This window comes from Eriocheir sinensis, chromosome 66, assembly GCF_024679095.1.
Source record: "Eriocheir sinensis breed Jianghai 21 chromosome 66, ASM2467909v1, whole genome shotgun sequence".
NCBI lineage: Eukaryota > Metazoa > Arthropoda > Malacostraca > Decapoda > Varunidae > Eriocheir > Eriocheir sinensis.
In genome coordinates this window covers 4,288,011-4,354,074 of record NC_066574.1, presented here as the reverse complement: position 1 = coordinate 4,354,074, position 66,064 = coordinate 4,288,011, and the positions used below count along the sequence as shown (strand labels likewise).

General features: G+C 43.9%; 2 protein-coding genes across 4 annotated transcripts in view; both read right to left on the bottom strand.

Moving 5' to 3' along the window:
- The window catches only part of LOC126987748 (uncharacterized), a 91,817-nt gene extending 89,701 nt beyond the window's left edge, over nucleotides 1-2,116 (bottom strand). The window contains exon 1 of the mRNA XM_050845039.1: nucleotides 1,969-2,116. Within this exon, the coding sequence (XP_050700996.1) occupies nucleotides 1,969-1,976 (8 nt within the window). The 5' untranslated portion in view covers nucleotides 1,977-2,116. The remainder of the gene's footprint in view (nucleotides 1-1,968) is intronic.
- Nucleotides 2,117-5,403: 3,287 nt separating this feature from the next.
- LOC126987747 (neurotrimin-like) lies at nucleotides 5,404-57,306 on the bottom strand. Of its 3 annotated transcripts, XR_007741139.1 has the most exons (13): nucleotides 56,356-57,305; nucleotides 43,199-43,445; nucleotides 42,349-42,690; nucleotides 22,909-23,027; nucleotides 16,763-16,970; nucleotides 15,560-15,718; nucleotides 11,659-11,964; nucleotides 9,476-9,616; nucleotides 8,451-8,600; nucleotides 7,971-8,090; nucleotides 7,384-7,473; nucleotides 6,178-6,670; nucleotides 5,404-6,067 (listed from the first exon to the last, which is right to left on the bottom strand). XR_007741139.1 is itself a non-coding variant. In XM_050845037.1 (12 exons), exons 3-12 carry the CDS (start codon nucleotides 42,410-42,412, stop codon nucleotides 6,519-6,521), a joined length of 1,509 nt encoding a protein of 502 aa, XP_050700994.1. In that variant the 5' UTR covers nucleotides 42,413-42,690; nucleotides 43,199-43,445; nucleotides 56,356-57,305; the 3' UTR covers nucleotides 5,404-6,518. The 3 variants fall into 3 exon arrangements, 2 of the variants coding, with proteins under 2 accessions (XP_050700994.1, XP_050700995.1); XM_050845037.1 differs by having other exon boundaries at nucleotides 5,404-6,670; XM_050845038.1 differs by lacking the exon at nucleotides 7,384-7,473 and having other exon boundaries at nucleotides 5,404-6,670; nucleotides 56,356-57,306.
- Between the last annotated feature and the right edge of the window lie 8,758 nt (nucleotides 57,307-66,064).

Below are 66,064 nucleotides of genomic sequence, written 5' to 3'. Positions count from 1 at the left end.
AAAATATACAGTAAAACCTCATTATATCAGTACCATGGCCTTTGGGCTAATACTTCTTCAGTTGGAATTACAGATAAATGGGCATGTCAAAACTATTAATTAATCTTTTTAATGTTGGGCTGCTGATGGATAAAAAAATTGGAAAAATTTATCTGACATTCAAGAGAGTTGGAAAGTTTTGTTCAGTCGGCGCAACATCTGTGGTCATATGCCAGAGAGAGACAGAAGGGGAAGGAATCATAGGAGAAGGGAACAGATCCCAGGAGATGGGACACAACCCCCGATTAATACATGGTACCCATTCACTGCTGGGTGGACAGGGGCGTAGAGTATCAAAAAAGCCGCCCAAATTTTCCCACTCCGCCCGGGAATCTAACCAGGGCTCTCTCGGTTGTGAGCCGAGTGTGCTAACCACTGCACCATGAAGCCCCCATCTGACATTCAAACTTTGCACGGTGGCATAACATTGTGATACAAAAGAAAACGTCAGATAAAGTAGTCTTCAGTTGGCAGTGTACCGCTGATTGAAGATCCAAAGGACCCTTTCAGATGCATCGACTTTTTAGTGAATGGCAAGACACAATCTGAAGCAGCCTCCCCTCAGTCAGCTCTGGATGGTGTGCAGGAAGTGTATAAGACAGAGTCACACAGTACTTAACCCATGCAGTGTTTAGTATGTACAAGTATGCACCTCTTGGGAAGTGTTTTGTATTTATTTAATTAAAGAATGATAATTGTAAGAGCAAAATAATGCAAAACAAAACATTGTAAAACAGGGGACTTCTAGTTGTGTTCCATCTTCAGTACCTTTTCGACATTTTCTATTACCTTTAATTCCAACCTCATGCTGAGTGAGATCCTCACGAGATCCCTTACGGCTAGAAAAATAACCCTTTGGAATAGTCTACTTTCACCATCTGAGCTGCCCCTCCAGTAAAGTCAAGTTGGGAGCATACGCTATGGCTGCGCCTTGTCAGAATTTAAGGTGATTATCAGAATACCTAGGATGCTATGTGAAATTTAGCTTAACTCATTTTTATTTCATTTCTTGATGATTCATTTTCAACCCAAGATATATTCATCACCTGTGCAACAAGACATTTTCAGGCAACTGACTGAAATATTTTTACCAGTGTGCAGGCATGTTGGCAAGTTTGGGGTTTTCATGAAGTAGAACCCATCCTGGTAAGAAGGCAAAATTACCAGGACAGGGGAATCAAATAAGTACCACACACTAGCAACAGACAATTGCATCCTGTAGAAGTATGTTGATAAGCTTGTGTCACAGAATGGCCTCTGGCTCCCACAGACGAAGCCAGCTGGAACAGATCTTCCCTATATGCAAGGGACATTCCTCCTTAACTTTCCAACATTTAATAAAGTAATACTGAATACTCTAAGACATGGATCTGTAAACACAATAATACTGACGTGAACGAACTCATGACCCAGCAGGTAGGTTTACATGAGTGTTCATTGACTACGACTATAGCCAAATTTCTGATTGGTGAGCACAAGATCAGCCTACAAGGAGGAACAAGACGAGTGTCATCTTCCTTGGTGATTATTAGTTGACAAAAAATCTCGGAAAGAAGCAGAACAGCTTTTTGACGTGAATATAATTACTTTCACAATGGTGAAATGGTTAGCATGCCAAGCTATAAATACATGGGCCCTGGTTTGAATCCCAGCCTGGGCAGTCGGAGTGTAGCTCAACCTCTCTTTTGGGGTGGTCGGTAAATAAATAAAATAAATAAATAAACAAAAAGATAAAGAATACATGGAAATAAAAGATGTGGAAATATTCAGTGGTGCTACCTGGGGAAATCTGCAACACACTCCCAGCATAAATGGCGCCACCATAAAAAAAAACTGCTTGTGCCATGACGGGCTTGGGCCAACCACCAGGCCCCTGAAGAATGCCTACCGACAGGCAAAGACATAAAAAAAAACTACCCTGGCACTCACCAAAACATTCTTCCTGCTCTTCCTCCCTGGACCTCTGAGGCTTAGTACCGCTTCCTGGGGTCTGGGGTCTGTACACTTTGATCCTCGTTCCTTTGTGTCCTTATCTTCCTCTCCGTTTCCAGCCTTCAGCCAGGAGTGTCTTCATGGGGCGGGAGGAGGGGCGGCCGTCACTAGTTGCCTTGTTGCTGACCACGCCTTCAGGAGCTTCATAACCCGTCACAGCTGCCTTGTTGCTGACCACGCCTTCAGGAGCTTCACATAACCCGTCACAGCTGCTTTGTTGCTGACCACGCCTTCAGGAGCTTCACATGGCCTGTCCCTAGCTGCCTTGTTGCTGACCACGCCTTCAGGAGCTTCACATAACCCGTCACAGCTGCCTTGTTGCTGACCACGCCTTCAGGAGCTTCACATAACCCGTCACAGCTGCCTTGTTGCTGACCACGCCTTCAGGAGCTTCACATAACCCGTCACAGCTGCCTTGTTGCTGACCACGCCTTCAGGAGCTTCACATAACCCGTCACAGCTGCCTTGTTGCTGACCACGCCTTCAGGAGCTTCACATGGTGTCCTAGGAGGGATGTGTGGGGATATCCTTCGTGTCTACACCTCCCTCCTTCTTCTTCCTCTTCTTCAGTGTTTTAGGGGGCTGGTTAGGGCATGGGACGGCCTCTACAGCCCCGGCGGTGTACTTGTGGGTGTCGCTGTGTCCCTGGGGCCGGGGGTGGGTCCTGTCAAGCTGGTCAGACTCCTGCAGGATGGTCCAGGCACACTTTGCCGGCCGGGGAGGTCAGTGGTTTGTCTTCTGCAGGATTTGGCGCGCGCGGGTCTGCTGCTTGGGTGCCTGGTCTGGGCTCTGGGCTGGGTGGACTTCACTGCTGTCTACGGAGAGGTTGGGGCTGTATGGGGACAAAAAGGACGGAGAGAAGAATGGTAAAGTTGGCAAAAGTGTTCCTCGCGCAGAGCTGGGAAAAAAGGGCACAAATGTCTGAATAAGTGAATATAAGTGACATTATTTCAGGTTAGAAAATAACGTAATACTGAAAAGGAGAGACTAGGTACTATAGTCTCATTAATTGGGTGTGAACTAGACAGACAGGCAGAGATTGATTGATTGATTGTTTATTGTTGCAAGTAAATAACAAAGGAGAAGGGAGGAGCATGCCATCCCAACCCAGTACAGAGTGTGATGATACAATTAAGGATACATGTGGAAGTAGCACCAGGAAACGAACAAAAGGGCAGAAAAGGTAAATGCAAAAACAAAAGACCAAAGTAACCAAAATAACCAAAGTAAACAATTAAGGATACATGTGGAAGTAGCACCAGGAAACGAACAAAAGGTCAGAAAAGGTAAATGCAAAAACAAAAGACCAAAGTAACCAAAATAACCAAAGTAAACAATTAAGGATACATGTGGAAGTAGCACCAGGAAACGAACAAAAGGGCAGAAAAGGTAAATGCAAAAACAAAAGACCAAAGTAAGTTAAAGTGAAGAAAATAAAGGAAAAGAAAATAGAAAAGCAAAGGTCGTGGAAGGAAAGTGTACAGAAAAAAGAGCTCAGGGCAGGGTGAAGTATGTATAAGTGAAGCACGCAGTGAAGTAACTATATAGTGCATGGTGAAATATCTAAGTGTGAAAAAGAACCAAGGAACAGCTTAAAAGAAGAAGAAGAAAGGAGCTATTCCGAGTGCATGCACGAGTCAACCACCACTGTAACATACACACTCGAAGGTGGAGGACGTGTGGCTATGAGGTGTGGCTCCGATGCTGTCCTCTGTCGCTCTGTCTGGCATGGGCGGGGTGGGGGTGGGGTGGGGGGCGCCTCTAGTGACTCCCAGAACCTGCTGACCCCTGACCTGCTGACTCCACTTTCATGTCACTCATCATCGGAATCTTTACAGTCCCCCTTATCTCTCCCTACAGGCTGCGTCCACACATTTCACCACTCCACACCACCTCGCACCTCACTCTGCCTCCCTCCAACTTCACTACTGCAAGTACTGTACTACATCACACTTGCAGTACATTACATTACTACTAAGATTATACATGACATGATTCACTCAAGTACACCTCAGTACCACACAAACTGCACTACAATTACATTATAAAACATGATATTCGTCAGTGCAAAACCTAGCCACAGAGAGAGAGAGAGAGAGAGAGAGAGAGCGGCCCCCACTTCCCCCAGTGCCCTCAGCAGTGCCAACTCTGACCTGACCTCAGTAGTGCCAACGCTCACTGCCCCAGTAGGTGCTGCCCCCTGCAGAGCGCCATCGCAACTACAAGTGACTGACCGCTGCAGCCCGGCCCCTTTAAAAAGTGACCCTCTGGTAGCCTCGGGGGTATGTTACGCCACTAGACTTCTCCATTCCTATATTGGTGTTAGCCCTTTTCTCCGTGGCTTATCATCCTCAAGAAGCCAGCTTATCTATTTACTACCTCTTATATGTGTTCCATTGCCGAGCCAAGACCCAAGAAAGGAAAACAAACGAGCGAGAGGCTGAGAGTGAGGGGAGGACGCGAGGCCAAGAGGGAGAAAAAAAATTAAAGTTTTACGGCGCTGTCTAGTGTTTTCTGCTTGTCCCTATGCCTTCCACTGCTACTTTTACTGTCAATATTACTAAAACTATTACTTCACTTACTACTATTACCACAACTATAACTACCACTACTACTGCCACTACTACCACAACTGCTACATATTGCATCACCCTACTAATAAAAAAAAAAACAATAATGTGATGACAAATACTAAATCTACAACCTTGCCTGAGCCCTCATCAAACACTTCCCTTTCTGAAGCCTATATCAAGTCAACATTTAAGCCCTTACCAATATATAAACCTTTATTAAACCCTTACCAGGTCTTCAGGTATGGCAGGCTTCTTCTTCTTAATTATTCTTACCTGGACAGAGTAAAATAAGGAAAATGAAGGAAGGGAAGGAAAAATAAAAAAAATGGAAACAACAATAATAACAACAAAATATCAATAGCGTTGCGTGTCTGTTTTAAGGTGCAATTCTTCACCTTTATATCTTTTATTATCATTTTTATTACTCCTATTATTGGTTGTATTTTTGCCATTTTCTTTTTTTCCCCAACCAACACTACCATCACCATCACAACATCAACCACCACAACCACCATCACTACCATAAGTCTCTCTCTCTCTCTCTCTCTCTCTCTCTCTCTCTCTCTCTCTCTCTCTCTCTCTCTCTCTCTCTCTCTCTCACACACACACACACGATAATAAAGCAAAATTTCTCTTTTTTTTCATACAGAGCTAAATAATGTATTTCTCTGGCATTATATTTTGTTTTTTTCCTATTAATGAATTTCTCTTGCTTTATCTTATTTTTTTCCTATGCCATGTTTGTTTAAATACACAATGAATCTCTTATTGTTTCAAGCAATGCAATAATAAATTCCTCTCTTTTTTATACGTTTATTCCCGTGACTTTAGCCAGGTTAGCAAAGAGAAACAAAAGAAATAAGCCTTTCACCTTCACATGACAATCACAAGTCATACACGAATGTTCTGAGTGAGGTAATGTTAGTGAGATAATAATAAGGATTGTTAAGTTAGACAGCGGCCCACTCTTATATGTTTATGAGGGAAAGAGGACGAGGCAGCAGCAGTAACAACACAGTCCAGCCCAGCCCGACGCGAGGAACACATGCGAGTGAGTGAAGAGAATGATTATTAATACATGAAGACAGTGTGTGAATGTGTCCACTTGGGCCGAAAATCTGTTAATCTTAATACATCAGGCATTCCTCTATTATCCACTTAGTAGTTAGAGGAAATGATTATAAATGTTAATATAGTTCCACGGTCCACAGTGACCATACGAGGAGTTAAATCATTATAATATACATACGTGGTTGTGTAATCCACCACTATACACCATCACCATATGTTACACAAGACTCAAGTACAGTGTCTCATACCTTTACAGAGTTTTGTATAGTGCGCATCACCCACCACCGACCCCAACAACACCATCACTACCATCACCATGCATCCCACAAGACCGGAAGAGTTTTTCATATCTTTACATAGTGTTGTATAATGCACACCACCCCCAACAATACCTTTAAGTACCATTCCTCCACCACCACCACCACCATACACTATACAAGACAAGGAGAGTTTTTCATATCTTTACATAGTTTTGTATAATGCACATCACCCCCAACAATACCTTTAAGTCCCATTTCTCCACCCCCACTACAACCACCATACACTATACAAGACCAAAATACAGTGTCATACCCTCTAATAGTTTTTCGTACAGTGCATGCCAGCCACTACCACCACCATCACTGTCAATGAGTACTTTTCATCTACCATCACCGCCACCACACAATGTATCACCAGCAAACATTCCCCGTCCTTTCCATACAGCACCATCGTTACATGCATACCACAACCACCACACGCCTTTATACATGACCAAAATAGTATACAATGTTAATGATTTGTGTAACAGACGAGAACCACCATCACCACACACCACCACCACTAGCACTAAGCACCCTCCTTCTATAGCCTCCCGACGGCCAGCCCCAGCCCCAGCAGCACCACCACCAGGAAGGAAGGAGAGGGTTGGAAGGTCACGCCGCCGCCTGTGCCCTCGAAGTCCTGCATGCCCTCCAGCGGGTACTCGTAGATGGGTGAGTGTCCCTTCTCGTGGTCTGCAGGGCATGGAGATCCGTGAAAACATTTGTGCACGAGGAGAAAGAAGATAGGGAAATATGAGCTTGAGGGGTGGAAGGAGATGCGGGGAGACATGGGTATATGGGGAAAAGGACAAGAAGAAAATATAAGTATGTAGGGTGGATGAAAATGCGTGAAAACAGGGGTGCACGAAGAGAGGGAACAGTATGGGGTTATAACCAAAGGTAGGAAAAGTGTGTTCTAATGGAATAGACATATAAAGAAAGGAAATAAAGGTACTCGAATAACTACACAGACTAAGGGGATGTAAATATGAAATAAAATGTACAATGGAATACTGATAAACCGCGGAAAAGAAGATATGGGAGTATAACCACACCAAGGGAAAGGAAAGGAAAGGAAAGGAAGGGAAAGAAACGCGAGACTACATAAAATAAAGGAGTATAAAGATCCTTGAATGATTAAAGCAAATTAAGACGATCAAAAACTAGGATGCTTGGAAGAAAACAACAACGAAACGAATAGTAATAAGGACCAAATGAATAAGGATAATGTAGCCAACACGTATAGAAAATAAAAACAAGCTGAACTACAGATAATGCGCGTTCAAGGTTCCAGACTAGGAAAAGCGCAGCATAGACTTAAATATGAATATCTATCTATGACACATGAGGTAGGTATCTGCTTTTATCTCTATCCTGAAGGTGCAACAAGAGCCAGGAGTCCTCACCGCGCCCTCCGTACGCCTTGCTAGGGTCATACTCTCCCGACACCTCGTTCAGTCCCTTCCCTGCCTGGCCAACCTTGAACCTGCCGCCCTCTGAGGAAGAAAGGGATGTGCTGAGGAGTGTATAGATGGAGGGAGGCGGGGAAGGGGTTGGGGGTATAAACATTTTCAATACTCTACGGGTTAATACTCATATTCCTCCATATTCTTATAGTATTACGCCTGCAAATGCGTTAGGAGGGGAGAGGAGGGAGATCTGAGAGGGATGTTTTTTGTGATAATTGAGAAAGCCAACTGTACACTAAATTGGTCCAGAAACCCCTTCCCCTCCTCCCTCAACCTCCGTCTAAAAGGTAACATTGACTCCTAACTCCAACCTCCTTTCATCCAACCAATAATTTCCTGTAGCTATGGAAGAGGAGGTTGGACTAGTGGGTCTGTTAAGTGTACGGTGACTCTAGTATATGGAAGGGGCATAGGATGTGAGAAAAGGGGTGGTGGGGGTGGTGGAAGAGGAAGAGTGGAGGAGGTATGATCAGCCTGTGTAAGTGTTGTGGTGGGAGAGAGTTGGAGAGAAGCTCATCAGTCACCTTGCTTGTACGGGGGCGTCGCTGTGGAGTGGCCGACCCGCGCCCCGCCGACCTCGCCGCTGCCCTCCCCGCTAACCTCCGTCACCCCGCTGCTCAGGTCGAAGTTGGGGGGCGTGATCGCTGGCGGGGATGAAAGAATGGGGTGATGAGGGGAGGAGAGGTGGAAATGCGTCTACTACTATTACTACTACTACTACTACTACTACTACTACTACTGCCTACTGCTATTACTACTACATATGTTACCACGCCTATATTTGCTACAGATATCACTACAACTACTACTAGACACACACACACACACACACACACACACACACACACACACACACACACAAAGGTTACTCTTCCCTCCATTTCCTTTCACACATCTTCGTTTTTCTCCTCCTTTTCCTCCTCCTCCTCTAATCTCCTTTTCCTTTCTCATATCCCTTACTTGCTCCTCCTCCTCCTCCTTCTCCTCCCCCTCCCCCTCCTCACCATACACCCTGATGCTCCCGTCCGTCTCCCCCAGCGAGTTCTTGGCCACGCAGCGGTACGTCCCGAAGTCCTGGGTCTCCACGTCGCGAATCTTGAGTCTCATCTCCACCTTGTACGCCGTCTCCACCACCAGCGGTTCGAACTTGGGGCCTGGCGGAGGGACGGGAGTGGCGGTGAAGAAGGCGTGGCGGGAGGAAGCTTTAATAGGAAATAGTATGGAGGGGAGAAACACATGGATAGATAGAAGGACTGATAGCCGTAACGGACAAGGGAATGCGTTGAAGGGAAAAAGGACAGAGGAGAGGAGAGAGAAATAGATAGAGAGAGGGACAGAGAGAGAGAGAGAGAGAGAGAGAGAGAGAGAGAGAGAGAGAGAGAGAGAGAGAGAGAGAGAGAGAGAGAGAGAGAGAGAGAGAAAAATTGATAGAGGGATAAAAAGACTTGACAAGGGTAATTATAAGAGCAAAAAAGATTGAAGAGAGAGAGAGAAGGAAATATATAGACAGAAAGGGATAGAGAGACGTGACTTGGGGATGCTTCGAGTGAAAAAAGGTGTAGGGGAGAGAGAGATAAATGAAGAGCGATGTAAATAGATAAAAATAGACGAACAGGTAAATAGATACATAGAAAAAGGGAGAGAGGAGGAAGGGAACAGCATATATATAATGAGGAGACTATTGTAAAGAGAGAAACAGACACACAAAACTAATCTTCTTCCCCATCTACCTCACTTTCTCTCCCTCCCTTCATCATCAAACCTCCTCCTCCTCCTCCTCCTCCACGTCAGTCTCACCATCCCTCCCTTCCCTTCACTTTCTTTACACATTTTCACCTTCATGTCTCCCAATCTCTCGTCTCCCAAACTAACACAATCATTTCCCCACCTTCGAAACTCCTCCACTTCCCCTTCCACATCCTCATCTCCCCCTTTACTTTTCTTTTACAACTCCACATTCATATAACTCTATCTCTTCCTTTATTTTCCTTTCCCGCCTTCACGTCTCCTCAGTCTCACGTCTCCCCACCTGGCACGATCATTTCCCCGTTCGGTCCCGTCCAGTAGTTGATGCTCTTCGGGAAGGCCTCCGTCTGACACTCAATGGTCATCTCCTCTTGGCCCGGGTAGGCGCCCTCGAGCTGCTGCGGAACCCAGGTCATCGGGGGAACTGCCGGGAGGAGGAGGAGGAGGAGGAGATTGATAAAAAAGGTGAAGCTGATGAAAATGAAGCAAAGGAGGAGGTCGGCAGAAAATATGAAGAGAATGAAAATGATGCAAGAACAACGAATGAAACCAAATACAAAAAAAGAAGAAAAATAACGATTGAAAAAAAGTAAAAAAAAACAGTTTGCATGAAAAGATAAAACGGTAAAGAGAAAATATCACGATGGAAGGAAATTGAATGAAGCAAAGGAAGAGGTTGACAAAAAATAATATGAAACTGATGAAAATGAAGCAAAACAGGAGGAAAGGGCAGGTCACAGGAGGAAAGGGCAGGTCACAGGAGGAAAGGGCAGGTCAGTGGAGGAAAGGAAGGTCACAGGAGGAAAGGGCAGGTCAGTGGAGGAAAGGAAGGTCACAGGAGGAAAGGGCAGGTCAGTGGAGGAGAGGGCAGGTTATAGGTATAGGGAGGGAAGGGACGATTGTATGGGTGGTATGTGGTGATTGTATTTCTGGGGTAGTAGTAGTAGTGGTAGTAGTAGTAGTAGTAGTAGTAGTAGTAGTAGTAGTAGTAGAAGTGGATGAGAAAGGAGGAGGAAAAGTGGAAGCTGTTATTGAGGAAGGAGATGGAGAGAAAAAATAATTACTTTACCGGGAGGAGGAAAAGAGAGAGAAAGAGAGCGAGAACGAGCGAGAGAGACAGACACAGAGCGCGATAGAGACAGAAAGACAGACAGAGATAGACACAGAGAGATACACAGAAACACAGACAGAGATAAAAGCAAGGAGATTAAGATAATATTGTCTCCGAAATAACCACAACTACCACCACCACCACCACCACCGCCTTTCATCCACTATTCACAACTCAATATGACGACCAAGAATCAATAAGGGAAGGAAGAAGAACCAGAAATCGATGAAGATGACCAAGAAGATGATGAACACAAGAGCACAAGATCACCACCACCACAAGCTATCGGTCATCACTTTCTTTACTCTTTTTTTTGTAGAGTAAAGAAAGCAGCTCAGGAGAAAATATAGAGAGATAGAAGAAAAAAAAGCCAGCTAATGAAAAAGAGAGGTCAGTTTCGGGAGGAGAAAAAAAAGAAAGAAATATATGAAGGAAAAAAGGAAGAAGAGAAAGAAATACACGGAGGGAAAAAAAGAAAGAAAAGAAAGAAATACGAGGAGGAAAAAAGAAAGAAGAGAAAGAAAAACACGTAGGAAAAAAAAAGAAAAAAAGAAAGAAAAATTAAAAGAAAGAAAAATTAAAAGAAAAAGAAAGAAAAAAGTAAGAAAAAGAAAGAAAGAAAAAAGGAAGAAAAGGATGAAAGAAAAAAAAGGAAGAAAAAAAGAAAGGTTGAAATGCCCGACTAATCGTGTTGGTGTGACGCTTGACTTTTGCATCATAAAAAAATATAATTATTGTACGAAGAATCAATTACGGAAAGAGAGAGATTAGATGTGATTTCCAGGGAGTAATGGAGATGAATTGCTCTCTCTCTCTCTCTCTCTCTCTCTCTCTCTCTCTCTCTCCCTTTCTTTTTGTAGTATATCATTCCCATTATTATTATTTTGTTATTATTAATGTTATTTTCTTATTGTGATCGCTGGCAACTCACTCACCATAACGCACACACACTCTCTCTCTCTCTTTCTTTTTGTAGTATATCATTCCCATTATTATTATTTTGTTATTATTAATGTTATTTTCTTATTGTGATCGCTAGCAACTCACTCACCCTAACACACACTCTCTCTCTCTCTCTCTCTCCCCTCCTTTTATTTCTCTACTCCTATTCCCTCTGCTTAACTTTCCTACGCTCTTTTCCTTCCCTTTACTTTTCAATTCCGTTTATTTCACCCCCTCTTCCTCCTCCCTTTTATTTCTCTACACCTTTTCCTCCCTTTCCTTCCCTTTACTCTTCTACTCCTTAATTTCACTTTCCCTTCCTCTCTCTCCTCCCTTTACCTCACTCTTTCCCTCGCTCTTTCTTCCCTTTACTCTTTCACACTCTCCATCCCCTTCCCTATAGCAACACTCACACTGAACCTTCAGATGAGCACGCTTGCTGATGGAGGGCGGGACACCGTTGGAGGCAATACACAGGTAGGACCCCATCTGTAGCCGTGACACCTTCTTCAGTAGCAACGTGCCCCCCTCCACCGTCTTCGCCTTGTTCCCCAGCCCGTGCGTCCAGCCTCTGTGGTGGCCGCCTCTCGCCTCGTTCTCGTCTTCTTCGTGTCCCGGTGGAGCGTTCCTGTCCTCGCTGTGGTTGTTGTTGTTGGTGAGGCCGTAGAGGGAGGGCTGTGAGTCGGGTGTCCCTTGGTATGGTCTTCCTGTAGTACGGCCTGTTGGGTGTGAGAGGGGAAGATGGGTATTAAATGAGTGATAATGATTTTTTTTTTCTTATACGTCTACGCCTATAGCCCGGTAAACTTGCTTGAGGGGCTTGGGTGGTATTGGCTAGCCCGTATTGGCGCTGGTAGGTGTTTATAGTGGCGCCATCTTCTCTTGATGATATGATATGATATGATATGATGTAAAGGCTGACGTTGACTCCTCCCCCAACACACACACAAAAGGTGAAAATTAAAGTCCGCATTCTTAAACGTATCGGCGGCTTTGTACGCCTGTTTGAGAAGCCTCTCGTATAACTTCCCGCTGGGATTTTCGTGGACGGACAGACAGACACACAGACAGTCAGAGATACGCACTAACAGACAGACAGCACATGTACGAACAGATACACAAACAAACAGACAGATAAACAGATAGACCGCACGCATAGACAAACAGACAGACAGACCAAGTGATAGTTATACACGACTTCTGCGCCATGAACGGAAAAGTTACCCATGAAAACCTAATCAGTCTTTTCTGTGGCCTTGCGAAATTGTCTTAATGGGAGACTGATACGTTTAAGAATACGAAAATGAAAGTGAGGGAAAGAAGGACGTTGGCGAAAGTGATGAAGATGATGCTGAGGAAAATGAGGAAAGAGAGGACGCTGGAAAAAAAAGATGACGAAAGTAAAGCAAAAGAGAACATTGACAATAAATATACGAAGATGAAGCCCATGAAAATTAATTAAGCAAATGACGAGTAAATGAATGAGGATGGGATTGAAAATTGGGGGTATGTGCCTCAACTCCTCCCTCCCCCCCTACACACACACACACACACACACACATGAGACGTAAGACCTCCTGTGAGAGACGGGGTCGTGAAGGGGTAAGCAGTGACAAGGAAAAAAACAATAGAACGACATGATAAAAAAGAAGAAAAAAAGTATATATATAACAGTCACATCAGTAGCAGGGAGAGTCCATTATTATCTTTTAAAGAAGTGCTTAGCGGGTTTTTTTTTGGTTATTTCTTTTTGTTTTGTTTTTGCCTTTGAGCTCTTTCCTTTCCCGTAATGAAGGTTAAAATAAGGAACTGGCGAGGCGGGGAGGCACTGGGGAAGGAATTAACGGGGGAGGCGGGGAGGCAGTGGGGAAGGAACGGTGGGGAAGGAACGGGGGAGGCGGGGCGGGGAGGCAGTGGAGAAGGAACGGGGGAGGCGGGGAGGCAGTGGGGAAGGAACGGTGGGGAAGGAACGGGGGAGGCGGGGCGGGGAGGCAGTGGGGAAGGAACGGGGTAGGCGGGGCGGCAGCAAGGAGAGAGATGGGGGTTAGACAAGAGAAGAGAGTGGGGAGAAATAATCAAATATATAATACGGCTTCCTATCCTGTAAATAAAAAGATAATTCAATCCCGCTATTTCCTTATTATCTTTCATCCTCCCGAATATGAACACAAGATAGAAGAACACAAGAGAAGACCACAATAGAACGATAGGACAAGAGAACAAAATAGACAAGAACACAATAGAACACAGAAACACAACAGAACAATAGAACACGAGAACACAACAGACAAGAACGATAGAACATAAGAACACAAGAGAAAACCACAATAGAACGATAGAACACGAGAACAAAATAGACAAGAACACAATAGAACGATAGAACACAGGAACACAATAGAACACGAGAACACAACGAACAAGAACGATAGAACATAAGAACACAATAGAAGAACACAAGAGAAAACCACAATGGAACGATATAACACGAGAACACAATAGACAAGGACACAATAGAACAATAGAACACAAGAACACAACAGACAAGAACGATAGAACATAAGAACACAATAGAAGAACGCAAGAGAAGAGAGTGGGAGGAAGATCGAAGCAAAGAGATAAAACGGTTTTCTTTACTGTAAAAACAAAACAAAACAAAAAGCAAAACAGTCAACCCCGCTATTTCCTCATCATCCTTCCCCCCACCAATAAACTCAAGCTCAATGTATCGTTTTTTCTTTCTTTTCTCACATTTCTCTATTCCAACATTTCCCTGATTCGAGCACATTTTTTTTTCTTTCTTTCCCGCACGAACGTCAAACTCAAATACCAAAAGAAGAGAATGAAAAAAGAAAAAGAGCGAAAAAAAAGGCAATTATGATTTGTTTATTATTGGTCTGTCTGTCTGTCTGTTTGTCTCTTGGTGCTGTCTGTCTGTTTGTGTGTGTATCTGTTCGTACGTGTGCTGTCTGTCTGTCTGTTAGTGTGTACCTGTCTGTCTGTCAATATGTAAATTTGCATTGGTTCGTATGTAAGCTTTCTGTCTGTCTGTCTCTCTGGTTCTCTGTCCGTCTGTCTGTCTATCTGTAAATGTGAATCCGTTTTCATGTTACGTGTGCTGTCTGTCTCCGTCAATACACGCTGTCTGTCTATTCATTTGTCTGTTCATCTGTGTATCCTTTCGTATTTGTGCTCTCTGTCTGTGTCTGTCTGTCTGTCTGTGTGTCTGTGTCAGTAAGAGCAACGAGGGCAGCCAGCAGACCACATATTCCCGGCCACTAATCAATCAGTCAGAGGAGTGAATGATGCAGTGGAAGGGGGAGGTGGGAGGTGAGGCAGGGGAGGAGGAGGAGGAGGAGGAAGAGTGAGAGGGAAAACCAGTCTCTTTTCCACACGTCCATTTCTCTCTCTCTCTCTCTCTCTCTCTCTCTCTCTCTCTCTCTCTCTCTCTCTCTCTCTCTCTCTCTCTCTCTCTCTCTCTCTCTCTCTCTCTCTCTCTCTCTCTCTCTCTCTCTCTCTCAAATATTCTCCCTATTATCTTTTCTTCTTACATTACTTGGTCTATTATTCTTGGTTATTCTATCCCACATTCGTGTATCTTCCCTCACGTTGCTTCTCCGCTCTTTCAGTGACCCAGGAACTATTATTATTATCTTTTCTTCTTCGTGTACATCCACCTCTCCGGCTGTCTCCCTTTCTGCTTAACCGATCAACTAATGTACTCCAACTTATGTGCTCCCATATCTCCTTTCCCTTTTCTAATCCCCCGTTTATCCCATGTTGCTTCCTCGCTCTCTCCTAAGTCTATATACATCAAGTCAAGTCAAACGCAGGTTTGTGAGAGGAGACACGACCGAGGCGTGGTTTATGCATGACACTGCTTGGAGCCAAACTAGAGAATGTAGAAACAGGGATTTAGAGAAAACGAGGAAAGGTGGACTAATTTAAATCAATCACTTCAACATCCCCTCCCTCACACCCCACACCGTCGTTTGTAGGCATTGAAATTACAGTCACGCAATAGCACAATAAAAAGACATATTTTTTCGTCAGTGGCTTGCCTGAACGCGCTGTGAAAGAAGGCGAGAATGCACATCCAGAGTACACATACGGCCCCAACTTTAATCATCCCTGAACTGGCGGGTATTTATCTTTTTTGGCTCCAAGTGACGTCATCCCGCTGCTCCGCCCCAAAACCGCCTCCTGCGCGTACCGGTCGCAGTTTTGAAGCAGTGACTTGACTTGGTATATATAGACTAAGGCTCTCAATAACCCAGCAATTACACGTGTCACTGTTTCTTCTTCCCGTCCACACACCTCTCTGGTTGTTGTGGAGGATGATGTCCTTGTTGTCCTCCCGCCGCCACGTGATGTTAGGCGGGGGGTGGCCCTCGGCACGGCACGTCAGCGTCACGTCCTGGCCCTCCCTCACCGTGATGTCCCCAGAGGAGTCCTTGTCGATGATGTCCGGGGGCACTGGCGAGGCGGGGAGGCAGGGGAGAAAGGTGTGCTAGTTAGACAGGTGGGGAAAGAAGACGAGAGGAAGGAACTGGTAAGGAGGAAAACTTATCTGGAGAGAATGAGATGATATAAACACACAACACAGATAAAGAATGCATGATATAAACACACACCATCCACTTTTAGACTCTCCCAATAACAAAATCATGGACGAGTCTTATCTAGAGAGAATGAGGCGTCACATCCATACCAACACACCACCGATAAAGGAATGATTCAACACACAACACCAATAAGAAATGGTTTAACCGCTTAACTGCGGATTTCCTACAAAAAGACATCACCAAGCAACAGGAATGGAACAAAAAGTGGCTGCTACAATTCAATGAAGAAAAATGTAAAGTCATGCACCTGGAGGGGAATTCCACCATACCAATACCATATGGGAAACACTCCACTATCCACCACAGAGTTAGAGAAAGACGTGGGAGTTTATGATACCAGGCTACCAGTGAGGGACAAATCCGTGCCAATCGCAGCGGACGGATTAAACACACAGCATCCACCTTTAAATTCCCACCAACAAAATTATGGACGAGTCTCATCTGGGGAGAATGAGGCTCACCCATACCGCGCCCATACCATACCATACAAACAGACGGACACACAGACAGCACACGAAAGAATAGATACACATTTGCAGATAGACAGACAAACAGACACACAGACAAGGACAGATACACAGACAGACAGACAGCACACGAAAGAATAGATACACATTTGCAGATAGACAGACAAACAGACACACAGACACAGAGACAAGCACAAATACACAGACAGACAGACAGCACACGTACGAATCTTATGCAAGCAAGTCAGTTTATTTCTCCCTCCTTCCCTCTTTTCCTCCCTCCCTCTCTCCCTCCTTCCTTCCTTCCTTCAGATACACAGAGAAACAGACAAATGAACATAGAGACAGCACGCATTATTCAACACACAAAACCTATAAATAAGGACTCAACACAAACACACACAAACAAAGAGGTAGCCCACACTCACCCACAACGTCCACGTATCCCTGTTTGAACCTCATGGGGTCGGTATTCACTTGACACATGTACCAGCCACGGTCGGACTCCTTCACGTTCTTGAGCTCCAGGTGCCACGAGCGATGGTCGTTGTGCAGCAGCGCGATCCGCGGGTTCCTCGTGATCACCTGCTTGTGGATGGTGAGGATCGTCTGTGTGTCCACCTGCACCCACGCCACCTAGAGGGAATCAGGAAAACAAGGTGAGGGAGCGGCAGGAATAGAAAAGAAAAGGAGCGGGATAGAAACGGGAAGAAAAACAATAATGTTGGAGTATCGTGTCCACCGCGGGAGAAGCAGAGTGAGGGAGGAGCAGGAACAGAAGCTATAAAAAAAAATGTCGAGGTAGGTTTCGCGTAGGTTTCCGCGGGTCCTTTCCTCCCCTCTGCTCTGCCACAGTCCCAACACCTATCTTTTCCTCTCATATGTAAGCTATAGGTAACGTATGAGAGGAAAAAATAGGTGTTGGGACTGTGTGGCAGAGCAGAGGGGAGAAATTGACCCGCGGGAGAAACGCCACACCGGCCTCGACAATTTGGTTTCACAGATGGAAAGGGGAAGAATGAAAGTAGTGTTGGAGTCTCGAGTCATGTAAAAGGAAAACAAGGTGAGGGAGGGGCAGGAATAGAAAAGAAGGTGGATTATACCGAGAATAATAAAAGTAATGTTGGAGTCATGGAAACAAATGGAGTTGATGGTAACGAGTCTTTTTGTTCACCTTACACGAACGCCATCTACGAGGACACATGAAAACAACGTAATGGGTAAGAACGATATCTTGGGTAAGAATAGAAAAAACAACTAATTATAACGATTAGAGAAACTGCAATAACACAGTGAAAATATCCGTGGTGTTCATTACGGATAATCATAACGAGCATTACAATAGAAGTGCTTGAGTCATGTGTCCACCTTACTGCCACGCCGATATTGGTACATTGACAAATAAAGACAGAGGCAGACTAGGAGAGAGAGAGAGAGAGAGAGAGAGAGAGAGAGAGAGAGAGAGAGAGAGAGAGAGAGAGAGAGAGAGAGAAAACGCTCGCTGATATGCTATTCGTTAAGACTATAAGACTCCCTCCCCACTTAAAAAAAAGGATATTGGTAGAATTACAAATATAGACCAAAGAGACAGACAGAGTGGCAGAAAACAATCGCTCGCTCTGATCGGCTATATACGTTGGGACTAAACGTTCAGAGAAAAAAAAGGTATTGATAGAATTACTAACGCAGACAAAGAGAAAGACTGGGAGACAGAGAGAAAAAAACTCGCTGTGGTTGGCTATACGTTGATACTGCAAAATTTTCACAAAGGAACATTATTATTAAACTGTGGTTAACTATACGTTGATACTGCAAATGCTTCACGAAGGAACATTATCATTAAACTGTAGTTAGCTATACGTTGATACTGCAAAGTCTTCACAAAGGAACACTATTATCAAACTGAGCCAACGAAGACCATGATAAAAGAACAGATATATCAGTAAAAATAACAAAAATAGAACAAAAAGAACAAGTAAAACAAATAGAACAGTAAAAAAACAGAGAAAAAAAAATCCAGAGACGGAATTTTAATACAATACCTTAAAATCAGCATATCAGGCACTACATTTCCTGTCCTCGCTGTAGGGTACGCAGCGGCGAGCAGAAGAAATAAAGGGAACAAAAACACAGATAGCAGGAAACAGAGTAGCTAAATAAGGATCTCGGTGCATGGCATGGCTTTTGCTAGCTCTAGGGTACATCAGCAGGGTACATCAACAGGGTACATAAGCAGGGTATATAAGCAGGGTACATAAGCAGGGGAAAGACAACGGCAAAGACACAAAAAGACGCCGCGACGAAGCCAGAACAAAGTCGTTGAAGTGTGCGGGCTAAGTCTATATACACCAAGTCAAGTCATACGCAGGTTTGTGGGAGGAGACACGGCAGAGGCGTGGTTTATGCGTGACACTGCTTGGAGCCAAACTAGAGAATGTAGAAACAGGGATTTAGAGAAAACGAGGAAAGGCGTACTAATTTAAATCAATCACTTTAACATGCCCTCCCTCACACCCCACACCGCCTAGTGTAGTCATTGAAATTACAGTCACGCAATAGCACAAAAAAATACATATTTATTCGTCAGTGGCTTGCCTGAACGCGCTGTGAAAGAAGGCGAGAATGCACATCCAGAGTGCACATACGGCCCCAACTTTAGTCACCCCTGAACTGGCAGGTATTTTTTTTTTTGGCTCCAAGTGACGTCATCCCGCTGCTCCGCCCCAAAACCGCCTCCTGCGCGTACCGGTGGCAGTTTTGAAGCAGTGACTTGACTTGGTATATATAGACTTAGGGTGCGGGAACGTTATCAGATTACCGTTTTGGGCACATTGTATTTTCCGGTTTCTGACTCAGTTACAAAAAAAAAAAAACATCAATAATTAACAACTGGAACGCTTATTTAGAGTGGATATCGCTATTTGTGTGCGTATAACAGTTGTGGCTCTGAAACTGATAAATGCCACATTCTTAGACATTTCGGCGCCCAAGCACACACATTTCACAAGGCTTACGTAGGGGTTATGAGCCTTTCCAGGGGGTAGTTTAATGTCCCTGGTGATAGTTTGACCCTTTTTCTAAGCCCCGAACCCCAATAAACAATCTCAAGAATCCGATTGATCACGTTTTCGTCCTTTGCAAAGAGTTGATGTGGGTGTTGGTAGCGTCTAAGAATACCGCCCTGAGTCCGACGGTCTGGTAAGCTGGCTGGCGGATGGACGGGGTTTGTCTCCTTCATGGCGGGAGGAACCGGGAGACATCGCGACCAAGGAAACGACCTAATGCTGCTGCTGCTACTGCTGATGACGATGATGATGATGATGTAGGTGCTGGTGGTGGTGGTGGTGGTAGTGATGCACCTTCAGCTACTACTACTACAACAACCACTATTTTACTACTACTACTACTACCACTACCCCGAGTGGCCGAAGAGTACCCACATGCCACGGTCCAAATCTAGATCTAGACCGTGCCATATGCTGTCCCGAAGACCACCTATCAACCCGGATTCTAGATTCTCTCAAAAAGAGGTTCAACGACGAGCTCCGGGGTGGCAGCAGAAGTCAAGCAAGATGGCGTCACTATAAAACACTTGTCTGCGCCATAACGGGCTGAGGCCAACCACCAGGCCTCACTAAGCAAGTCTACCGGCACCATAGGCGAAAAAAAAACCCTACTACTATTGCAACAACTATTATTACTGTTACTTCTATACTACTAATACAACAACAACCATTCTCTGACAGACACACAAAACAAGGAACACACTAAGAAAAGCCATTACAGTAAATAACATCAGTCAGGAGGAGGAGGAGGAGGAGGAGGAGGAGGAGGAGGAGGCGTTGTCCGTAGTTAGCTTACTGACATCCCTCGTTCACTTGGGAAGACGCACCTTAAGAAAAAGCAAAAAAAAAAAAAAAGAATAAAAAACAAAATCCGAAGGGGCAGAATTATGACGCAACATCCGTCATCGAAGTAAAACCCGATTGTTTGCTTCTTCGGGCACTGAGCCAGACGATGGGGGGGAGGAGGAGGAGGAAGAGAAGGAGAAGGAGGAGGAGGAGGGGGAGTACAGGTGGAGAAGGATGGAGAGGAGGAGGAGACAAGAAGGAAGGAATCATTTGGAGTGAGCGAGAGGGGGAAAGGAGAGGAGAGGAAATATATTAAGGGTCAGACGGGGGAGAGAGAGGAAAGGGGAAGAGAAGGGAGAGGAGAGGGGAAGGAGAAGAGAAGGTGAGGAGACAGATTGGGAGGGTCAGATGGGGAGGAGAGGAGAAGAGGGGAAGGAGAGAGGAGAGAGGGGAGAGGAGACAGATCGGAAGGTAGGGGAAGAAAGGGGTGGAGAGAAGAGGGAAGGAAGGAGGGGCTAGAGGTAAGAAAGGAATGGATAAGAGGAGAGGGAGAGAGGGGGAGAAAGAGCGTAGGGAGGGGTTGAGAGAGGATGAATAGAGAGGGGAAGGAGGGGGAGGGAGACTAATGGATAGGAGGAGGAGACGAAGGAGGGGAAGGAGCAGAGTGAAAGGCCGAGTTATCGTGTATCGACTCTTCCGTGCCTGGCCGCTGAAAGGCAAAGCTCCTAATGGTGTGCCGTAACCTCTTGACTGCGGATTTCCTTCAGTAAGACCTCACCAAGCTACAAGAGTGGAACAAAAAGTGGCTGCTACAATTCAATGAAGAAAAATGTAAAGTCCTGCACCTTGGGAGGGGATATCCAGCACACCAATACCATAGAGGCAGAGAAAGACATGGGGCTGTGTTGGACTAGGCTACAACTGAATGCCTAATCCGAGCCAATCGCAGCGGACGGGTTAAGGAAAATCTCGGGTCCATGTCTCGCTTCATCTTGGTGGCTCCCGCGGAAACACATCGGCCAGGGGAACACAATCGCTGCTTTGCTCTTTGGGGGCTTGAGAGAAGCTACAGAGGGGAGTTTGTTCCATGGTCGAGTTAATGCCAGAAAGGTTATTAGCTGTTGTATCGAATGAAATGCTTGTATTGTTTGTATTGAGACGCTATAAAGGGGTTCCATGCTAAGATTTACTAAAGGTCATATTCTTAAAATACATCGGCGCCCAAACACTCACATATTTGGCAACGCTTTCGTAGGCATTGTGGGCATATCCATGAGTAGTAGTTTCATGATTCTGGTGGTAGCTTGACCCTTTTTTGTACCATGAACGTGAAAAAAGCCCTCATGAAAACCATATTACTCTCCTTTTCGGCCTTTAGAAGTAGCTGATGTGAGGGGGGAAGAATTTAGGAATACCAACCTCAACGTCATGATGAGTATTAGCTATTGTTTGTGTAATCAGATGCAATTGGTCTAAGGGCGGTTTTCTTAAAAATTTCTGCCCCCAAACTCACATATTTGGCAAGGCTTTCGGAGGAGTTGTGAGCATTTTCAGGGGTAGTTGCATGACCCTGGTGCTAGTTTAACTCTTCCTCTGTACCGTGAATCAAAGAAACCACTCCTCAGAACCCGATTGGTCCCATTTTTGGCCTTTGGAAGTAGTTGATATGAGAAGCGGGAGGATCTAAGAATACCGACTTGTAAGGGCGGTATTCTTAAACGCTACCAACACCCACATCAACTATTTGCAAAGGACGAAAACAAGATCAATCGGATTCTAGAGATTGTTTATTGGGGTTCGGGGTTTAGAAAAAGGGTCAAACTATCACCAGGGACATTAAACTACCCCCTGGAAAGGCTCATAACCCCTACGAAAGCCATGTGAAATGTGTGTGATTGGGCGCCGAAATGTTTAAAAATGTGGCCCTAAGGTTTACTGTTTGAGGGTTAGAGAGCCGTCAACTGCTCCCTTTGGCACCGCTCTTTTCACGAGATTAATATTTTCATGGCGTTGTTTTTGTCCTGCGGTTGTTAGCTTGCTTACTCGGGCTGGACGAAAACAAGCTACGTGGCATCTAATTATCGCCTTAATGACTGAGCTTGAAGGTAACTAATAAGATATAATATTGCACGGAGTATCTTGAAGCAGCACCGTCCTGACAAGAGTTCTTTGATGGATGTCTCGTACCAGTATATTGATTGTCCTTTCTTGAGACACTCACGCCCAGAAGAACCCAATTAATACTTCACAGAGATGATGCCTGACTGAGGAAGACGAGGCTATTTACGATAATATCCCAGGGTCGTATTCTTAATTATTTCTGGGCTAACACACATTTGATGAGGCTTTCGTGGAGGTTGTGGGTGTTGCTATGGGTAGGTTATGTCCGTATACTGTAAATGTTAACGTAAGATCTAGCCATAAAGCGTTTCCAAATTATGAGCCGGTTTCACAGTCCAACACAGTGTCTTCGTAACATCCCGAACCAAACTATCGAATCCCATACAATCCAAAATGGGGAGGTCTTCGATGCCACACTAAATACACAAGACTTTTCCTGTATAGTTTCATCAAATTTGTGAACTTAAATATAAACACCAGACACTATACAAGGAAATTTCGAAGGCTCTGGTATTAGTTTGGGAGCTTACTAACCCATCACGAGGAACTGTGAAACTGGCCCTATATCTCGGGCTCTGGTCCCCGCGAAGTAGGCTACCCACCTTGAAGCCCCTGAGCTGCTCCACGGTGCAGGGCAGGAGGGCATCGCGTCCCACCGTCACCGTGATGTTAGGGACGTCCTTCAGGAACCTCGGGAGCAGACCAATGTCATCGCTGCTGCCTGGAGGGGGATAAGGAACAGGTCAGACTGGGGCGCGGGTTACAGGGTTACACGGGTTACAGGATTACGTGGATTCATTCAGGGTTACGTGGGAGGACTTGGTATTCGGTTAGTATCAATGCATCGGAACACTTATTTTTATTTTGTTTTTTATTTACAGGAAAGGAGACAGCTTAACAGAGAGAAAAAAAATAATGGCCGATATTGCTGCTCCTACAAACAGTTAAATAGAAAATGGAAAAAAAGGAAAATAAGGAAGAAAAGGAAAAAAGGAAAAAAATGAGAGGAATAAAAGTAAAATAAGGAAAAGAAGAAAGAAAAAGAAAACGAAAAACAAAAAAACAAAAAAAGCGACAGAAAAAGTGACAAAAATAGAGTGACAGAAAAAAAGAGAAGATAAAAAAGAAAAAAAAGATTATTAGAGTAGCCGAAAGAGGGTAAGAATTCGCATGGGGAGGTGTCTTGTCACTCCCCTCTTGAAAGCTTCTAAGTCGTAAGAAGCAGAAAATACAGACAGAGGACGGCTGTTCCAGAGTTTACCGGGGAAAGGGAAAGAGTGAAGATGCTGATAAACTCTTGCATAAGGGATGAACACGAGTAGAAAGTCGTGTGCAGCTGTTTTATGCCGTCGTTTGCTTCAGACACACGGCGCCATACTGAGACAAGGGAGGACAAGGGTTAACAGTTGAATTTCTCGAGCTAGTTATCTGACGTGTTCCTACGACCGAAGTCTATATACACCAAGTCAAGTCATACGCAGGTTTGTGGGAGGAGACACGGCAGAGGCGTGGTTTATGCGTGACACTGCTTGGAGCCAAACTAGAGAATGTAGAAACAGGGATTTAGAGAAAACGAAGAAAGGCGGACTAATTTAAATCAATCACTTCAACATGCTCTCCCTCACACCCCACACTGCCGTTTGTAGGCATTGGAATTACAGTCACGCAATAGCACAATAAAAAGGCATATTTTTTTCATCAGTGCACACACGGCCGCAACTTTAGTCACCCCTGAACTGACGAGTATTTTCTTTTACCTTCATGTGACGTCATCCCGCTGCTCCGCCCCCAAACCGCCCCCTTTTTTGTTTTGAAGCAGAGTGACTTGACTTGGTATATATAGACTTAGCCTACGACTATAGATGGCAAAATAAATCGGTGAAAATACATTTGAATAGTTCACTCTTAACTAATAAGACAACAAAGAATCTGTGGAAATGAATTGAAGAGACAGCAGATGGAGTCATATTTTTACTTCCTTACTCGTACAGTCTCAAGCGAAGGACCAAAGGACTCGAGCTTGTTATCTGACGTGTTCCTACGACTATAGATGACAAAATAAATCGGTGAATATACATTTGAATAGTCAATAAATAAGACAACAAATAATCTGCGAAAGTGAATTGAAGAGACAGCAGATGGAGTCAGATTTTTACTTTCTCGCTCGCACTGCCTCGAGCGAAGGACCAAAGGATGCAGACTGAAGTGACAGGGAATAGCGAACGAACTGACTCCTCCATCCTAGCTGCAGGTGGTTGACGGAGAGGAGCAAAAGGATCAAAGGATGTGAGTGAAACGTGCGGTAGAACAGATGGGAAACGGTATGATCTTTGTATAAATAACTAAATGGGATAAAAACTAAGCATATTGCCCTCTTCTACGTGCATTCTTGAACACGATAAGGAGAAGACGAGCACTCGGAATGTAGAGTTAGATGAAGAAAAAATGTAAAGTTTGTTGAAATATTTATGACTGTGGAAAAGAATGATAGATAGATTGATAGAAAACGAATAGGTTGATATATAAATAGGGAGATAAATAGATGGCGAGAGAGAGAGAGAGAGAGAGAGAGAGAGAGAGAGAGAGAGAGAGAGAGAGAGAGAGAGACGAGGGGGTCGGGAGGGAGGGGAGGGGGGAATAAACCACCTGAAAATATGCCAGAAATAACGAAATCGCGTCAATATTATATCAGAGAAAACAATTTAATTTTACCTTTCAGAGCAACTTTTATGCATCAGTCGTAAATGAATTAAAAAAAACAAAAAACAAAACAAAAAAAGATTCGCGTGTGTCATTTTGTATATCGCCCAATTTTGTTTATTTATTTATTTCTTCATTGATTTTATTGGCTATCGTGTTTAGTACTGTATGTATGTATGTATATATGTATGTATGTATGAATGTATGTATGTATGTATGAAAGAAAAGAAAAGTAAGTAATTGTTTTGTTTTCGAACGTTATGTGTGTGTGTGTGTGTGTGTGTGTGTGTGTGTGTGTGTGTGTGTGTGTGTGTGTGTGTTTCACATACTTCTTAATCACAACTATCACTATTCTCATCTCTCTCTCTCTCTCTCTCTCTCTCCATAAGTCTTTTTCCTTATCCATTTCTTTTCCGTTCACGTCGAAGTTAGTTAAGTTACCCCGCGGCGTCTTGCTTTTCTCCTCCATTCCGTTTTCTGTTGGGCTCATCCATCACGTGTGTGTGTGCGCGTGTGTGTGTGTGTGTGTGTGTGTGATGGGAGAAAGGGAAACTGACAAGAAGTAGGAAGCAGTTTGGGTGCAAGAGGATGTTAAAAAAAGGAAAAAAGAAGAAGAAAAGGAAAGGAAAGTGAGTACGCGAGGAAGTGATGGCGGCGGAGGAGGAAAAAGGAATCAATCACGTTAGGAGCGAGCATGGAAACACGGAAGAACAGGCCACAGAAAGTCTATATATATGTACTGGCTGGCACGGAGGCGCCTTCATCCCTATAATCTATTCTTCAGGAACTTACGAAAATTAACTGCTGACTAGACTGAAGCGCTTGATGTACGTGAATGTATGAGATCGTAGTTATTGTTAAGAGAAGCGAAGTATCCCTGCGATTTGTAAACATGATATAATGATGATGATGATAATGATGATAAAACTGACAATGATGATGATAAGGAGAATAATAACAAAAAGTAGTAGTAAATGAAACAAAAAGATGAATTATGAGGAGGGAACCTAATAGAAAAATGAAGGAAAGAAAAAGAAGAAGAAAAAGAAGAAAAGATTAACAATAGCAACAAAATAAGGAGAAATAAGAGGCAGAAGACGAGCACGTAAACAAAGAAGAGGAGGAAGAGGAAGAGAAAGAAAGGGAAGAAGAGGAAGAAGAGGAACTGGAGGAAGGAAGAGGAAAAAGAGGTTAGCGAAGCAGAGGACGAATAAGGAAGACGCAGAAAGGGAGGAAGAGGAAGAGGAAAAAGCAGAGAAGGAGGAAGAGGAAGAAAAAAAGGAGGTTGTGGGAAGGAAGAGGAAAAAAAGGTTAGCGAAGCAGAGGACGAATAAGGAAGATGCAGAAAGGGAGGAAGAGGAAGAGGAAAAAACAGAGAAGGCGGAAGAGGAAGAAGAAGAGGAGGCTGTGGGAAGGAAAAGGAAAAAGAGGTTAGCGAAGCAGAGGACGAATAAGGAAGACGCAGAATGGGAGGAAGAGGAAGAGGAAAAAGCAGAGAAGGCGGAAGAGGAAGAAGAAGAGGAGGTTGTGGGAAGGAAGAGGAAAAAGAGGTTAGCGAAGCAGAGGACGAATAAGGAAGACGCAGAAAGGGAGGAAGAGGAAGAGGAAAAAGCAGAGAAGGCGGAAGAGGAAGAAGAAGAGGAGGTTGTTGGAAGGAAGAGGAAAAAGAGGTTAGCGAAGCAGAGGACGAATAAGGAAGATGCAGAAAGGGAGGAAGAGGAAGAGGAAAAGCAGAGAAGGAGGAAGAGGAAGAAGAAGGAGGGTTGTGGGAAGAGGAAGGAAAAAGAGGTTAGCGAAGCAGAGGACGAATAAGGAAGACGCAGAAAGGGAGAAAGAGGAAGAGGAAAAATGAGAAAAGGCGGAAGAGGAAAAAGAAGAGGAGGTTATGGGGGGTAACTTCGAACGTTGGTGAATTTGGTTTGGTCCCCCTTCGCACCCCGACGATTTGCCTAACACAATGACAAAGGAATCTGATCCATCCATAAGTTCGTGATGCGGGAAGGGAAGGACGAAGGGAAGGAGGGGGGGATTGAGGAGAGGAGGGAGGAAGGGAAAGGGAAGAGAGAGGGAGACAGAAAGGAAGTAGGGAGAAGGGAAGGACGGATGGAGAGACAGGAAAGGAGGGAAGGAGGGAGGGAGAGAGACAAGAACAGAGGAAGGGAAGAGGAAGGGAGGAATAAGAAGGATAGAGGGAGACATGAAGGGAGGAAAGGGGAAGAGGGGGACGGATGATAGAAGGGGATAAAAGGAATAAAGAATGGAGGGAGTGAAGAAAACAGAGAGAGAGAGAGAGAGAGAGAGAGAGAGAGAGAGAGAGAGAGAGAGAGAGAGAGAGAATCCTAGACATTTAGTAAGGGAAAACAGTCTAATTTATAGTGTGGAACATCTCTCTCTCTCTCTCTCTCTCTCTCTCTCTCTCTCTCTCTCTCTGTTTTATGCTTAAGCCTTACCATCTGAGAGGTGTATCCCAACACACACACACACACACACAAACACACGTGACCTCAACGGATATGAAACTCTAGTCGGTTATTCTTGGCTTGGTATGAGACTCGATTTATATATGTCTGAAAACGGCAAACTTATTTATTATTCTTTTATACAGTAACGGTAGAAGCTTCAGGGAAAACAAAACAAAAACAAAAACAAAAAAATAAGTCCTGTGCAAAGAAGGCAGTTTCACAAAGTTTCACATATTACTTTTTTGTCCCCTTCTACTTTCTCCCCTTTCTTCCCCTTCCTCTCCCTCTTTCCCTTCTCCTTCCCCTTCCTCTACTCCCCCCCCCCCCACACACAAATACAAAGAGATAAAGAGATAGCTAAGAGAGAAGGCGATCCATGCTATTCATTTTATAATATTGCGTAACAGTGGAGATCCTTCATAATCAATACAGAGGCCATGATGAATAATTACATGAATATTAATTAAACAAGCGACAACCAGGTAGGAGAATAAAATAGACTAACTGCTTTGGCTTAAAAAAAATAAAAATAAAAACATTCCCGTGTTGATGAACTGATGAGTGTTAATTATGTGTGTTTCTTAAATAACGTTAATTATTTACATCACTTTTTATTTATTTTATTTATCTTTTTTTTGGTGTGTACAAGTAACAAACAAATAAACAAAAACGCATACATTCCAACATAAGAAAAAACAACTAAACAGCCATTACGCGGATAAGAGAAAGAAAATAAAAGAAAATGAGAGAGAGAGAGAGAGAGAGAGAGAGAGAGAGAGAGAGAGAGAGAGAGAGAGAGAGAGATAACAAGCACAGACATGAATCACAAGCACAAGGCTTATTATGGAAACCTTCCCTTCAGAGCTTATGAATAACCTTTTGGAGGAGGAGGAGGAGGAGGAGGAGAACTAAAAGAAGAAGTAAGGTGGAAAAGAAGTAAATGAAGAAGAGGAAGAAGCAAAAGACGAAGAAGAAGAAGAAGAAGAAAAAGAAAACAAAGACGAAAACGAAGAAGAAAAAGAAGAAGGAGCAAAAGACGAAGACGAAGAAGAAGAAGAAGAAGAAAGAGTAAGTAATAGAGACAGACGAAGAACAAAAAAATAAACAAGGAAGAGGAAGTTGAAGAGAAGAAAGAAATGGGAGGAGGAAAAGGAGGAAGAAGAGGAGGAAAAGGAGAAGGAGGTAAAGGAGGAGGAAGAAGAGAATAACGATGAAGACTAAAATGAAAACGAAGAGAAGGAGGAAGATAAAAAAGAATAAAAAGAGAGAGGAGGAGGAGGAGGAGGAGGAGGAGGAGGAAGAAGAGCTGCGCAATTTGTAGCAGGACGAAGCTTGAGACGGTCCCAGCTGACAACTCTTTAGTCAGCTGGCGGAAGTGTCAACAAACAAGAGAGAGAGAGAGAGAGAGAGAGAGAGAGAGAGAGAGAGAGAGAACGAACCAGGGAGCGAACGAGCCAGAGAGAGAGAGAGAGAGAGAGAGAGAGAGAGAGAGAGAGAGAGAGAGAGAGAGAAAGTTGTGTAGGTCTGCAGTGCGAGACAAGATTTACGAACTAAGAATGAGTTTATCCGTCTGTATTTTGACACTAGAGTTACCGTGAAGAGAGAGAGAGAGAGAGAGAGAGAGAGAGAGAGAGAGACTAGGACAAGAAATCAGCTTCATTGTGACTAGAGCGAGGCCAAAAGATGAACAAGAAACCATTGTGTGTGTGTGTGTGTGTGTGTGTGTGTGTGTGTGTGTGTGTGTTTGATTATAACAAGAGCGAGGCCAGAGGATAAACAAGAAATCATTGTGTGTATGTGTGTGTGTGTGTGTGTGTGTGTGTGTGTGTGTGTGTGTGTGCGATATACATAACGTCTCCTCGTTGTCATACATTTACATCAACGACAAACAGGGAGTGAGAAAGAAAATATGCACACACACATACATACAAACGCACAAACAGACAGACAGACAAAGGGACACTCAAGTTGATTCACATACAACCATTATGCACGCACGGCAACTCCTTCCCTTAAGTAACACACACACACACACACACACACACACACACACACACACACACACACAAGCAAGCAAGCAATAAAAACTGAGGTAATAATTATATAAACATAGAAAAGTTGCAGAAAATTCCATGGCGTAAGAAGTTCTCTGTCTTATATTAATACGAATGAACTAATAACAGAAATATATAATCAATTACTTCATCACTCCGATATCATGAAACACTCACCACCACCACCACCACCACCCCCATTACTTCGTTACTCCGGCGTCATAAAACAGCGTCATAATGTTGTAGGTTAATGCCCCATTGACCTCCAAGGCGCCTCGTGTGGAAGGACCAGAAGAAGGGTCCTCGGGCTGCCAGGCTGGTGAGGCAGAGCGCCAAGAGTGGGGGGAGGGGGGGGTGGAGAGGTGCGGGGTGAAGGGGGAGGGGAGAGGGAAGGCGTAAGGGAAGGGGTGAGAAGAGGGGGGAAGGAAGGGGACTGGAGTGTAAGGAGTGAGAGGAAGGGGGAAGGGGAAGGGGGAGGGGAGGGAGGAAGTGTGAGGGACGAGAAGAGGAGGGAAGGGTGGTTTAAGGGGTGAGGGAAGGGGAGGGGGAGAGGAGGGAGAGTAAGGAGCGTAGGGATGGGGAGGGGAGGGGGGTGTAAGGGGTAAGGGCGGAAAGGGAAGGGAAGAAAAGGGTAGGTATGAGGGAGCGAAGGAGGGAAGAAGGGAGACAGTCTGCTCTCTCTCTCTCTCTCTCTCTCTCTCTCTCTCTCTGTCTGTTAGATTTACAAGTAGTCTGGACCATAGAATCTGTGTGTGTGGTCTCTCTCTCTCTCTCTCTCTCTCTCTCTCTCTCTCTCTCTCTCTCTCTCTCTCTCCTTCATTATATCGCTTTAAGCCCATCCGTGAGAGAGAGAGAGAGAGAGAGAGAGAGAGAGAGAGAGAGAGGTTTCATAAGCTTTCTTTTACAGAGTCGTTGTTCCATAGATTAAGACCTTGAGAGAGGCAGGAGGAGGAGGAGGAGGAGGAGGAGGAGGAGGAGGAAAAAGAAGAAACAAACGAGAAAAAGAAGTAGTGGAGGAGGAGGAGGAAAAAGAAGAAACAAAGGAGAAAAAGAAGTAGTGGAGGAGGAGGAGGAGGAGTGAGAACATGAAAAATAATAAGAAGCGAAGCAGAAAATGAAGAGGAAGAGGAGCAAGAGGAGTTGGAGGAGCGAGAAAAAGAAGGAAATAAAAATAAAGAAGAAAAAATAAACAGGAGCAGCGAATAAAAAGGGGAAGGAAAAGGAGAAAGATGAGGAAGCGTGATAATAATGATAATAATAATAATAATAATAATAATAATAATAATAATAATAATAATAATAATAATAATAATAATAATAATAATAATAATAATAATAACCGAAGTAATTATAAGACTACAAATCGTATGGTGATGTACTATTTGTAGATTATATATATGAATACGTTTTTTTATAGATATTTAATTAACGGAGAAACAAACAAACAAACAAACAGGCAGAGACAGAGGGACAACAACAACAACAACAACAAACAGCAACAACAAAAACACATTATAGCGAAAAAAAAAAATAACAATACCAGAAAGACACCACCACCACCACCACCACCACAACCACCACCACCACTCCCCCCCCCCATCCCCCCTCCCTACCCACTCCCTCTCACCACAGCCAAAGAAAAAAAAAATGACTTCAACAGGACACCAAAGGACAAAAATGGGGGAGAGATAATTCATGAAGCATCTCTCTCTCTCTCTCTCTCTCTCTCTCTCACTTCACTTCACTTCACTTCACTTCACTTCACTTCACTTCACTTCACTTCACTTCACTTCACTTCACTTCACTTCACTTCACTTCACTTCACTTCACTTCACTTCACTTCACTTCACTTCACTTCACTTCTCTTCTCTTCTCTTCTCTCTCTCTCTCTCTCTCTCTCTCTCTCTCTCTCTCTCTCTCTCGTCGGCCAGGGGTGGAAAACATGATCTGCGTGGTTGATGAGACAGAGGAGAGGAGACAGCAACAGACGCGGAAATAAACAAATAAATAAATAAACAGAAAAAAAAAGTCGCAGCATCATTTTATTGCATCAGAAAGCGAGGGAGAAAAATATCACGGGCGTAAAATTGGTCGTGGGCTGGATTTTTTTTATATATTTATAGTGATGGGAAGAACAGTAGGAAGGTAGATAGATAGATAGATAGATAGATACATAGATAGATAAGTATGTGGGTAGGTGGGTAAGTTAGTAGGTAGATATGTATGTATGTATGTGTGCGTTTGTATGTAGGTAGTTACTTACACCCCCTTTGAAATTACTTACACCCCCCTTGGAAATTACTTACACGCCCCTTGAAAATTACTTACACCCCCTTTGAAACTACTTACACCCCCCTTGGAAATTACTTACACCCCCCTTGGAAATTACTTACACCCCCCTTGAAAATTACTTACACCCCCCTTGGAAATTACTTACACCCCCCTTGAAAATTACTTACACCCCCCTTGAAAATTACTCACCCCCCCCTTGGAAATTACTTACACCCCCCTTGGAAATTACTTACATCCCCTTTGGAAATTACTTACACCCCCTTGAAAATTACTCACCCCCCCTTGGAAATTACTTACATCCCTTGAAATTACTTACACCCACCTTGAAATTACTTACACCCCTTGAAAATTACTTCACCCCCTTGAAATTACTTACCCCTTGAAATTACTTACACCCCTTGAAATTACTTACACCCCCTTGAAATTACTTACACCCCTTGAAATTACCTACACCCCTTGAAAATTACTCACCCCTTGAAATTACTTACACCCCTTGAAATTACTTACACCCCTTGAAATTACTTACACCCCTCTTGGAAATTACTTACACCCCCCTTGAAAATTACTTACACCCCCGTTGAAATTTTCTTACACCCCTTGAAATTACCTACACCCCCTTGAAAATTACTCACCCCTTGAAATTACTTACACCCCTTGAAATTACTACACCCCTTTGAAATTACTTACACGCCCCTTGAAAATTACTTACACCCCCTTTGAACCTACTTACACCCCTTGAAATTACTTACACCCCCTTGAAATTACCTACACCCCTTGGAAATTACTTACACGCCCCTTGAAAATTACTTACACCCCCTTTGTAATTACTTACACCCCCCTTGAAAATTACTCACACCCCCCTTGAAAATTACTCACATCCCCCTAGGAAATTACTTACACCCCTTGAAATTACTTACACCCTTGCAAATTATTCACACCCCCTTGAAATTACTTACATCCCTTTGAAATTACTTACAACCCCTTGAAATTACTTACACCCCTTGAAATTGCTTACACCCCTTGAAATTATTCACACCCCTTTGAAATTACTTACACCCCCTTTGAAATTACTTACACCCCCCTTGGAAATTACTTACACCCCCCTTGAAAATTTCTTACACCCCCCTTGAAAATTACTTACATCCCCCTTGAAAATTACTTACACTCCCCTTGAAAATTACTTACACCCCCCTTGGAAATTACTTATACCCCCCTTGAAAATTTCTTACACCCCCCTTGAAAATTACTTATGCCCCCCTTGGAAATTTCTAACGCCCCCCAGTTTAAGAACCAATGAACTTCAACTACTTTATAATTAATGACATAAATGCACTGTTGTATTCCTCTGTATTACTATAAAAACACACACACAGCGACATCTGGTGACTGGGTGTATGGACTGTGATATGGTCGGGGTGTGGGGGGCTGGGTGTGTGCAGTGGTGTGGCTTGGAGTGGGACAGGAGTATGGCGGGACTTGCCGACGGTGTGGCGAAATATGACAGCGCGAGGAGAACGCAACGAGGTGTGGTTGAGATGTGGTGGAGGCGGTGTGTGTGTGTGTGTGTGTGTGTGTGTGTGTGTGTGTGTGTGTGTGTGTGTGTGTGTGTGTGTGTGTCATGAGATGTGGCACGCTTAGACACATGGGAAGGGGGTGGGAGGGGAGGGGGGTGGGAAAGAAAGATCTGGCTAATCACTTCTAGAATGAGGCAGGGATGTCTTCACTACCACACTACTAAAGGTGATCTGACACGAGAAGACTGTCGATGTAAGGGAAGTGTCGGCTAGTGTGGCTAAGAGGTGTGGTAAGGAAGGTGAGTCACAAGGAATATGGCTACAAGGTTGTCCAAAAAAGATGTGGCTGAATGTGTGGCTATGCTGGAGAGGGTGTGGAGAGAGTATTCGTATTTAGTTTAGGTACTGTGGCGGGAGGGGATGTGGCTGTTGGTGAGTATATATGGAAGTTTAAGTGAGGAGGTGTGGCTGAGTATAAGTGAGGGGGGTTAGAAGTGTGACTGTAAGGGAGGGTGGCTAAGTGATATGGCTGAACTGTTGCTATGGGAGTGTGGCTATGATATTATTCAAGGGATGTGACTAAACGATGCTGCTGAAAGAGTGTGGCTTTGGGTATGGAGGAAAAAAAACAAATAGGTGTGGCTTCGTAGTGTGTCCAGAAGGGTGTTGGTAAGTGATGTGGCTGTAGGGATGTGGCTAGGGGGTGCCTTGTGTGGACTGGTTTGGAAGTATTGGGGGCGGATGGGATGTGGTAAGGATGGGAAAGGTGTGGCAGAGTGAGGGGTGTGGTCTTCGGGGATGTGGCTAAAAGGTGTGGCTAAGAGATAGGGCGGCTACTGTGAATAGGTTAGGAGGCATTAGGGGTGGATGGGGGTGGTGCGGTGGATGGAGTGTGGCTGGGGGAGGGATGTGGCTAAGTAGTGTGGCTATGTGATGTGGCGGAGATGAGGTACTTACTGTGGACTGATTAAAAGTGGTATGGGTGGATGGGGTGTGGTATGGCTGTCTGGGTGTGGGTGTCGAGGGGTGTGGCTGTCGGGTGTGGCGCGGGGGGGGGGGGGGTAGTGTGGCGCCGGTCTGTCTGCGTTGGTCTGTGCATGAGTCCGCGATGTGCCAAGTGGGCGAGTTAGGAAGAGTTTATAGGAAGATGTAGAGAGCTCCAATACCCGCTCCTACTCCTCCTTCTCCTCCTCCTCCTCCTCCTCCTTCTACTGCTTCTCCTTCGTCTCCTCCCAATACATCTCCCTCCTCCTCCTCCTCCTTCTCCTCCTCTTCCTCTTCCTTCTTGTACAGTTTCTACATTTTATCTTCTGAGCCTCTACTTCCTCCTCCTCGTGTTCGTCTTCTTCTTCTTCTTCTTCTCCTCCTCCTCCTCCTCCTCCTCCACGCTTCCTTGTACTTCTCCTCCGTTTTATCTCCTCTCTTCCCTCCTCCACCTCCTGGCCTTCACCTCCTCCTCCTCTTCTTCTTCTCCTATCCCCTCCTCCTCCTCCTCTTCATTCTCCTCTTCATTATATATATCGTCCCCTTCTGTCTGTTCTTCCTCCTCCTTCTTCTTCTTCTTCTTCATCTTCTTCTTTTTCTTCTTCCTCTTCTGCCTCCCACACTCTCTTGGACAACTTATACAATATATTTTTCTTCCTCCTCCCTCCTCTTCTTCTTCCTCCTTCTGTTCCTCCTCCTCCTCTTCTTCTTCTTCCTTCAACACTTTCTCCTTGTTCAACTTCTATGCCTTATTTCCTTTTCCTCTCCTTTCTTTTGTTTTTCTCTTACATCTTTCCGTCTCTCCCTCCTCCTCTTCTTCCTCTTCTTCCTCCTCCTCCTCCTCCTCTGCCTTCTTCGTCGGTTCCTTCTTATCACTCCTCGTCCTGTTCCTATCTCCCGCTCCTTTCTCATCCTTTATCCTTCTTCTTTAAATGCCCTTCCTAATTTGTGGTTCCTCTCTTCCTTCTCCTCCTTCACTTTCTCTTTTATTTCTTTCATTTTGCTTCTATTGGTTGTTGTGATGCATCTCTTTCTTTCTCTCTTTCTTTATTCTCTCTCTCTCTCTCTCTCTCTCTCTCTCTCTCTTTTCTTATCGCATAATATGTCTCGATCCATTTTCTGTAAGCATATCTTTCCTTTCCTCCTCCTCCTCCTCCTACTACTACTACTACAGAAAAGACGTGGCAAAGTTTGAACGGGTTCAACGGAGAGTAACAAAAATGATTCCTAGATTGAGAACTTTATCTTATGAACAAAGGCTTAAAGAAGTAAATTTATTCAGCCTATCAAAACGAAGAATGCGAGGCGATCTAACAGAAGAGTTTAAAATGTTTAAAGGATTCAGTGATATTAATGCGGAAGATTACTTTACAATTGATCGATCAAATAGAACAAGAAGAAATAACAACTTCAAGATAAGTGGTAAAAGATTCTCGTCGCACGAAGCTGAACACTTCTTCAATCGAGTTGTTAATGTTTGGAACTCTCTACCCTGTGATGTCGTTGATAGTACAACAGTTACGGCCTTCTAGAATAGATTAGACAAGTATTTTGAATCCAACTAGCAACTAAGATATTACTCATTGTCGTAATAACGTTAAGTTCTTTGGAATACTGGTGTCCTTGTCCGCTTTTATCGCCCGGTTAGTGTAGCAGTAATGGTAGTTTTTTCCTCTTTCCTACATAATTTCCATGCAGTTTTTCCATGCTGCATGGTTCTTTTTCCTTTCCTGCCAGCTTTGGCTGGAGGGAGGGGGCGTGGGGAGGAGCATTCGCCTTTACTGTCCTTCATCTTCTGCCTTTGATTAGATAGTTAGTGTAGCTTGTCACAAACAGCCTCTTAAAGACCATCAGGTCTGCTGTTGTTTGTTCTTTCTTTGTGTTTCTTTGTGTTCTCCTCCTCCGCACTCTGCCTCCTTCCTTCCTTCCTTCTTTCCCCTCCATTCGTTCTCTCCTGAAACTATCCTTACTTTCCTGTGTAATGTCTTCCTCCTTATAGAGACGTCCCCTCCTCCTCCTCCTCCTCTTCCTTCTCTTCTTTTCTCCTCCCCTGCTTCCCTCCCTCCTTCGCCTTCACAAGAGAGCGGCTCCTTAAATCGCCTCTTCACTTCCTCTTCATTTTTCTCACTCATATTCTTTTGCTTTTTTTCCCTTTTTTTTCTTATTTGTCTGCCTGTGTGTGGGGGGGAGTGGGGGAGGTGTGTCTGTGTGTGTGTGTGTGTGTGTGTGTGTGTGTGTGTGTGTGTGTGTGTGTGTGTGTGTGTGTGTGTGTGTGTGTGTGTGTGTGTGTGTGTGTGTGTGTGTGTGTGTGTTTGTCTGTCTGTCTGTCTGTCTGTCTGTCTGTCTGTCTGTCTCTCTCTCTCTCTCTCTCTCTCGTTTGTTTTCACTCATTTTTCTCATCTGTTTCCATCGTTTCCGCCTCAACACCATTCCGAGAGACAGCTTGACGGTTGACTCACACACCATTATAATAAAAGCAAGGAGTGATGCGAATTACGATGACTTTAGTTACTCCTCTTGGCCTCCTCCACTCGGGTTTGCCTCCTACAAAAACAACCCAGTGAGCAAGGTCGTTTTCTGGGTAGCGTTTCACATGCGCATATAGCCGGAGTTGGCGTTTACGGACTATGCAGGTAATAAGTTGCTAATTGCTCTGTGTGTGTGTGTGTGTGTGTGTGTGTGTGCGGTTATGATAGCAATAAGAATAAAATAATGATACTACTAAAACTACTACCACTACTACTACTACTACTACTACTACTACTACTACTAGTCTCCGGTTTGATACAATCTCATTACAGCGATATCCGATGATTCTGCATAGGCACTTCTTAGCAATGGCATTGACCCTCTCTTCAAGTCGCTATTCTGTGTTCATGTCTCGGAGTATTAGAGAAAGACAGGGAGCACAAACGACGTGAAAATACGAATCTTTGTTGTCCTTCTGCCCAGGTATTGACAACGCCATAGACACCCTTTTCCCTGGTAAATTCTGGAACAGTTATCTTTATTTATTTTCTCTTTCCTACGACTTAACTCTTTCAATGGGAGTATTTGTGCTGGGCGAGTCTTTAACACCGTAGGCCAAGCGAATCCGCCGTAAGACTTCCTGAAGAGACCCGTCAACGCAAGAAACAATATAATCACGACAAAAGGGGTAAAATTGCAACTCAAATCACACATGCAACACTTGGAAAATACATCATCAAAAGAAACGTTTTGAATCGAGAGCCAGAGGAAAAATAAAGATGACGGTCAGTTTTATAAAGTCACAAATCAAAATGACAAAAAGAAGTTCTGTAGCAAAACACTAATCACTAAAAGGTCATCTCGCACATAAAAAGAAGAGATATCAGAAATTATGCCGAAGAACAATACATAATTATTAATACACTGAATGAGCGAGAGGCACACAAGCATGCAGATGATATATAATGAAAAAAAAATATTAAAGGCAACTGAAAGCAAATAGGAGATAAATATAAATGATAAAATACTGAGGGGTGAAAAAATGAAGAAGAAGAAGAAGCAGAAGAAGTAGAAGAAGAAGAAAAAATAGAAGAACCGCAACAACTACAATGATAATAATAATAATAATAATAATAATAATAATAATAATAATAATAATAATAATAATAATAGTAATAGTAAATACGGTACACCAAAGACTAAAGCGAAGGTCTTACCAATACCTACGAGACAGCGACTGAAGAAAGATGGAAGGAGAAAAAATAAAATAAAAAGCAGGAGACGAAAAAAAAAAGAGAGGAGATGGGGAAGGAGGGAAGGGAGGGAGTGAGGGAGGGGAGGAAAAAAAGGAGGAAAAGAAATTGAGGGCTGAAGACGAAAGAGGGGAAAGAAATAAAAAGATAAAGATGAAAGGAAGGAGATAAGGAAAGAGAGAGAGAGAGAGAGAGAGAGAGAGAGAGAGAGAGAGAGAGAGAGAGAGAGAGAGAGAGAGAGAGAGAGAGAGAGAGAGAGAGAGAGAGAGAGAGAGAGAGAGAGAGAGAGAGAGAGAGAGAGAGAGAGAGAGAGAGAGAGAGAGAGAGAGAGAGAGAGAGAGAGAGAGAGAGAGAGAGAGAGAGAGAGAGAGAGAGAGAGAGAGAGAGAGAGAGAGAGAGAGAGAGAGAGAGAGAGAGAGAGAGAGAGAGAGAGAGAGGAAGAGAGGGAAAGGAAATGGAGGAAAAAAATGCAAGACTGAATAAAGATGCAAGAGGAAAAAGCAAATAAAAAGAGCTGAAAAAATGAGAGAAAATGGGAAAGGAGGGAGGATGAGAGAGGAAAGAGAAAGGGAAGGGAGAGGAAGGGGGAGAGGAAGGGAATATGTGGATAATGAGATGTAAGACTGTAGAAAGATGGAAGAGGGAAATATAAAAGAAAAAGATAGATAAAAAAATAGATATGCTGGAAAGGAAAGGAGAATGAGACAGGAGAGAGAGGAAAAGTAAGAAGAAAAGGATGAGAAGGGAGTAAATAAGAAGGAAAATGAAATGCAAGAAAAATGAACGAAGGAGAGAAAAGCAAACAGAGACAGAGAAAAGAAAATAAGACGAAGGGGCAAGGGAGAGGGATGGAGGTAAGGGACAGGGAGGGAGGGAGGGAAGAGGAGGAGGGAAAAGGAGGAAAAAAAGGAAAATATAAGGCGTGTGTATAGAAGGAAATAAGCGAAGTGTATAAAGTCTCTGGGCACAAAAAAAGGTTAAGTCTTCGATATACGGTGACGGCAAACGCCTCGATTTCATGCCAACATTTTAGGGATGGCACATGACCCCCCCCAGCCCCCCCAGTCCCCCTTAACCCCATCCTCCCCCAGTATCCCCCTCCCTACCCCAGTGCTTCTCTCCCTCCCCCTCCAGCCTCCCCAACCCTTCCCTCCCTTCCCCTTCCACCATCCCCCTCTTCCCCAGTGCCTTCATTTTTACTTGAGTCACCCCTTCCCCCTGCCTCCCCTACTCCCCCTCCCCTCCCCAGTGCCTTCCTTCTTACCCTGGTCACCCCTGCTCCCTAATATTTATCCCTACTCCGTCTCCTTTCCTCTTTATCTCTTTTCTCCTTTTCCTTCCTTCGTTCCTTTCTTCCCATATCCCTTCCTCCCCCAATCTTTCATCCCTATCCCACTCTTTCCCTAATACTAACTAACTTATCCTACTGACCCAATACTACAGACATTAGGAGTTGCTTGGGTTGGGAGAAAATCTTTACAGAGTCGTTTGGAGGCGCCACCGTAGACAGATTGCAATGGGAAGCCTCGGAGTGGTGCATCTAACCCTTTATAAGATCTTTGCTGATACTGATTCTGTTTCCTCAATGTCAAAACACCGCCTATGATTTCTTCCTCTGTTTTTCATCAACCCCTTCCTCCTTCCCCCTTCCTTTGTCATATCAGACTATATTTATACTGATTTATCCCCTTCCTCGATTTTTCTTCCTCCTTCCCCGCTTAGTCCAACCCCTTCGTCCTTTCTATTACTGTTACTATTTCTTCCTCTATTTTTCAACCCCTTCCTCCTTCCCCCTTCCTCCATCATATCATACTATTTCTATACTGATTTATCCCCTTCCTCGATTTCTCTTCCTCCTTCCCCGCTTAGCCCAACCCCTTCATCCTTTCTATTACTATTACAATTTCTTCCTCTATTTTTCAACCCCTTCCTCCTTCCCCCTTCCTCTTCCTTTATCATATCATACTATATTTATACTGGTTTATCCCCTTCTTCGTTTTCTCTTCCTCCTTCCCCGCTTAGCCCAACCCCTTCGTCCTTTCTATTACTGTTACTTTTTCTTCCTCTATTTTTCAACCCCTTCCTCCTTCCCCCTTCCTCTTCCTTTATCATATCATACTATTTCTATACTGATTTATCCCCTTCCTCGTTTTCTCTTCATCCTTTCCTCCTTCCCCTTCCCCCATACTCTTCCTTTCTTCCTTTTTCCTCCTCTTCACCCAGCTCTCCATCCTTCCCCTTCCCATCTCCTTATTCAGTAGTACTCCTTACTCCTCCTCCGCCTCCACCACCCCTTCCAACACTCCACCTTCCCACTGCCCTCCTGCTCGTCTCTGTCCTGTTCTGTCCCGCCCCTTCCCCCCGCTTATCCCGGACAGGCCCCCTCCCCCCGCTTATCCCGGACAGGCCCTCCACCCCGCTTCGGTCTCCATCTCCGTCCACCGGCATCATAAATAACACCAACGCATGAAGGGGGCCACGGAACTATTTTTGCCTTCTCTCTTCTTAATCTGGTTGTTATGCTTTCTAGTTTCCGAGAGGGGGGGGGGGGGGGTTGACGGGGAGAAGGGGGAGAGGGGGGGGGGGAGGGGGAGGTCACTAAATTTAAACGACCATATATATATTTTTGTTCTTTAGCTTTTTCGTAATCAAAGGTGTTCCTAATTAAATGGGATGGATGAGTTTAGTTTAGATTCTGAAGGACACTTAAAGATATCTAATTCTTCTGTTCTACCTTCCGTCTGTCTGTTAACCTATCTACTTTTTTTATTTTGTCATTTTTTTTCAATTTTCTGGATGTGTTTTTTTTCGTTTCTGTTCGCTTTTCTGTTTTATTTCCCGTTTCTTCCCCGTTTTTGTCTGTTTGGTGCGTATTTCCACAAGTTTCTGCACATCTGTCTGTTTGGGCGTCTGTTTACCATACTATCTGCAATATTGTCTGTTTATCTGCCTAGTTTTTCATGTATCATCCCTATTGTCTGTGTGGGTGTCTGTTTTCCCAAGTTTCTGTCTGTCTGTTTGAATGGGTGTTTCTTTCCCCTTCTCCCTCATCTCATTCACAGCCTCCCACGCCACCTTCTTTCCCCTTCCCTCAGCACACCTTCACGCTACTGTATACTCCGGTGTGGGAGGCGCGAACTCTCTCCCTCCCGTAAAGTGAGGGCGGGCGTGGTAACATGGCGTCGCGCTGGCTTCGGGGGGAGAGTTATGGTGAGGGCCGTAAATGTGTTTTGGTTTAGTGTAGGTGTCTCGGAGTGGCGCCATGAGAGAAGGGGTTGAGGGAGGGGGTATGTGCCGGGGTGGTGGTGGTGGTGAGGTGGTGGTGGTGGTGGAAGTGGTATATAGAGATGGTGAACAGAGGTGATGGCTACGGTGGATGAGTGGTAATAATCGGTGGAGGTGGATAGAGGTGGATGAGGTAGGAGTGGTAATAACAGTGGAGGTGGATGAAAGGGTGGTAGTGGAGTGCGTGGCGGTGGGAGTTTGCGTGGTTAGATGGAGTGGGTGGAGGTGGAGATGGAGGTGGAGCGAGGCGACAGTGGAGGAGGCATGAGTGGAAGGAAAACGGGAAAACGAAAAAGGAAGAAAGAAAGATGTATGGGAGGAGGAGGAGGAGGAGGAGGAGGAGGAAGAGGAGGAAACCGGCTAACACAACATAACACGATGGAAGATGGAACTATGGAAGAATAAATGAAAAAAAAATAATGAGTGAAGGATATGTTTAGAAGCAAGAGGCAGAAGTATGGAAGAGGATGGCGAAGCTGAAGAAGAGGAAAAGCAAGAAGGCGAAATAAGAGGCGAAAGAGGAAGAAGAGGAAGAAGAGGAGGAGGACGCGAGCAGCCGAGCGTGAGTCTAGGATGAGTGTGGAGCCTCGACTCTCAATGTTGCAGACGAACATGAAATGGCTAATGCATGCGTGTCATAATATGTATTGCCTGATGAGGGGTTAAGGAGGGGAAAAGGGGAAAAGGGGTGTGGCTGATCAGGGGTTGGGAGGTAGAGGGGTGAGAGGGGAGAGGGGAAAGGGGTGGAGAGGGAGAGAGAGAGAGAGAGAGAGAGAGGAGAGAGAGAGAGAGAGAGAGAGAGAGAGAGAGAGAGAGAGAGAGAGAGAGAGAGAGAGAGAGAGAGAGAGAGAGAGAGAGAGAGAGAGAGAGAGAGAGAGAGAGAGTAATTTATATCAGTAAGAAACTATTTGAATACACATTACTAAGTTAAATCTGCATCAAAATAATAATAATCTCTCTCTCTCTCTCTCTCTCTCTCTCTCTCTCTCTCTCTCTCTCACACACACACACACACACACGGACACTCACCTCCAAGCGACGTCATGACCATAAGGCTCAACATGCCCCACACAGCCTCCGTGCAGTGGGCCATCTTGACTCGGTTCTTCTCTCGACGCGCTCACTCGCTCACTCCCAGTCCGAACGAGGCACAGAACGAGTCGATACGGGTTCGCGCTGTCCCCTTTGAAGCCTCGAGCCCATGGACATCACGTTCCTGGTTCCCACTTGCTGCAACCTCCACGAACGGTTTTCCTCAGACGAAGGTGGAGTGAGATTGAGGTTGAGGTCGAAGTCGAAGAGGTTGAAGGAGTATTTGATTCCTCTTTCTCCCTCTAGGTTCTGTCATTCCACCAGCGGCTTTATCGAGTTCTGCGTAGAGGGATTGAAACAGTATCGAATCAGGTTCAAGGAATAGTATGATGCAGGAGAAAGCGATTTGATAGATAGCTTGATAGAGTTGGAGAGAGAGAGAGAGAGAGAGAGAGAGAGAGAGAGAGAGAGAGAGAGAGAGAGAGAGTGTGTGTGTGTGTGTGTGTGTGTGTGTGTGTGTGTGTGTGTGAGGGAAAAAAAAATAGATAGATATCCCAACTTTATTTTACTTTCAAATTTGCCTCTCCAGTTCCTTTTTTCTGATTACATTTGTGGGGAAAAAAAGGTTCTTGGGATGAGAGAGAGAGAGAGAGAGAGAGAGAGAGAGAGAGAGAGAGAGAGAGAGAGAGAGAGAGAGAGAGAGAGAGAGAGAGAGAGAGAGAGAGAGAAACGACAATGAGAACACGAACAAGAACAAGAACGACAACAAAAGCACACACAACGCTCCCTTCCCTTAACCTCACTTCAATAAAAAATATACTCAACCTTCAACATCACCTTTCCTTACCTTCGTTCAGTTACCATGAGAGTCCCGGACAGGCTACTTCTTGAGGCTTCGTTCGGTGGGGCTACTGAACAACCCAGGGTGGAGATGTCTAGCGAAGGGGGTCTGAATGGGGGCTATTTACTTGGGGCTAGGTTACTTGAGGGGAGAGGAGAGGGTGGAGGGATGAGAGGGAAGGGGTAGGGAGAGGGGGGGGGGGTACTTCTCAAGATATTACTGGTAGGGTTGGGATCCGCTTCTTGGTCAGCCACTGTGGAAAAGAGAAGAGGAAAATGTTAGAAGGAGGTAGGAAGGAGGGAGGAGGGAAGGAGGTGATAAGGAAAATGGGATGGAGAGGAGAAAGGGGGATAAGAGGAGGAGAGAAAGAAGAAGAAGGAAGAAGAAGAAGAATGAAAAGGAAGAACAATCAGGATCAGAATCAGAAGAAGGAAAAGAAGAAGTAGAAGAGGAGAAGGAAGAGGAGGAAAGAGAATGAAAAGCAGAGGAGGAGGAGGAGGAATTAGAGAACGAAAAACTAAAAAAAAAAAGAAAACGAATAATTTAGTGTAAACCTCTCTCTCTCTCTCTGTTTGTGAAGGGAATCCCGCGGAGTGACAACATTTTATAACAAGACGGACCAAGCCAATTAGTAACGGAGCCAGGGCGTGAAAGTAATACACCCGATCTCGTAATTGCCACTCCAGACCTCGACGCAGCCCGCACCGCCACCACCACCACCACCGCCGCCGCCGCCACTACCACGTCAGCGAGGGTCAGTAACATCGCCGATAAGAAACAAACAAAAACAAAATAAATAGAACAAATCGATCCGTTCGTTATTTTGGTTAGGTGTATATACGAGTGGGTAGGATTATTTGTTTGACCCTGTGCTTTTTTTTCTATTTGTAGCCTCAAACCAACGGACGAGGTCACTTTTCTCACTTTTTGAACCGTTGATGCTTGTAATGGTCTCACTGAAGTCATGGGAGCAACACAAATGAAAAGTGTTATATGTGCGTAATGTAGTTTTAAAGTTTGAAAAATATGATCTACTGACATCACTTAAGTCACGAAGGGAAGATATGAAACAGGCGATAATATAAATAATTTCAGACTTCGTTAAATGGTATACGCTCTCCGATCTTACCAAATTCATTAAAAGGGATAGAAAATAAATAAAAGGGAGATACATTTCTTAGACTTCGAAAAGCCTATTGAACTCACAAAGACTATGAAGGTGAGAAAAAAGAAATATGATACCTAATTTTAGATCCCAAAATATCACGTCGTTTGATCTCACTAAAATCATTAAAAAGTAACAAAAAAATAGAAGGATGAAACGTATTAATATTAGACTTCGAATATTTCAGACGGACATAAATTTAAGTGGAGCATATCAATTTAAAGGATATGTGACCTAAATCCAAAGACCTATTTCTGTATCCTGTTCATATTAACCTCGAAACTATGCCCCGCCCCTTTCGTCCAATTACTGTATTACTATTGGCCCATCCAGAAGCAAGCCACGCCCAACGTTGCCAAATCGTCGTACTCAGCCTCTAATATTTACCCATTTCCGACCCAAAAACTGTCTCTTGGGCCCCAATAACGGGATTAATTTGTAGTTATCGTTAAAATAGTTAATTGCTGATGTTTCTTGGCAATAGTTACGCGTCGGAAATCGATCGGCACTATGCTCTGAGTACGACAATCTGGCAACGGTGGCCACGCCCCTTCTCAGACTCAAGCGGCATGTGATTGGTGGAGGCTGGACTGGTATAAGCGGGGATAATTTCATGAACCTGTCTCATCTCTTTACTTCGCGTTAACTACATATAGACTGACCTCACTGCTAATAAGAGGGCTTCGTGGTGTAGTGGTTAGCATACTCGGCTCACAACCAAGAGAGCCCAGGTTCAGTTCCCGGGCGGAGTGGAAAAATTTTGGCGGCTTTTCCGATACCCTACGCCCCTGTCCACCCAGCAGTGAATGGGTACCAGGTATTAATCGGAGGTTGTGTCCCGCCTCCTGGGATCTGTTTCCTTCGCCTATAATTCCTTCCCCTTCTGTCTCTCTCCGGCATATGACCACAGATGTTGCGCCGACTAAACGAAACTTTCCTTTTTCACTGCTAATAACAATAATAAAAACAACAACTACAATACCAATACCACTAATAACGATAAGATAAAACATAATAACATACAAAAGCAATTAATTAAAGGACCACTATTAGCACACTGAATAATGATGATGATAACAAGAAGCAAAAACATCAAAAAATCAATAATAATCACCCTAATAAAGGTCAGCCCGTCACAAAGAAAGGTGAGAACAGGGCAGGTGGCGCCGGAGGAAAGGTCAACACTGTCACATCAGTTATTTCGATTCTTTCTATCAACTCCGGAGGGAAAATATCAAGAAACACTGGACAGGCATCTAACATTAACACCGCCTCATTAACAGGTAAATAGAGGCGAGGTGAAGGCGACAAGAGACTGGAAGGCGAGGCGTCACACAGAGGATTACGTGTATGGTCCTGGTGTAAAGGTCTCCTCCCGAAATTGACCCCTCTTTCAGCCACCTCTTTGGATTCTTTTTAGGAGTAGCGATTTTTTTTTTTTACGTGTCGGCCTGTAGCACCAGTAGGCTTTCTTGAGGGGCCTGGATGGTGGTTGGCCCCAGCCCGTTATGGTGAAGGCAAGTGTTTTATGGTGGCGCCATCTTTTCTTGACTCATGCTGCCCCCCGGAACTCCTTCTTGATTCACTTGGACGGTTTCCTCTAGAGTCCGGGTTGATGGGTGGTCTTCAGGACAGCATGTGGGTAGTCTTAGGCCACTCGGCGGTGACTGAAAAATCCCAAGTGGTAGCGTGGGGATTCGGACCCGCGTCGTCCATCATGTGGTGAATGTGGAGCCCGCACGCTACCACTCAGCCACCGCCCCGGGCTTTTTTTTTTATTATTGTTTCCTTTTTTTGTGCCCTTGAGCTGTCTCCTTTGTTGTAAAAAAAAAGTACGCCTAGCAACAAATCCGCGGGGGTAGGTTTGATCCCGGGTCACACAGCTGTTTATCCTCCCTCTCGGGCTGGTCCATAAATGGGTACTTGGGGAAACTTGGGGAAGGTAAACTGTGGAACCCCGTATGTCACACCTCCCCTGTGTCCCGAGCAAATGGGTTCTTTCCCGGGACAGACTCAAAGGCCAATGAGACGGAGATGAGCACCGAAGCCATGAGCAGATATAGCGTACGTCCCCACCTTTGCCATGCTTAATCTTTCTTGTGGAGAGGAAAGCAATACAACGAAACAATGAACTTAAAAGATAAATAAACCCGGTTCTAATATTTTTACGGCATAGTCCAAGTTGTAAATAAAAGTAATAAAAAAAGAGATATAAATAGACACCACACAGCAAACTCCACATACCATCTCAGCAAAGGCAACATAGAGAGAATAAATAAAAAAAAGACATACGTAGCTGTTCAGTATGTCAGGAAGGAAAAATGAGGAGCTACCGGGAACACTCATCCAAATATATCACATCACTCACACCAAGTAAAAGAAATATACGAGAGAGAGAGAGAGAGAGAGAGAGAGAGAGAGAGAGAGAGAGAGAGAGAGAGAGAGAGAGAGAGAGAGAGAGAGAGAGAGAGAGAGAGAGAGAGAGAGAGAGAGAGAGAGAGAGAGAGAGAGAGAGAGAGAGAGAGAGAGAGAGAGAGAGAGAGAGAGATATCACTTGACTTTCCCATTGCACACACATCCCAGCAAGATTATTTATCAACTATGCTCAACAACAACAACAACAACAACAACAAAACACTTGACATGCTCACCTGAAAAAAAACCCCGGCAAGACAGATAGCTCCGAATAAAACACTGTGGGCCATAACTAACTTTTTCTCATTTATTTTCACACTTCACAAAATTAGAATCAGTGACGTTGCCGATACGAAAAACAACAAACAAAAACAAAACAAAAAGAAAGGCAGGCAGATTGGTATGTTTATTTTGCATCTTTATCATGTGTATTTTGGTGGTACTTTCTGCGGACCCAAATGCTATGTTTTTCCTAAGTTTTTACACACCCTTGGATACGATAATAATAACCTGCAACATGAAAAGCATTACCTATTTATTTATTTATTTTTTACATCACTCAAGTCATGAAGTGAGGCAGCCGCAGGGACCAGTAACCTCGTTTTCTATACAACACATCGAACAATACAAACGCTTCCAGGAAAAGAAAAAATAATGCACCCGGCTATGGACACTGCCTCGTTTGGTCCGGTGAAGTCAAGCGACCAGACTTTTAAGAGGACCTGGAGACACTTAACCTTTTCCTCCTTTTTAGTATCATCGCCGCGGCCTAATCTGATAAAGGGGTCTCATTTTCTCTTCCCAGGCAGACTCATTTATTCTCTCACTCGTGTGCTAACTTAAGGAAACTGTCCCATCTCTTTCCTTTGCTACGCGCTAACTACGTGAAGACTGGCCTCATCTCACATCCGTAGGCACGTAATAAGCATATGTATTAAGGGAATTGTTTATGTTGTATATAGTGCTAACTTTATGAAGGTGTTTTATTTTTTTAGTTGGCAAGGCGTTAAATACATGAAGACTGACCTCGCATATTTAGGCACGGAGTAACCATACATTCTTTATCAGCAGGAAACAAACGTGAACTTTATTTAACAGACGTGAAATGATGACGTCGATAGTACTAACTTTATGAAGGTGGCATTACTACGTCTGGAAAAAACAACAACAACCAACAAACAAATGAGAAACGAGATCTGTACGAAGGACACCAAAAATGAAAGGAGTCCACATGTGCCACCAATTTAGAAGGAAAGGAAAGAAATCATAGAAAATCAACAAAGAAGCGAAGGATCCCGAGCCATGGAAATTAATGGCAAATAGAAATACTTGAGAACATTACTCCCGCGCCACCAAAAGCACTGGAGTAGAAGAGAAAAAGGCTCGCGCGTGCTCACCCAATGGAGCAGATGCGGGTACAGCACCGTCACGCTAATACCATATGGGGAGGCGGTGGTCGGTGTGAAGCATGAACCAAGCAAGATGGCACCACTATAAACAACTTCCCCGCGCCACCAACAGACTGGGGCCGACAAATAGGCTCCATAATGACAGGCTACCGGCGCCACACACACACACACACACACACACACAGACAAAGCAAGGGAGACAAGAGTGAGAGGCATCAACACAAAAGGCGAGTGAATTAATCAAGACTTATTAAATGTTGCAATAATGACCTCTCTTTGTTTTTCCCCGGGCGGCGGCTTAGGCGGGGTGGCTTGGGTCGCCTTGTCCACGATCGAACCAATTATGTATTATTTCCAGCAAGCGGCGGCGGCGGTAAAGGCGACGGACTAAGAGAGGTCGACGTGCCTTCCTGAGTCTAATGTTAAGTTTTATTTTCAGATTTTATGAACATTTTTTAATATGTTTTGGTTGAGTAATTTATTTGTACATTTCTAACGTTATGAGTGTCTCCTATTGATGTGTTTTTTTATGTACAATTATTTATGTGTTTTCTTTTTAATGTTTACGCTGTTTGTACTGAAGGGTCAAAGCGGAGAAGGAACTGAAGCACACACACACACACACACACACACACACACACACACACACACACACACACACACACACACACACACACACACACACACACTAAATCACCCCCTTCATCCGGGCAACTCATCATCTCACACGCACACACACACACACACACAATATCACATGGGGGATAGATCACACACACACACACACACACACACACACACACACACACCATTCAGTAGCTACCATTATAAGGGGAACATCAACCTTACCTCCCTCTCTCCCTCCCTGCCTCACCACCCTCACCACTCACACCACCAAAACCAAGACTCCTCACAGCCTTACCCTCACTACCTCACATAACTACCTGTTGCCACACCTTTTAACTTCACTCATACATTACAGCGCATCCAAAACATGTACTTATGCCATTTTATATATATTTACCTACTTATTACATTCTCACAAAGTCATTTCACTTCTCTTTTTTATTTTTTATCCAGCAGCCTCTTCCTCCTCCTCACATCGTACCTCATTTAATTAAACTTCCATTATTGTCTCTCAAAAACCCTTCCTCATCCTCATATCCTCACGAAATCCACCACCATGCAAATATATCCTGCTTTAAGTATTCCCAGTTCTCACCTCATCAATGCTTCACAGACCACAGGATCTTTAATAACGCCTTAAAACCAACCCTTCTCACAATGTCTCACTTCACTCCTCGCCTCCTTCACACACACATAACTCACTCATTCTTCTTTCTTCCCTCACGCGGTTGTCTTCATTCCCCCTTCCTCGCTGCCCCTCAAGACTGTCCTGCCTCACAATACCTCAACGATTCACCATTCGCGTCACTTCTCTTAACGCCACCTTCGCGAATACGTACGCAACTCATCCTTCTTCGTCCTCCCTTCAAATTGTTATGTTTCCTTGTTTTTTCCAAAGTCACCTACCCCTCAGGCTATTACTTCATCTCTCCCTCTGTCAAAATTGTTCTAAGCCTCACCTAACCTAACCTAACCTAACCTAACCTCGTCTCAGTTTTCTTCTCTCTACCTTCACACACGACCTCTTTATCTTACCCTCTATCCTTCTATCTCATCTCGCCCTCCTTCCCTCACACGCTGTCAGTCAAAAATGTTCTGCCTCACACATCAAGGATTCCCCCTTTCGCCTCACTTCTCTTCTCGCTATACCTTCACACACACACACACACACACACACACACACACACACACACACACACACACACGTAACTCATTCTTCTTCTTCTTTCCTTCTGACCGTAACCTCTTTTTCTTTTTCCCGTGACAGCTTCTCCTTGCATCATTCTTTCACCTCACCCTCCCTCAATACTGCCCTCAGCCTTACCATACCTCAGTAACTCAGCCTTCACCTCAGTTCCCTTCTCAATAGCTTCACACAGTCGTACATACCTCATCCTTTTTCCTCCCCTCACAACGCTCCCTCAAAACTATATCCAGCCTCACACGTCAACATCTCAGTCCTTGCCTCAGTTCCCTCCCCGCGGCGCCACCCTCGCATGCAGCTACTTCATCCAGAGAGAGGGAGAGAGAGGGAGAGAGAGGGAAAGAGGCATGGCGGCGCTAATATCGTGATCCATGCAGCAGTGTACCCGCGGCGGGGGAAGCGGCCACATTGTCTAGGCGAATGGGGTGTTTATGCAAATGCTTCCAGGGGTGCTGCAGGGCTGTAATGAAGGCCTCGAGCTAAGCCACCGCGTTAAGCCAGGCACAGAACTCCCCCCTTCACTCACTCACACACTCGGTCCAACCTCAGTCTCTCTCTCATTCACCAATTTCTGCTTCACCAACTGCCTGCTTTCCTTTATCTCCCTTCTTCTTTAATAGAGGAAGTGTTTTGATCTGTTATGTTGTTCGCTGACTTGTCTTACGAACAGATTTTAAACAACGTCACCAGGTGGATTCGTTATAAGTTAAAAAAAGCTTTCTGTTGCCTGCTTTAATATGTTTCGATGTTTCCAGTGTTTCCTCTCATCACCCTCTTCTCTTGCTCCTCCTCCTCCTCCTCTTCGTCCTCGTCTTCCTTCAGCGCCTCCAAGATGACCTGCTTCTGCTAGTCCTCCTCCTCCTCCTCCTCCTCCAAGATGACCTGCTTCTGCTAGCCCCCCTCATCCTCCTCATCCTCCTTCAGCACCTCCAAGATGACCTGTTCACTGGTATTGTCATGCTGTCCGTGGCCGCTTTTGTGTCTCTGGAGGTTGTCATCTTCCTTCCTTTCTCCTCTCCGTCCCCGCCCCAGGCATGACTTATTCCCCTCCTTGCTGCTGTATTCAAGGGGTTTGATAGCCATAAGTGTTGTTGTTCTTTTTCTTTTTCTAGTTCTTGTTCTTCTTCCTCACTTCTTGTTCTTGTTCTTGTTTTGGTTCTTCTTTTTTTTTGTTCATTTTCTTATTCTTTTTCTTTTTCCTTTCTTCTTTTACTTCTTATTGTTTTGTTCCTATGCTTTTAACTTCATTTCTTCCTCCTCCTCCTCTTACATTTCTCCCCATACTTTTCATCATATATATCAACGACCTAGAACTAGGATTGAAATCCAATCTTTCAAAATTTGCCGACGACACAAAGGTGGGTGGGAAGGCCCTCACAACGGCAGACTGCGAAATTATCCAGAGAGACCTGGACCAGATCACTCGGTGGTCAGAAAAATGGCAGATGTCCTTCAACACTGCCAAATGTAAAGTAATGCATATCGGATCCAGAAACAGCAACCACACATACCACATGGGTGGCGAACCACTACATGTTGTGCAAGAGGAAAGAGACCTCGGGGTCACCATCAGCAGTGACTTGAAACAAACAAAACACTGCAAGTCCGCCTGTAAGAAAGCCAATACAATGCTTGGGTTCATGTCGAGGAACTTCGAATACAAGACGCCGGGAGTTATGTTATCCTTGTACACCTGCTGGTAACGCCCCACCTGGAATACGCCGTGCGATTCTGGTCTCCTAATTACAGGAAAGACATTGAATTACTTGAGAGAGTACAGCGCCGCGCCACGAAGATGATACCATCACTGAGGACGAAGCCCTATGAAGAGCGACTCGAGCGACTCAACCTCTCCACGTTGGAAAAGAGACGCCTGCGGGGAGACATGATACAAGTCTTTAAGTACCTGAACAAGCTCAGCAACGTTGATCACTCCAAACTCTTCACGCTACAAACCAACCTGAGAACAAGAAACAACGGAAAAACAATTCAAGCAAAGCGATGCAATACCGACATCGGCAGGAGTTATTTCTCGAATAGAGTTGTTCGCCACTGGAACAGCCTTCCTGCAGAAGTGGTTAGCGCAGAGACCATCAATTCCTTCAAGAAACGCATTGATTGCCACTTTGCTGCATCGGGAGTGAACTGAACGTTCCCAAGAGTAGGTACACAAGTGCTTTAATCCTTCCCTGCAAGCCACTCCTATGGTAAACGGATTGATTGAATCACTGAACGCAGGCAGCCTAGTAATGAGCCAACAGGCTTTCTCTCTCTCTCTCTCTCTCTCTCTCTCTCTCATACTTAGGACATACGAACCAGCTTAACACACACACATACACACACAAGCACAAACAAACAAACAGACTAACAGGAAGTTCACCAAATCAGTATAGATCATTTCCACCCACTCATTCCGCTGCCAAAATAAGCTTTACACATCTCAAAGCCACGTTGTTTAAGTGTCACTCTTATACAGTTTTCTGGTATAATTCAAACAACAGGTGGAAAGAGAAAGGACATCACAGGTATATCATTAAGCAGTGCGGCAAATATAGGTAAGGCAGAGAGAGATCCATATCCTCACACATTACAGGAGCAGCGAGTAGCGGGCTTTTTTTTTTTTTATTGTTGTTTCCTTTTTTGTGCCCTTGTGCTGTCTCCTTTGCTGTAAAAAAAAATACTCACCCACATTTGGTAAGGCTTTCGTAGAGGTTGTCGTAGTAGTATGTCCAGGGGTAGTCTTGTAAGCCTAGTTGTAATAGTTTGACAAGACTTCTGCACTATGAACGTGAAAAAACACCCACTAACACCCGACTAATCTCCTTTGTGACATTTGGAAAGTGTTGTTGTGATAAGGCTTTCGTAGAGGTTCCATAGGTAGTTATATTAGCCTAGTAATAGTTTGACAAGGCTTCTGGACCATGAACGCGTTAAAAGCCCTCACGAGTACCCGACTAATCTCCTTTGGGGCCTTGGGAAATCGTTGTTGTGAGGGAAAAAAGCGTCAGCGAGTTCGGGCCTGCGAGAGTTGAAGTTCCCGAGCTTTTGACACGCGGCGGGTCCACAGTGCTGCCAGACGGGGGAAGAAGAATCGCCGGGAGCTACTTCGCGGCCGTCAATAAATCAATGGAAATGCGCGGCGTGTGTGTGTGTGTGTGTGTACTTGTGGTTGAGAGAGAGAGAGAGAGAGAGAGAGAGAGAGAGAGAGAGAGAGAGAGAGAGAGAGAGAGAGAGAGAGAGAGAGAGAGAGAGAGAGAGAGAGAGAGAGAGAGAGAGAGAGAGAGAGAGAGAGAGAGAGAGAGAGAGAGAGAGAGAGAGAGAGAGAGAGAGAGAGAGAGAGAGATATGAATTGCATGTACTTGATATTATGTGTGTGTGTTGGGGGCGGGATGATGTGATATGTGTGTGTGTGTGTGTGTGTGTGTGTGTGTGTGTGTGTGTGTGTGTGTGTGTGTGTGTGTTTGAATACTACTACTACTACTACTACTACTACTACTACTACTACTACTACAATAACAATTAATACCGATATGAGGCAAAAAAAAAGTAAGAAAAAAGTAACAGAAAGGCAAGAGGCAAGAAAAGTAAGAGGCCATCCAATATAAGTTAAGTAAAGAAGGCAAGAACTTAAGGTAAATAAAGTAGGAAGGTTATTAAGAACACTCACCTATTGTTACCCTTATTACTATTATCATCATTACTCTTCTTCTTTTCTTCTTCTTTTTCTTTTTTTACTTTTCTTTCTTCTTCTCACTATTACTATTAAGCTACTATCATTATCATCATTATTATCATCATCATCATATATTCCTTAGCAGCAATCACAGGGTTAGATGATACACAGGTGACCTTCTTCCCCGCTCCGTCCCCCGCCGCCGTCAGAGCCACGGGCGGCCCTCGGGGGTACGCGGTGACATTTGCAAATAATAATTCTTAGCGCGTCGGAGTTGGCAGCGGAAATGAAAAGACTGTGAGGCCATTGTGTTTGTGGTGGTGATGAGGAAGTAACATATAAACCACAAGTAATTGGGTTTGGTCTTTGCAATAATTATTAGGTGTGCTGTAAATACTTCGCAAGCACTATATCTATCTATCTATTAGGTGATGAGCGTCCCCGTCACCATCAGGAGGGCTGGTGGTGCTAGTGAGGGGATTGAGGCGGCTCGCAGAAAGGCTAATACTACTAACTCGCTGTGTGTCCGTATTGGCGTCCGTCACGTGGCAGCCGGGCGTGAACATTGAAGGCACGGGTGTCTGTCTGAGTGTACCCAGCCGCATATATTACCGGCATTATGCTTATTATTATTATTTAGTGTTGTGTATTGTGACCATCCTTACCACCATCCGAAACTGACCTCTCTTATGACCACTTCCTCCGAGAACCCATTTATCGACGAGCCCGAAAGAGAGGATGACCTATAATAGAGAAAACCGTTCCAATTTTTTACTCACAAGCGAAAGTTTTCACGGGTATGATTCATGGATAGATAGATAGATAGATATAGACAGATAAAAGGTAAATTTGGGGTATACACTATAGCTCAATAAGTAAAATACATATAGGTGTAATAAGATCATAAGAAGGAGGGTTTACATACATGCTTTAGTCACTGTTCGTCTTGTAAAAGGTAGGATTCGCGCTGCCTCGCTCTACGATAGCAGTGGTTTGAGTCCGCGGGTTGAAAGGCGGGGTCAGCGTGGACAGCGATGTTAGACTATAGATGCCAAGGACTATCTCTCTCTTAGACCCCTTGGTAAGTATATATCGCAGCGTTGTTAGGATTTACAAGCGCCTCAGTCTAACTCTCCGGGACTATTTTGTGCTCCCGTATGTGTCATGTTCGTAGGTAAAAAGAAGAATGACACACTGCTTGAGGTCTTCGTGTCTGTGGTCTATGTATGTGTCCGTAAAGAAGAGTGCAGTGAGCGGCATCTGTTTCACACGCACCGCTGACCAACCCTGAATTGTTTGCTTGTGTTCCTGTTCGTGTAATATTCATATATAGGATGTGAGTATGTAGAGCACACTAATTGAGCTCTCCGTGCCTGTAAGTACACGCCTCAGTCTAACTATAAATGATTTGCTTGTGTTCCTGTTCGCGTCATGTTCCCAGCTGTGAGGATGTTGGACAGTTCTAGGGCGTAAAAAAAAAAAAAAAAAAAAAAAAAAAGCCCGCTACTTACTGCTCCTGAATAGAGGTCAAAGGAGTGGCCAAAAAGAGAGGTCACCGGCTTGTGTTAGGTCTTACATGCCTCTCAACCATCTGTAACTAATTTATGTTTTCGTAGCTGTGAGGAAGTAGGACACACATTCATTGAGGTCTCCGTTTATAGAGTCATGCAGTGACCGGCTTGTGTTAGGTCTTACACGCCTCAACCTAACCTTCCGTGAAATACTTATGTTCACAAACGAGTTCATATTTGCAGCTTTGAGGAAGGACACACACACACTTCTTGAGGTCCTCGTGTCTGTGGTTTGTGTGTATGTGTGTAAAGAGTCATGCAGCGAGCGGCTTGTGTTAGGTAATACACGCACCTCAGTCTGATCATCCACGACTAGTTTGTGTTCCTGTACGTAGATGTGAGGGATAAGGACATACAATTCTTGAGGCCTCCGTTACTGAAGTCCGTGTATATGTGTGTGTGTGTGTGTGTGTGTGTGTGTGTGTGTGTGTGTGTGTAAAATGTCGTGTAGTGATCGGTTTCTCGGGGACAAGGGTGAGGGGCAGAGGCGGCGGGGGAGGACGCTGAGAACCAAGGCTTGTGAATGAGCTGATTGTGTTTCTGGACATAATTTTGTATCGTAAGCGTAATGCAAGTGTGGATATGTTTTAGCTAGTTACTGCCATAGCTTTGGTAACCTGAAGTTGACTCTTTGCCAACCACGAGAGGAAATAATTATCAGAGAGAAAGGAAGAAGAGAAGGAGAGGAGGGGATGAGATGTAGGAAGGAAAAAAAAGTCGAAGCCGGTAAAGAAGGAAAGGAAAACAAGAAGAAAAAGAGAGATTACAGATGAAGGGAGTACATAAGAAAAGGGGTTGAGATACAAACGGAAAGGCGGCGAAGTAATAGTTGCTTACCTTAATAAAGTAATTTGAAAAGGTAAAAATGAAAAAAAAAAATTAACATTCACGATTCTATCATAGTAATTCTCACACATACTACTACTACTACTACTACTACTACTACTACTACTTCTACTATTATTTCTACTACAACTTCTACCACTACAACCTCTACCATAATCATCACCTCACGAGCACAACAAAACCAACCGAATATCACACGTCAAAGATAAACAAAACAAACATCATTCACACTTCCTTAATTAATTTTCCTTACCTGTTCAAGTGACGCAGGTGAGAGGTGACCCAAACTTTCTCCTCTATATCGTTATTTCTTCTTGGTCAACGTAACGCTTAATATAACGCTTATCGGCACAACTATTTAGCAAGCAAACGATGATTTCTACGTTAAGATAATTCAGTAACTCCTTCGGTTACTTCTTCCTCTTCATCAACTTCTTCAGAACCTTTTTTCCTCTTCCTCTTCCTCTCTATATTTTTTAGTTTCTCTTCTCTTCCGCTCGTAATTCGCTAACTTATTTCTCTCTTTTCCTCTTCCTTTTTTTCAGCTTTCCTCACTCCCTTCTATATGTCAGTAACTTTTGCCTTCTCTCTCCTTCTCTTCCTCTATTTCAAGTTCTTCATCTCTTCTCTCTTCTCATCCGCTTGTAAATTCGGCAACTCTTTCTTTCCCTTTTCTTTCCTCTTCCTCTCTTTCAGCTTCTCCTCTCTCCCGCTAATTCTTTCTTTATCTTCCTCTTTCTCTGTTTCAACTTCTGCAGCTTGTCTTCTCTCGCCCAGTAATTCTCTCTCTTTCTTCCTCTAGTATTTCAATTTCTTCAACCTCTCTGTCTCTCATCCACCTTCTCAGTCTTAGCCACAGAACGAAAGGCAGACGGAGAGAGGCTTAGTATGGGCGTCCAGGCACCAGAGTCACGCAACGAGAGACTTTTCACGACTTCACGACATCCGCTGAAATCAGTTTGCGGTAAAAGTACATCGGTTCCCTTCTCTACATTATAACAAAACCTCCCTATCTTCGTTACAAGGAGAGGATGTAGATGCGGTTATGTGCCTGAAGAGTAACTAAACGGCAGAGGCGAAGAAGGACTGAAGGAGAAAGGGAAGAGTTTTAGAGAGAGCGCGCGGTGTGTGAGGCAATGTCAAAGTTTCCAGTCAGAGATGAGAGGCGGAGCGGGATGCACACTCCCCCTCCGGATGCTGCCGCGCAACTGACCAGACCAGACCACTTCTCTCCTCTCCTTCGTGCATGTGTCCCCTCCCTCGTCCCCTCCCATCCTCCTCTCTTACCCTGGTATACTGTGGCTCTCTCCCCGTCCTTGCCTAACCCCCTCCCTCTCCTCCTTCCTCTCCTAGACTGGTATACTGTGGCTCTCTCCCCCGTCCTTACCTAGCCCTCTCCCTCTCCTCCTTCCTCTCCCAGACTGGTATACTGTCTCTCTCCCCTCTCCCGTCGTCCCTAGTCCCTCCCTCTCCGCTCTCTCCGCCTGGTATAGTGTCTCTCTCCCTCTCTCTCCCTCCCTCTCTCCCTCGTAGCCGCGCCCAAGCAACACAAGAAGACGCAGATCCACGGAGGAGTCGCCCGTAAATATCAGAAGCATCAAATCGGCCGCCGTGTAAATCTGAGCGGCCGCGGAGATGTAGTTGTAAAGAATCTTGAAGCGTCCCCCCGAGCAGCCTGGTTTGCATAAGGTTGGTTTATGTATGTGGGTTGTTTTTTTGTGGGTTTTGTTGTGTGTGAGGTAGGGAAGAGGAGAGTGTAAGGTTGTAACAGGTTAGGTTAGGTTAGTTAGGTTAGGTTAGTTAGGTTAGGTTAGTTAGGTTAGGTTAGTTAGGTTACGTTAGTTAGGTTAGGTTAGTTAGGTTAGGTTAGGTTAGGCTAGGTTAGTTAGGTTAGGTTAGTTAGGTTACGTTAGTTAGGTTAGGTTAGTTAGGTTAGTTAGGCTAGGTTAGTTAGGTTAGGTTAGATTATTCAGTTCATCCATGGCCTTGTTATGTATTAAGTAGACTTGAATGTAATAGAAAGGATGGATTTTATGTTAACGGTTATTGTTATTTGTAGGTGTGTGAGTATTTGTGTTTGTGTGTGTGATCCTATTGTTGGATCTGCCTCTGTCTGTCTGTCTGTCCGTCTCTCTCTCTCTCTCTCTCTTCTCTCTTTCTCCTCTCTCTGAGAACCTAAGGGATTACTCATGTCTGTCTTGTAGTGCCCTTTTCTCTCTCTCTCTCTCTCTCTCTCTCCTGTATTTTTGAGAGAGAGAGAGAGAGAGAGAGAGAGAGAGAGAGAGAGAGAGAGAGAGAGAGAGAGAGAGAGAGAGAGAGAGAGAGAGAGAGAGAGAGAGAGAGAGAGAGAGAGAGAGAGAGAGAGAGAGAGAGAGAGAGAGAGAGAGAGAGAGAGAGAGAGAGAGAGAGAGAGAGAGAGAGAGAGAGAGAGAGAGAGAGAGAGAGAGAGAGAGAGAGAGAGAGTACCTGAGCTCCTTAGAGACTGCCTATGGGGGCGGTGTGAGGGGAACGGCGCACCTGTCAATTAACCTGTGCTAATTGAGGGTCGTAACGAAGGTGAGCTCCCTGAGGTTCTTAAGGTCATGGTACGCGTCTGTACAGGTGTGTGTCAGGTGTCTGAAGTGATGTATAACTTGGACGTGAAAAAGAGACAGATTCAACGCCATATAATATTTTCCATGTTTTAAATTATGACGAAATGAGTCGTTATCATGTCTATTTTTTTTTTGTTGTTGCTATTTGTTTTTCTTTTTGTTGGTGCAGTAAATTACCTTTTTAGCGTACTAACTGGTAAACATCAGATCGTTATATCGAAACCAGTTATAATTTTCTTCGGTATTTTTTCATCAGTTTCTCAGAGAGCAGTTCTGTAGAGCTCAAAACAGAAAACAAATACCGAATAGGATCAAAATGTATATACCTATTTATCGTCCTGCTGATCTTAAGAAAAAATCCAAAAGGTATTCTCATTTTTCTTTTCCTTTTCGATATCTTCATCTTTTCCTTTCATATTATAATTACTCATCAACACCAAAATCATTAGTAGTTTCGTTATGTATTGCTTCTATTGTTTTCGTTATTTTTATCTTCTCTCTTAAATTATCAGTAATCATGATCAGCATTAATATTAGTTTTGCTACGTATTGGTATTTGTGTATTTAAATATGGGTGAGTTATCCCGTAGAGTTAAGAAGCAAGCAGGCCGCAAACACTAATGCCAGCCAAGTCATTCATCACAATCAAATACATATTTTTGTGATGCCTTGCTACATGTGTATTTAAATATGGGTGAGTTATCCCGTAGAGTTAAGAAGCAAGCAGGCCGCAAACACTAATGCCAGCCAAGTCATTCATCACAATCATATTCATATTTTTGTGATGCCTTGCTACATGTGTATTTAAATATGGGTGAGTTATCCCGTAGAGTTAAGAAGCAGGCAGGCCGCAAACACAAATGCCAGCCAAGTAGCTCATCATAGTCATAATCATACTTTTTGTGATGTCTTGCTATGTGTGTATTTAAATATGGGTGAGTCATCCCGTAGAGTTAAGAAGCAAGCAGGCCGCAAACATTCAACATAATCATATTCATAGTCATTCATCACAATCATATTCATATTTTTGTGATGCCTTGCTACTTGTGTATTTAAATATGGTTGAGTCATCACGTAGAGTTATGAGACAAGCAGGACGCAAACACAAATGCCAGCCAAGTAACTCATCATAATAATAATCTTTAATACTTTTGTGATGTATTGCTACTTGTGTATTTAAATCTGGGTGAGTCATCCCGTAGAGTTAAGAAGCAAGGAGAACGTAAACACAAACGCCAGCCAAGTCATTCATCATAATCATAATCGTTCATACTACTTGTGTATTTAAATCTGGGTGAGTCATCCCGTAGAGTTAAGAAGCAAGGAGGAATCTTTTCATACTACTTGTGTATTTAAATCTGGGTGGGTTATCCCGTAGAGTTAAAGACGAAAGCAAAACGGAAAAACACACTGCTACCAACCAAGCAAGTCACCCACGCTAATGGACACTGCCTATATAACCAAGCAGATGGCCCCAATGCATTACTACTGATCCCTCGCTTCTGAGACTGCGGTGAGGGGAGGGAGAGGCACACAGATTGCTTGAAACAGTGAGTCTGGCACACTGCTTGATATATGGTGAGCCTCGGCGGCAACACGGTACGAGTCACTGAACTGCTAGATATGTATTTAATTCTTCTACTCTTTGCATTTGGGGACGGGCAACATGGACTTTATTCTTTATTCAATTTTTCGTCTATGAGTTGCCTCGTTTTCTCTCAGAAAGTATCTCTCTTCTCTCTTTATTCCTAGATTTAACACAATTTAATTATTTAAGGGCAAAGCAAATTCTGAGAGAGAGAGAGAGAGAGAGAGAGAGAGAGAGAGAGAGAGAGAGAGAGAGAGAGAGAGAGAGAGAGAGAGAGAGAGAGAGAGAGAGAGAGAGAGAGAGAGAGAGAGAGAGAGAGAGAGAGAGAGAGAGAGAGAGAGAATGAAATTAATTAAGAATATTATGACTGCAAAAAAAAAAAAAGCGCAAAATGTATATAAGAGCACCAGAATAAGTGTGTGTGTGTGTGTGTGTGTGTGTGTGTGTACAATAAAACAAGGGACGCTAAGTGACTCGCGGGGGACTCGGAAGCGGGAATGGCCAAGAAGAGGGGTGGGTGGGTGGAGGGGGGGCTAAGGGAGAGGGGGGCGGGGGGGGTGAAGGGGGGGTTCTAAGGGAGAGGGGGGCGGGGGTGATAAGAGGGCAGAGGCTCCCAACTACTGCTGCTGACTAACTGAGGAGGAGGAGGAGGAGGAGGAGTCTTGAAGAGGAAGTATTTTTTTGGTAGGAGCCTAAGGACATAAGGACACTGCAAGATCCCAGGCGGCCTAAACAGAACGGCTCCTATCAACCTAGCACTACTTATTGATTTATTTCATAAGTATATATATATTTTTTCTTGAAGGTGTATGCTGCATCGACACTATCTTTTTTTTTACAACAAAGGAAGCAGCTCAAGGACAACAAAAAGTAAGTGTAGAAAAAAAAGCCCGCTAACCACTACCCCTATAAAAGACGAAGTAAAGAGTAGCCAAAAGAGAGGTCAATTTCGGGTGGAGAGGTGTCTTGATCCTCTCCTCTTGCTATATCTGTTGCACTAGTCGAAGTTTTGGTATATGTACAAAATCCTGCCAGTGTTTTATCAATTCAGAATTCATCTACTAAATCTCCGAGACCTGCACTTCGTTAACTAAATGTTTCTAGAGCTTCCATTAGATGACAATTTGTTCGATTTAAGCGTGACTGTTGATCATAACTTTAGTCCTCTGGTGGTGAATGCCTCAACAACCTTGTATTCGCAGACACCATCTTCTCTTTAAGTGATTTTGAGGAAAGCTTAGAGAACAATCAAGGAAGTAGTGAGTATGCAAGAAGGTCTAGATGATTATGAAGGAATAGGTAATATATCAGTTGGTAGGACAGCAGAGTAATCGGGAAGGAAACGCTTGAAACGAGAGGTACACAGATATATAAAACAACAACAACAAGAAATCTAAGTGCTAATCAAAACCACAATAGAAAAAAAATTGAAAGAAAACAGGAACGGGATGGAGTGCTTCTGGTAAAAATATTGAAGTCATTAGCAGCTTGCCAGTCCTGTGTCCGGCTAGTCCTGTATCCTGCCAGTCCTGTATCCTGCCAGTCCTGTATCCTGCTAGTCCTGTATCCTGCCAGTCCTGTATCCTGCCAGTCCTGTATCCTACTAGTCCTGTATCCTGCTAGTCCTATATTCTACTAGCCCTGTATCCTGCCAGTCCTGTGTCCTGTGAGTCCTAACATACGGTTCAGAAGCTTGGCGCCTCACGAGACATTTAGAAAAAGAAGCAAAGAGGCTCACAGAGAAGTATGCAGAGAAAACACTGGCAATAACATGGAGAGACAGGAAGGGAGCATCGTTAAATAGGGAAAAGACAAAAGTTAAAGATATTCTAATGAAATTTACGAATAAGAAGTGAACTTGGGCATCAGACGGACAACCAAAGTATCAGAATTGCAACCCAAGGGCCATATTATTAAACACCTCGGAGCTCAAACACATACATTTTTGACAAGGCTTTACATAGGAGTCGTAGGCATTTCCAAGGTCAGTTGTATGAGCCTGATGATAGTTTGACCCTTCTCTTGTACCATGAACGTGAAAAAATGCCCATAAACAAGGCTTTACGTAGGTGTCATAGGCATTTCCAGGGGCAGTTGTATGAGCCTAATGATAGCTTGACCCTTTTTCTGTACCATGAACGTGAAAAAATGCCCATAAACAAGGCTTAACGTAGGCGTTGTGGGCATTTCCAGGGTCAGTTTTATGAGCCTAATGATTGCTTGACCCTTTTTCTGTACCATGAACGTGAAAAAATGCCCATAAGAACTTGATCTATCTCCTATTCGACCTTTGAAAAAATGCCCATAAGAACTTGATTTATCTCCTATTCGACCCTTGAAAAAAATGCCCATAAGAACTTGATCTATCTCCTATTCGGCCTTTGAAAAAAATGCCCATAAGAACTTGATCTATCTCCTATTCGGCCCTTGAAAAAAATGCCCATAAGAACTTGATCTATCTCCTATTCAGCCCTTGAAAAAAATGCCCATAAGAACTTGATCTATCTCCTATTCAGCCCTTGAAAAAAATGCCCATAAGAACTTGATCTATCTCCTATTCGACCTTTGAAAAAAATGCCCATAAGAACTTGATCTGTCTCCTATTCGACCCTTGAAAAAATGCCCATAAGAACTTGATCTATCTCCTATTCGGCCTTTGAAAAAAATGCCCATAAGAACTTGATCTATCTCCTATTCGACCCTTGAAAAAATGCCCATAAGAACTTGATCTATCTCCTATTCGACCCTTGAAAAAATGCCCATAAGAACTTGATCTATCTCCTATTTGGCCCTTGAAAAAAATGCCTATAAGAACTTGATCTATCTCCTATTCGACCTTTGAAAAAAATGCCCATAAGAACTTGATCTATCTCCTATTCGACCTTTGAAAAAAATGCCCATAAGAACTTGATCTATCTCCTATTTGACCTTTGAAAAAAATGCCCATAAGAACTTGATCTATCTCCTATTTGACCTTTGAAAAAAATGCCCATAAGAACTTGATCTATCTCCTATTTGACCTTTGAAAAAAATGCCCATAAGAACTTGATCTATCTCCTATTCAGCCTTGAAAAAAATGCCCATAAGAACTTGATCTATCTCCTATTTGACCTTTGAAAAAAATGCCCATAAGAACTTGATCTATCTCCTATTCAGCCTTGAAAAAAATGCCCATAAGAACTTGATCTATCTCCTATGCGACCTTTGAAAAAAATGCCATAAGAACTTGATCCATCTCCTATTCGGCCTTGAAAAAAATGCTCATAAGATCTTGGTTCCTCTTATTTTTGACCTTTGGAAAGTGTTGATGTGAGGGGAGGAAGCTTCTTAAAATACCAGCCCAGGAGTTCTAAAAAGTCAGGGCAGACAGAGGACCAGGTGGAGAGATGAAGTTAGAGTATTTGCCACAGCAGGGTGGAGTACACTAACATAAGACAGGAGAAGAGGTGGAAAACGCTGGGAAAGGCCTTTGTTCTTGCAGTGGATGAGTATTGACTGATACGATGATTTTTTTTTTTACAGCTAAGGAGACATTTCAAGGGCATAAAGAAAAATATTAAAAAAAAAAGCCAGCTAGTTACTGCTCCTGAATAGAGGTCAAAGGAGTGTCCAAAAATGATTATGACCCTTAATAAAACCCTTAATCCACTTAGAAATTCATACTATCATCATTAACTCCAGACGTATTTATATATATGCCAAAACGATGTGGGTTCTCTACTTATCTCCTTTCCTTTCCTTTCCATTTTTTTCACTTTTACATTTTTTCCATTTTCCATTTTTCCCTCTTCTATTTCTTCCTTTTTTTCACTACTTTCCTCTCTCACTTTCCTCGCCTTTTCCCTTCACGCTCTCTTTAATACTTCTGTCCTTCCTATTTTTCACCCTTCGCCTTACAGGACAAAGCAAATTCAGACGTTTAAACCTATTCTTGTGTGGAACGTTTCTCTTGTCTTCTTTCCTCTATTAATTATTACATTTGCACTTGCACTTGATAACTTACTCCCGATGACGTCTTGTGGAGAGGAGCAGGATGAGGAAGAATCTTGAGGGAGAGTATGAGGAGCAAGTCTTGGAAGGATGCCAGAGGGGAGGAGGGGATGGAGAAGGAGGAGGAGAGCTGCGGAGGTGTTGTAGGGGAGGGAAGTAAGAGAGGGAGGGAGGTATGGAGGGGAGAGTAAGGGAGAAATGGAAGCTAGAGAGGCAAGGAGAGAGTAAGGGAGGGTAAGGGAGATAGGGTACTCGCAGCTTCTTCATATAAACCTCTGAGGGAAGAGTAGAGGGAAGGAAGGGAGGAGAGATAATGACAGTGACTGAAGGAAGGAGGAAACGGGGAAGAAAGGGAAGGAGTGAAGGAGGGATGAGAAGAGGAAGTTTGTAATGCAGGAAGGAAAGGAGACCAAAAGGGAAGGGAAGGAGACGGATGACAGTACCTAAGAGAGAAATCTAAGAGAAGGAGGAACAGGGAAAGATGAAAAGGGAAAAGGGGGGAAATAAACACTGAGGGAAGGGGACAAAAAAAAAAGGTTCAAGAAAAGGAAAAAAATGAAAAAAATAGAGAAGGGAAGAAGACGTATGACAGTACCTAAGAGAGAAATCAGAGAGGAGAAGGAACAGAGAAAGATGAAAAGGGAAAGGAGGAAATAAACACTGAGGGAATGTGACAAAAAAAGGTTCAAGAAAAGGAAAAAAAAAAAAAAAAAATAGAGAAGGGAAGGAGACATATGACAGTACCTAAGAGAGAAATCTGAGAGAAGAAGGAACAGAGAAAGATGGAAAGGGAAAGGAGGAAATAAACACTGAGGGAAGGGGACAAAAAAAAGGTTCAAGAAAATGAAAAAAAAGAAAAAAAAATAGAGAGAGGTACAACATTAAGGAAGAGAGCAAGAAAGGAGGAAACAAAGGGAGGAAGGTACTGAGAAAAGAGCAAAACTGAAGGAAGAGATAGATAATTAATGGGGTTAAGGATGATATGAAGGGAACGAAGGAAGAAAAGGAAGGAAGAGGAGGAATGAAAGCAGAAAGAAAGGAGGAAATAAGAAAAGGAGTTAGTGTGAAAAGGAAAGATAAATGAAAACAGGAGGAAAAGAAGAAAAGAAAGGGTAAGAAGTGACGTGAAAAGGAGAAAAGAAAGGAAGAAGGAAAGGAACGAAGGAAGAAAAGGAAGGAAGAGGAGGAATGAAAGCAGAAAGAAAGGAGGAAATAAGAAAAGGAGTTAGTGTGAAAAGGAAAGATAAATGAAAGTGGAGGGAAAAGAAGAAAAGGGAGGGTAAGAGATGACGTGAAAAGGAGAAAAGAAAGGAAGAAGGAAAGGAACGAAGGAAGAAAAGGAGGGAAGGGGAGGGATGAAAGCAGAAAGAAAGGAGGAAATTAGAAAAGGAGTTAGTGTGAAAAGGAAAGATAAATGAAAACAGGAGGCAAAGAAGAAAAGGGAGGGTAAGAGATGACGTGAAAAGGAGAAAAGAAAGGAAGAAGAAAGGGAGCGAAGGGAGAAAGGAGGGAAGAAAGAGAATCAGGGAGGGAAAAGAGGAAAGAAGAGAGCAAAGAAAGATAAAAAAAATGAGCAACAGGGAGGGAAAAAATGAAATGATGGAGATGAGGAAGAAGGGAGAAAGGAAACGGAAGCAGGGAAGGAAGAAACAGAATCAGGAAGGGAAAAGGGGAAAGAAGAGAACAAAGAAAGAGAAAAAAAATGAACAACAGGGAGGGAAGAAATGAAACGATGGAGAAAAGAAAGAAGAGAGGAAGGAAGAAACAGAATCAGGGAGGGAAAAGGGGAA

Coding starts and splice junctions, on each gene's coding strand:
- LOC126987747 (XM_050845037.1), bottom strand. CDS start 42,412: ATGGCCCACTGCACGGAGGCTGTGTGGGGCATGTTGAGCCTTATGGTC. Junction 15,719..16,762: donor GGGATACGTGGACGTTGTGG/GTGAGTGTGGGC, acceptor CCGCCTCGCCAG/TGCCCCCGGACATCATCGAC. Junction 8,601..9,475: donor CGGGGAAATGATCGTGCCAG/GTGGGGAGACGT, acceptor TCCCTCCGCCAG/GCCCCAAGTTCGAACCGCTG.